General features: G+C 38.3%; 3 protein-coding genes across 3 annotated transcripts; 1 reads left to right on the forward strand and 2 right to left on the reverse strand.

Moving 5' to 3' along the window:
* Positions 1-9,094: 9,094 nt before the first annotated feature.
* Positions 9,095-10,032, reverse strand: LOC132605110 (ethylene-responsive transcription factor ERF022-like). The gene has a single exon (XM_060318374.1). It carries the CDS (start codon positions 9,942-9,944, stop codon positions 9,369-9,371), a length of 576 nt encoding a protein of 191 aa, XP_060174357.1. The 5' UTR covers positions 9,945-10,032; the 3' UTR covers positions 9,095-9,368.
* A 14,509-nt stretch (positions 10,033-24,541) lies between these two features.
* LOC132605111 (ethylene-responsive transcription factor ERF022-like) lies at positions 24,542-25,425 on the reverse strand. Its single transcript, XM_060318375.1, has one exon. The coding sequence runs from the start codon at positions 25,391-25,393 to the stop codon at positions 24,818-24,820; it is 576 nt and encodes a 191-aa protein (XP_060174358.1). The 5' UTR covers positions 25,394-25,425; the 3' UTR covers positions 24,542-24,817.
* A 5,960-nt stretch (positions 25,426-31,385) lies between these two features.
* Positions 31,386-32,002, forward strand: LOC132607900 (uncharacterized mitochondrial protein AtMg00810-like). The gene is made up of 2 exons (XM_060321978.1): positions 31,386-31,537; positions 31,675-32,002. Exons 1-2 carry the CDS (start codon positions 31,386-31,388, stop codon positions 32,000-32,002), a joined length of 480 nt encoding a protein of 159 aa, XP_060177961.1.
* Positions 32,003-72,089: the final 40,087 nt, after the last annotated feature.

The raw sequence follows: 72,089 nt of genomic DNA on the forward strand, positions 1-72,089 counted from the left end.
GTTATAGTAACATTCAACTTATATTGAATAAAATTAAGTTTTATTAAAAATCTAACATGTTGCTCAGCGGGCTCCTGGGTAGGTGGCTCCCACGAATGTAATGTCGGCGAACCTTACGGTATGAAAAAGTATGAACTAATAAGTACTTTTTGGTATTAAATGGTACACATATTTAAAAGAAGTACATTAATCTTTAAACACTAACCGCCATGTCAAATAGAAAATTAGCGAAGTTGACAAAATCATCATTATAGTGTAGCTCTTTGCCACCCTCCAAATTTTGCGCTGGCCGGCCCTCCCCCACTGTTGCGTCATAAGCAAATCAATCCACGTTATCACATATGGGGACGTAGCCATCCTGGCTCGGCTGAGAAGAAGATCGAGGTGTATCCGTAAATAGGCGAGCCGGAGTATGCGGTGTATCTCTAAATGAGCTGGGCTGAAGCCGACGGCGGGGTTGAAGTCGACTGATGGGCTAGAGCTAGAGCTGGAGCTAGAGCTGGAGCTAGAGCTGGAGCGGGAGCGACAATCTCATTATCTGACACATCTACCAGCTAAAGGCCACCACCTCCTTTGACTACCTGTAGTCCCTGTCCTCTACAACTTCCGCGTTCACGATGTCCGCATTCTAGAGGGCTGGTATTGACTCGCTGATACACGAGCATGCATATATGCAGCCTCTTGCGACATTAGTATCCACGGTTATATCAACAATCTCCCAACCCATCCCCTTACGCATTAAGCGACATGTGTTTTAAATATTAATTAATTATTTTTTAAAGAAATTTAGGCTCTAAGACTGTCACGACCCAACCGGAGGGTCATGACGGGCACCCGGAGCTAATCTACTAAGCACCTCTCATCATACTCTCATAATCATATCTAGGTGAGCCATATGGCTAAATCCTAATCACCGCAAAACCAAAAGACACAAGTTCCATCCAATATAAGCACATCTATATAAACATCATTAACTCTGCCCATATATACAAGCCGACAAGGCTATCAAAATGATATACAAAATATAAACCGATAAAGTTATGAGATATCCAGCTATGTACATATGTCTTCGAGCCTCTACATGGAGTATATAATGTCATAAAGATGGGACAGGACCCCGCCATGCCCAAATATGTGCACAAAAGAATAGTACCAACTAAACTGCAACTCCGGATCAAATGGAGCACATCTATGCGATCACTGATGAAGCTGCCTAGAAGTCTGGTCTGTCTCCCTGTCTACCTGCGGGCATGAACGTAGCGTCCACAAAAAATAAGGACGACAGTACGAACAATGTACTGAGTATGTAAGGCGTGAATAACAACATGATGAAAGCATGAAGATAACATAAGAATAAGAGAACAATTTATACCTCATAATACCTCTTAAGATGACTATCTTACATACTTAACCTTTCTTTAAAGGAGACATTTCATATATATATATATATATATATATATATATATAATGATACCATACCCGACCATGTAGGTTCGGTGTCATCCATACCCAGCCATAACAAGGCTCGGTGTTGTCCATACCCAACTGCAGTGGTGTGCGCGCAATAGATATCATACCCGGCCGTATAGGCTCGGTGTCACAACATAGCTTTATATATATATATATATATATATAGGAATACCTAAGTAAAAGCAACATCATCATCATCATCATCACTAAATCTTTCCTTAGAGGATCAACTATTATAGGATGAGATCAATGATATCATGAGAGTATCAAGAACTATGAGCTTTAGCGCTTCTAGGAATGGAATCATCATGGAAGACATTATAAATATCATGTATAGGTTCACAACAATAGAATCATGCCTTAAGAAGGAAAGGATTAGCCTTAACATACCTTTGCGTCTTTTTAATCACTTAACGCTCTCCTCCAAAGTCCGCAAAATATATAATCAAGAGGATCCATACTAAAGTTAAGTCTTAAAAACACTCTTAAGTTCAAACTAGAGCAATTTGTGAGCTAGCGAAAATTGGGCAGCATTTCCCCTATTTCATCTACTTCTACCAAATTTCAAAACAACTCCCAATCAACAATACCATAATTAAGAGATGCTATTCAAGTTATGCTCCATTCAACGCCAAAAACTCCTTTTCATAATCAACCCATAACAACAATTTCAACACAACTCCATATACACTTGTATACAACACTTCCTCATCATTATTATTACCACTCATAACAAGATTATACTCATAACATGCCAAAAATTATAACTCAAGTTAATTTATAGCTCAAAATATCCTTAAACTCATATTTGAAATCTCTTTTCATTTTCCTTCTTCAACCAAATTGTATAACAATCAAACAACCTTAACAACATGAAATAGATGTGAAAACTTACCTTAATCACACAAGAACAAGCCTTGGATCAAATTATTCCACTAGGGTGAAACCTCCAACTTCAACACCAAAAGAATTCTTGAACTCTACAAACCCTAGTAAGCTTTCTAGCACTTGAATCTCTTGATCCACTTGGGTTTGACTTTGATTAGCATATGAACTTGAGGAGAGGGTTTTGGAGAGTATTTGGACGAATTTTGAGGTGGAAATGGTGAAAAATGAACCTTGGGTCAAATTTATAACATCAAAAAGTCGGCCACCGACTTTCTTTTTGCGGTCACTTTGACGGACCGCAGAAAAGTTGACGCTCCGTCAAATTGGTCCATCAAATGGACCACCCAAAATGTGCTCACTGGAACTACTTTACGGTGGGAAAAAATTCATTTGACGGGTCGCAGAAAATTTGACAATCCATCAAACTGAATAGTCAAATTTCTCTGCCCGAGCAGTCTATCTTAAAAGACCTATAACTTTCTATTCCGATGTCACATTGATGAATTGTTTGTTGCGTTGGAAACTAGACTCAATGAAATTCAATTTGAAAAAAATTACACACCAAAACTCCTCATATTCTAGGAGATATACCTCTCTCAAGTTGGACCAAAAATCCTGTCCAAAATTCTGCCAAGTTTTCCCAAAGTTCCGACAAACTTAATTTCCTTAATTCGCTTGTTCTCAAATCCTTCTATAATTTATTACATGAACTTAAACCCTCATAACCATAAAATAGGCACATATAATCTCATATATCTTAGAAGATGACTCCAGTGTCCACAATTAGGAAAACTACACCTAACGAATCTCATTGTACAAAATTACGAGGTGTAACAAAGACTATTAAACACGAAGTAGGATTTACTAAACTTACCAACAGCTCATACTGCCCTGAAGATGAGATGAATCCTCGGCCATCTAGAACACGCCGAATGAGATTGTCAATCAACAAGTGTGTGATTCGTCGGTACCACACCATGTACTCTTTGGTCGGAGTTGCCTGGTTGACCACTGCTCTCCTCTGCAGCCTGTAAGCCTAATGTCTAAGTTGGGTGTCCATCCAGGCAATAAATACAGCATCAAGTGTCGATCGATTGTCCCGCACATAGTGGTCCATGGCTCATTCAGTGGCTGCATGTATATGTTGTGCATGCCCGAACTGTCGTAAGACACAATTGAGCGTGTGTTCCTCCGCAATATTCATGTGTATCAACGGGACTTGTGACATACACACGCCCTGACCAACCTTATAAATAGGCGGCAAACCTTGCATGGTCGCATTGTATGGCATCCATACAAACTGTAGTAAAAATAAAACTAGAAATTAGTGATCAACAAGGAAAAACATAAAAATTAAAGTAATATTGTAAAAATAAAATTAACCTGCCCGTCTGTCATATGATCAAGCTAATCTTTATTTAGAAGAAGGGCGTGGTGCGTCTCCAGATCTCGTTCAATCTCTTGTGTTCACCTCCTTGCGTAGGGCAGCAACGTATCATCTATGGGCGCATCCTCAGCATTGAGCATAGGGGCTCCCTACATATGGGCTGAAATGGCAGGATCCTATCCTAAGCCCATATATGAAAGTGAAATTACAAAAAATACATTTTTTAGTCATCATTTCAAGAGATATATTTAGAAGTTAGGAATATACACTTAAATATATTACCTGGAGGAGAGGAAGAAATTCACAGAGATCAGTACTAGCGCCAATAGACGCCTGGCATAGATGTCTATAGATGTATGCCAAAATAGCACTGCCCTAACTGTAGTCTCCCAAGCAGTCTAGACGGTCCAAAAAGCTCAGATAGCGTAAGCTCACGAAGCGACCCTACGAGTTCGGGAACAAGATGCTTCCGAATATAATCAGCAAATAAAGACAAGCAAGCGATCAACAATCACTTGCTCAGTACCATCTATAATAGGCTATGCGACAATTTGTTGATACAAGTGTGCGCAGAGGGAAGATACACTCCCTCGATCGTGACCCGATATATGAGAGTTCAGCGGCTAGAAGTCGGTGAGCCTGGTCAACTCCGCCCGCAAAGTCCTTGCTTGAGGCTCCTACAGACTGTACATGGGTCTCCATCTATCCGCAATCCAAACATGACCTCTATATCTTGTAGCGTGATCGTGGTCTCACCAGTGTAGAAGAAATGTGTCTCTCTAGCCTCCAACACTCGACAATGACGGTAAGAAGGGCCTGATCGTGTTGCATTCGACCAAGCCTAACGCAATGATAAATACCGCCCCGATACAGTATCTCCAAGATGCGGGCGTGTGGGGGGTGTTGTGCTAAAACGCACCACCCCTCATCGATGCTGCGGGGATGGAACACCTAGCCAATAGGCAAATCCCCTGTGAACGTTGAGATCAATAGAGGTGTCGTATAGTCGTATCTGTACAAACAACGTTTAAACTTAATAATTATTTATAGTTTTTTTTTTTTATGATATCGCAGGTTACTTTTTTACAAGTATGGTAGGTTTAAAGTTTATCATTCATTTTAAATTGTTAAGAATATTGCAAATTCATTTTTAAAAGGCTTTTTTCAAATCTTTTACGTTAGTATGGTAGATTTAAAGTTTATCGCTCGTTATTCATTTTTGTAAGAATATTTTCAAAATATATCTTGAAATTACAAGCCTTTTTGTCAAGTCTTTTTAGTTAGTATGATAGATTATCAGAACTTGTCTATACATAGATTATCAGAACTTGTCTATATAAAAACATGTGGGTTTTGAAAAAGTTTAGACTCCAAATGTTTACATTAAATCGCATATTTTTATTGTGAGTAGATAATAAATTGAGGTACATTAATAAACTATATATATCAAGTAATAAAAGTATATGCATTGACATGTTATTAATTATTCCTTTGGTGTAAATATGAGTATGAGAAAGTTTTTTTTTTTGCTTTTCTCTGACACAAATTTGTTACGTTGAAGAATTAGTATATCGAATTCTCAGTGATTCATCTCAGTGCACCTCCGGATTAGCAACGTAAGTTTTGTTTCTCATTTGAAAAGTATTTACCAACGAAGTACTTTGCAGTTCTGGTCTTTATCCGGCCAATAATTGTTTTGGCCCAAAACTTTTATTGATGAAAATAACAAGTGATGTTATTCATTCCATTTTGAGTGAAAAGTTAAAACCTCACCACTTAGAGTGTGTTCGGTACGGAGGAAAACATTTTCCAGAAAATGTTTTTCAATTTTTCATGTTCGTTTGGTCAAAAATTTTGGATTATATTTTCCTCAAAATTGGAGAAAATGATTTCCTTAATAAAAGTAGGGAAAACAAGTTCACAAGTTCTTTCCACTAACCACCAAACCCCAACCACTCCCAAACCCCCACCCCCGCCCAAAAATAATTTTTTTTTGGAAAAAAATTTTTGACAGTATTTTTGGTTTTTTGCACCGCCCCCCCCCCCCCCCCCCGGACACAAAAAAATTATTTTTTTGAAAAAACAAAAGTGACTTTTGTTGGTTTTTTGCACCCCCTCCCCCTCCCCCCCCCCCCCCCCCCCCCCGAAAAAATATTTTTTTTTGAAAACAAAATTTTGACTTTTGGTTTTTTGCACCCCACCCCACACCCTACCCCCCATGCCACCCCGCACCCCTACCCCCTAGCATAAAAAAATTAATATTTTTGAAAAAAAAGTTTTGACATTTGTTTTGACCCCCCCCCCCCCCCCCGCCCCCCCGCAAAAAAAAATTAATTTTTTTGAAAAAAAAGTTTTGACATTTCTTTTTGGTTTTTTGCACCCCCCAACCCCCACCCCGCACCCCCCCCCCCCCCTCCCCAAAATATTTTTTTTGAAAAAAAGGTTTTGACATTTGTTTTGGTTTTTTGTACCCCACCTCCCCCTCCAAAAAAATTGAAAAAAAGTTGACAATTATAAAATTTGAATGTTTGCGTGGTTAAAAATTAAAACTTTTGGAGGGGGTGATGGGGTATTTGGGGGGGGGGGGGGTGAAAAGATTTCTTTTTGGGGTTGGGGTTTGAGAAACCCGCAAAAGACAATAAAAAACTTTAAAAAAAATTGGGGTTGGGGGGGGGGGGGGGTGTTGGTGTGGTATGGGTTCCACGCAAGGGATGAGCGGGGTGATAAGGGATGTGGTCGAGTAGAAAATTCAAAAAAAATGTTGTGGGGGGAGGGGGGTGGGGGTGAGAGGTAGGGTGCGGGGGAGGGGGTGGGGGTGAGGGATAGGGTGCAGGGGGAGGGGTGGTGTATGGGTTACGGGAGTGGTTGGGGATGGGGGTGCAAAAAATTAAAAAAAAAAATGGTGGGGGTGGGGGCGTAGGGGTGGGTGGGTGGGAGTGGGGTGTGGGGGGTCGGGGCTGGGGGTATGGGGTTGGGTTGGAGTTGGTGAGGGGTGGGGGTGGGGTGGGGGTGCAAAAAACAAAACAAAAAAATCAAAAGATTTTTTTTTTTTGAGGGCGGGGGATGGGGGCATAGGTGGGTGGGTGGGAGTGGGGTGTGGGTGGGAGTGGGGGTGGGGGTTGGGTTGGAGTTGGTGAGGCTTGGATGAGTATTTTCTGGAAAACGTTTTCTATCAACCAAACGAACATGAGAAAATAAATAAGAATTTCACTTATTTTCCACTACTCAAACAAACATGAGAAAATAAGTGGAAATTCACTTAATTTCTAGGAAAATATTTTCCAAGAAAACATTCCTTGAAAAACATTTTCCTACATACCGAACACACCCTTAATCAGCCATTCCATTCCCATGAAAGTTTTTAACAATCTTACAATAAAATCAACATTTATGGCCAAGTTATGTGAAAAACATGGCCATAATGAAGATGTTGACTTTTTGTTTACTTTTAACTAATCATGTCACTTGCAATTTATATCTAAAACACTCTCAAGTCTCCTTTCTAGCTGAGATTTAAACTCAATAATTTTCGAAGACAGATGCTTTAAGTTGTCCATCATCTAATACAATATACCACCACTTGTAAAATTGTCGAATTGTGAAAAATTTACCATACCTACAATGGTCTTTATAAAATTTGTAACTCCAGTTACTCGAACCATAAATAGAACTATACCTCATTTTTGGGTGAATCTTCTGTAGCTTCAAATGTTTTATTGTTAGTCCTATTATTATTGTATGTCCTTATTTGGTGCTGCTATTGCAATTATTTTGGAGAAATTTTGTAACGCTTTTTCAAAAGGGGATACTGTATAACCCAAATATACAGCCCACACATCTAGTTTGCACCCGATGTAGGCCACTATATCATCGGTGTATAAATAATGTATATGTAATGTAATGTATAGCTATATATAAGTTGCTCAACTTCTTTTGTAACTTTACATATACATCCTTATACACTATTATACACACTACATATACATTCTTATACCCTATATAAAATGTATTGCTTTGTATAACAATTTATGAACAATGTATTCCTTGGGGACTCAAAAATTCCTCTCAAACACCATTGTATCTCCATCTGTACACGACCATCAATTGTTTCATTCTCAGGCTACTACCTGATAAGCTACTCGAACTATCAATAGTGGAGTGCTTCTTCTTCTCATTCATCATATTCCCTACTAGAACCACTTATAAACTCCCTAAAACTCCCAGTTCTTGCAACATTCCAGTTCATTTCCTCATCAAATTCATCGTACTTTCGCTCAACTTACAATAACGATGAAATCAAAAAAAGAGTGAAGCGAGTGAATCGGAGGAAGCTTATGGAAGCTGAATCGTTACAAAGAAGTTGAGTTTTCAGATTTAGATTTGTTTCACAAATGGGTCTTAGCTTGTAAGAGGAAAAAGAAAAGTAAGGAAACACATGAGATGAGAAATCTTGAAGAAAAAAATGAAGAATGGATATAACAAAACATGGGAGATAGAGGGAAAACCCAAAAAGCAATATGTATGAACAACAAAAATGAGAGAAAAGAAAGGAAGAACAGAGAAAGAAAAGGAAAAGATGGAGAGAGAAAATGAGTTTCTTTGGGAAAGTCTTATTTTTGAATGGGGGTGTGTCACATGCCCTTCTTTTAGGGGAATTGGCTTTCAAAATAATTGAATTTGGACAAATGGGTACAAAACCTTTACTTTTTCCGTACAATTTGAGCTAATTTGGGTAAAAATTAAATAGTTGAACTAAAATTGAAAAACTAAATGAGCGAACGGTATTGGACAATAATTATCTCTTTTCGAAATAGTATGTACCTCATTTGGTGTTTTCTCTTTCCGGCCAACATACACAAGTTACTAGTGAATATTAGTATATTCTCAAAAAAAATTACTTTTTGAGGTTCTAATCAAGTAGTTTATAGTTCTTTCTTCTTGTGAAAGTAGGGATTGCTAAGTGCCCAGACCCAAACTTCAGTGAAAATAATTTATGTCGAGGGGCTTCTTTCTTTTTAAGAAATGAAAGTTCGGTGAATATATAGTTTCTGTTATTCTTGCCAGAATACAGAAATAGAGAAATATGAAACTTTGAAGTGTTAAACAAGATAATCTATACACAATTTAAAGAAAGAACTAGAAATAATTATGTAATGGAATCCGCGAATCAGCTATTCTGGAAGATTCACACTACAATTTTGTCAAGTGAGATACTTTTCGATGTGATTTTCTGGGACATACAACATAAACATATACTAAGTTATGTCGGGAAAAACTCTAAAATAGATGAAGATTCTTTGACTAAAGTTTATTAAGGAAAGAAATAAAGGCTACTAGAAAAGCAAAATTAAATTCAATAGGCTCCACCATTATCCTCTTTATATTGATTTAGTCCATCTTCATGGACTTCTCAAGAATATAATAATAATATTTATTCTACAAAAGAATCTCTATTTCTGCAGAAAAGGGGTTAAACAAAAATAAATTAAAGAGACACAAATTTATACCATTCAATATCCTAAAAGATGAATGGCATAAACTTTTGTTTTTCTTCAATTGGCCCCAAATAATTTTGTCTAAAATATAATTACTTAAAGGGGCCATATGGAATTTTTTCCCCTAATTAAAAATCCCAAATAGAATCATGATATTGTTGCATTTCATCCAACTCCTTAAACCCACCAATGTCATCACACATAACCATAGGGTCATTAAAAGAATACGACGAGGGACTAGTGTATTCTCTAACATGATCTCTCAGTAATAAATCCCCAGCTTGCTCCATCCACATTTTTGGCGAGTCCAATGGCGATTCATTAATCGCTTGAATTTGACTCGCTGATAGACCTACCCTCACCGGGCCCACCGGTCCACCACCGCCCTCGGGTGGCACCGGAGTTGGCTGTTCAAACCTCATTGCTGCTTCATGAGCTGCCATTTGCACATCTTCAGGTCTTGAACTTAAAGGTTTGGGGAAAGTATCTAGTAATTCGGGGAAATTGAGCTTAGCTCTCTCACCTTTTAGATGAAATGCAGCAACATCATAGGCTGCAGCAGCCATCTCTGGTGTCTCATAACTCCCCAGCCATATTCGAGTTTTCTTCCCTGGTTCGCGTATCTCAGACACCCATTTCCCCCATTTTCTCTTCCTTACTCCTCTATACATGTGTACATTGGTACTTTCTTGATGATCTTCCATTTTACTATCAAGGTTCTTTTTTTTTTTGTTTTAAGGTTGTGTTGTCAGTGAAAATATGGACAAGGTTATGGATATGGAAGTGAGGGCTGAGGGAACTAGGAATATATAGTTGAATTGACGAGTAAGTAGGAATGGGCACTTAGTTATGAAATATGAAGTGAGTTTCCACGTAGTTGCATGAAAGTGGAGTAAAGTTGTATGGCAGAATGAAGCAATAAAAACACTCCTTTTGATTTTGATGTTTCTCCGTCTGTCTGATTTGGAGGGTTTATTTCATTTTTTGTTTTTTAATTTTGAATAATGTGGTGGACCCCGCAGTCCACATACATGTGGATTTATTGCGTAATTAGTATATATTAAGTACTATCCACAAATTTTAAATTAGAACAAATGCGGTCGTTGGGTAGCTCAATTAAAAAAAGTCAGAGAAGATTTCGGTGTTGACAAATGACAACAAAGTTTGCGAAGATACGCAAATTGTGTATCAGGTGGTGAAATGTGGCTTTTTAATGTAAACAACATCTATATTTTATGTCGCATTTTAATGTAAAAAAAACAGCATCTATATTTTCTTTCTTCCTTAATTTATACTACCTGCCGTCTCAAATTTTACTTCTAAATTTAGTTATTCTAAAATATTTCACATTCTAGCAATTCAATAACCATTTATTGCTTATTTTTCAAATATACTCTTCTATTTTAGCTAATGAAGTGTTAATTGTTGGAAATATTAACAATATCAATAAAAATTTGAACAAAATAATAGAATTAACTTATCGAATTAAATCGCTGTGTCGTGGCAAGCCACTGCCTTGAAAGAGATTTCGGCCCGACTCCGGTGCAATGGCGGATATTGGTAAGGTTGTTCAAATGTTGACAAGTATATATAATTTTTTTCCGATGAATGAGTACAACAATTTTTTTTTAACATCATCACTGCACACCCGCCTAAAAATTTATGGTCCATTTGATTTCACAAGTTATTCTTTATAAATTTCATTGCTAGAAAACTCTTACGGTGATTACAGTATCAAATGACAGCAACAACAAACAACAACATACCCAGTGCACGTAATCCCACAAGTGGAGAACAACAAGGGGCATTCCAAGAATGTTATAAAGCGAGAGATAACGACTAATTAATTTTCTTTGAAAAAAAAGAAAGAAAGAGAATAAAGTTGGATAATTAAAATGTTCACAGAAGCAATTAAAAAAGAAAAGAGAACAAAATAAGTGGTAGCTAACTTGCTATTAGATCTCGTTATCTTCTTTTTAACAATACATCTTCTTCTTTTCTAGGAAATAGGAAGGAAAGAAAAAAGACTAAAGGAGCTTTAACAAATGAGTCCAACATAACTCCAAACCAACATAGGAATAAACCAAATGCAAATCATAACTCAAATATAAATATGTTATAGTCGGAACATGGAAGAAAAAAAGTGCAAACAAATCAACCAAGTAGCTTCAGACATTGTTTGTATATGTTTTCTTTTAAAGAAAGAAGATGACCAGCGTTTGACGCAAGCTTTAAACTGTGACTTTTAGGTAAAATTGAACACTCTTTACCTCTAAGCTATCTATCTCAATTATTTTATAGGGTGTTCAAAATTTAATTTATATCTTGTTAGCTATATTGATAATATCTAATCCATCTACTAGTACCATTTTCCAGCCAAGGGTAGGTGCAGGTGACCACCCTTCGCTTACATCACGGCGTAAGTAGGTTCTGTCTAAGGAGGTTGGTATTTAAGTGGTCCAGCTGTGACTCTCCAATCTTTCCTGGGAACCTGCTTACAAAAGGTCGGATTTGGGATTTAAAATCCTAACAACTGGTATCAGAGCAACAGGTTGTGTTGTGATTTAGAAACGATGGGAGGCGAAGATGGTACGACGCACGGCATCGGTAAATTCGATGGTACAGATTTTGCGTTCTGGAGAATGCAAATTGAAGATTGTTTATATGGCAGAAAGCTTCAGTCCGAAACCAGAGGAGATGAAGCAAGCAGATTGGGATCTCCTCGATAGACAATTTCTGGGAGTCATTCGGCTAAGGCTGTCGAAGAACGTTGCTCACAACGTGGCAAAGGAGAAGACCACCGCAGATATGATGAAGGTATTGTCTGACATGTATGAGAAACCTTTGGCAAATAATAAGGTATTTCTCATGAAGAAACTATTTCATCTAAAGATGATGGAAAATGCTCATGTTGCTGCACACATAAATGAATTCAATACCATTGTAAATCAATTGTCATCGGTAAAAATTGATTTCGATGATGAAGTACAAGCTCTAATTTTGTTGGCATCCCTATCAAATAGCTGGGAGCCAATGAGAGCAGCGGTTAGTAATTCTGTCGGCAGTGACAAACTAAAGTTCAACGATGTTAGGGATCGTAGCCTTGCTGAGGAGGTGCGCAGGACAGATTCTGGAGAGGCATCGACGAGTTCTGATTTTAATGTTGAAAACAGAAGCAGAAATTATGACAGAAACTACAACTGAAATAGGGGCAGATCGAAGTCAAGGAATGGCAGGGGTCAATCCAGACCAGGACGAACACTTGAGTGTTGGAACTGTGGAAAACCAGGTCACTTCAAGAAGAACTGCAGGGCACCAAAGAAGGAGGACAACAAGGGGGCTGGAATCAACGCTGCTACGGAAGACATTGGCGATGCGTTATTGCTATCGGCTGACAACCCGATAGACTCTTGGGTGCTTGACTCAGGAGCGTCCTTTCATACCACCCCACATCATGATATAATGACAAACTACGTGGCTGGGAATCTCGGCAAAGTTTATTTAGCCGATGGAGAGCCGCTAGACATTGTTGGCACGAGAGACATTAATTTGAAGATGTCAAATGGATCCTCGTGGAAGATTACAAAAGTTAGACATGTTTCAAAGCTGATGCGAAACCTGATCTCAGTAGGTCAGCTTGATGATGAGAGATATGATCTCAACTTTGGTAATGGGTCTTGGAAGGTGGCAAAAGGTGCTATGGTAGTTGGCCGAGGAAAGAAGATTGACACTCTCTACATGACGACTAGCTGTCGTGATACTGTTGCTGTGGTTGACAACACAAAGAAGACAGATTTGTGGCATTGTCGGCTGGGACATATCAGCCAGAAGGGGATGAAGCTATTGGTGACAAATGGCTTAATTCCGGAGCTGAAGACGGTGGACCTTCATACGTGTGAGAGCTGCATTCTCGGAAAACAAAAGCGAGTAAGCTTCTCAAATGCAGGCAGGGAGTTGAAGGTCGAGAAGCTGGAATTGGTGCACACAGAAGTGTGGGGACCTACCACTGTCCCCTCTCTTGGAGGATCACACTACTACGTGACCTTCATTGATGATTCAACCAGGAAGGTGTGGGTTTACTTTATGAAAAATAAATCCGATGTGTTTAGTGTATTCAAAAGATGGAAAGCCATGGTTGAGAATGAAACAAACCTCAAGTTGAAGTGTTTGAGGTCCGACAACGGCGGAGAATACACTGATGGTGATTTCAAACGGTACTGTGCCGATAATGGGATCAAGATGATGAAGACTATTCCTGGAACGTCGCAACAAAATAGAATAGCCGAAAGAATGAACCGAACGTTGAACGAGCGTGCTCGGAGTATGAGAATACACTCTGGACTTCCCAAGACATTCTGGGCAGATGCAGTCAATACCGCGACCTTCTTAATTAACCGAGGACCGTCAGTTCCCTTGGATTTCAGAATTCCAGAAGAAGTCTGAAGTGGCAAGAAGGTAAATCTTTCATTTCTGAAAGTGTTCGGCTGCTTATCATTTGTTCATAATGATGATACGGCTAGAAGCAAGCTTGATCCAAAATCAAAGAAGTTTTACTTTATTGGCTATGGTGACACCGAGCTTGGTTACCGATTTTAGGATGAACAAAATCGGAAGATCATCCGAAGCAGGAATGTTGCCTTCAACGAAGAGGTACTGTACAAAGACAAGTTGCAAACAAATTAAGAATATCAGGAAAAAGAATAGGAAATAGTCGATTTGAGGGACTTCCCGACACCTGAGCCGCAGCCAGGTACATCCGAGGCAGAGGAACAAACAATCCAAGAAGGTGCTGATGAAAGTGCCGATTCTGAAACAAATAAGCAGACGCCAATCACAGAACTACGTAGATCATCCAGGATCAGGAAGCCGATTCACAGGTACTCTCCATCCCTCAACTACATTCTACTCACTGATAGAGGGGAGCCAGAATGTTATGAAGAAGCAATGCAAGTCGATGAATCGACCAAGTGGGAGCTAGAAATGAAAGATGAGATGGATTCACTATCGGCAAATCATACATGGGAATTAGCCGAGTTGCTAAAGAATAAGAGGGCATTGCAAAACAAATGGGTTTATCGGATAAAGGAAGAACCCAATGGAAGCAAGCGTTATAAAGCAAGACTGGTTGCAAAGGGATTTCAACAGAAAGAAGGCATCGACTATACAGAGATCTTCTCTCCCGTAGTCAAGATGGTGACTATCAGAACTATTCTTAGACTGGTAGCAAAGGAAAATCTACATCTGCAACAGATGGACGTGAAAACTGCATTTCTTCACAGTGATCTAGACGAGGAAATCTACATGCGATAGCCGGAGGGATTCAAAGTCAAAGGAAAGGAGAATCTGGTGTGCAAACTTCAAAAGAGTCTGTACGGACTAAAACAAGCTCCAAGACAGTGGTATTTAAAGTTTGACAGTTTTATGAAGAAATTTGAAGACTCGTACATGATACTGCTACTCTATGTCGACGACATGCTAATCGTAGGAGCAAACCTACAGGAGATTGATCGGTTGAAAAAAGGGTTATCGGAAGAGTTTGCAATGAAGGATTTGAGAGCTGCAAAGCAAATCCTTGGGATGAGAATCGATCGAAGCAAGGAGGGCATCAAACTCTCACAAGAAGAATATGTGAGGAAAGTTATCAAAAGGTTCAACATGCATGATGCCAATCCAGTCAGCACTCCCTTGGCTGGACACTTTCGGTTGTCAAAGGATCAGTCGCCGACAACCGAGGATGAGAAGAAGCAGATGGACAAGATACCTTATGCATCTGTAATCGGTAGTCTTATGTATGCAATGATATGTACAAGGCCAGACATTGCACATGTAGTGGGAGTTGTCAGCCGATTTATGAGCAATCCGGGAAAGCAACACTAGGAGGCTGTGAAGTGGATATTCAGATATCTGAAAGGCAGCTCGAGTTCAGCTCTGTATTTCTGAAAACCAAAAACAGGATTGCAAGGGTATGTTGATGCTGACAACGGTGGTGATGTTGATAGCAGAAAGAGCACATCCGGGTATGTTTACACCTTCGGAGGTACTGCAATCTCTTGGGTTTCCAAGTTGCAAAAGATAGTAGCTCTCTCTAGTTGTGAGGCTGAGTACGTTGCTGTGACGGAGGCCACAAAGGAAATGATGTGGCTACAATCTTTTCTGCGGGAATTGGATCAGGACCACGAGGGAAGTGTGCTATATTGTGATAGCCAAAGTGCCATTCATTTGGCAAAGAACCCGGTCTACCATGCTCGAACGAAGCACATACAACTCCGGTACCATTTCATTAGATCAGCTTTGGAAGATGGAGCGCTATTGCTTGAGAAGATCGCAGGGAGTCAGAATCCAGCAGACATGCTGACAAAGGCAGTGACGATAGACAAATTGAAGCTATGCTCAGCTTCAGTTGGCCTGCACGAAGTATGAAACTAGGAAAGAGCTGCTGCATCGATCAAAGTGTGAAGACAAATTAAAATTAGTCTTCAAGTGGGAGATTTGTTGGGTCCATCCCCTTATTTTGAGGAAGAAAACACCTCCCTTATTTTAGGGAAGAAAACACTTCCCTTGTTTTGAGGAAGAAAACACTTCCTTGTCTTTGGAAAATTGTCAAGTGCTTGCTTGGGTCACTAATGACATCAATAGGTTCATCTCATACCTATAAATAGGGAAGCTTTCTCATTTGCTAGATACACCAAAAATTGAAGAAGACAACACATCCCAAAGAGAGAAAAACATCTAAGAGAAATACTCTTAGTGAAAGGCTCAAGTAAGAGAAGTCTTTGATAGAATTTTTTAGTAAAAAAATTCTTGAGTGTAATTAGGATTGGGGTTGTGAGGTTGAGTGTTGTAAACACTTGTAATATTTCTTCTTTAATAAGATCTGCAGCAGCAACGTGGACGTAGTTCTCACATTGAGGATGAACCACTATAAATCTGTGTGTGCTATTTATTCTTCGCTTACATCACGACGTAAGTAGGTTCTGTCTAAGGAGGTTGGTATTTAAGTGGTCCAGCTGTGACTCTCCAATCTTTCCTGGGAACCTGCTTACAAAAGGTCGGATTTGGGATTTAAAATCCTAACAATATTCAAATAATACTAATCTATAATCATAATCCAAACATAAATTTTACAACTATCTATTTAAGTTAGATCATTAGAGAAGAAATAAGTTTAGCTCTCCAGAAACAACGTGTCACTACTCACTACCACTAATATTATGCTTGGGAAATTAAAAGCTAAAATCAAACTTTATATTTTCAATCTTTTGATCTTGCTTGTGCTGGCTGCGACCAATAAATTAACCTTTGCTTAAGGTTAAAAGATAAGTACAAAATAAACTCAATGAAGTAAATTAATCACTAAATATGATGGAAAAAAAGTAAATCACTAAAAATAAAATAGAAACAAATGAAGAGTTCGTAAGAGGATTTTGATCAAATGTATTCACACGGTTTCATGAGTGCTCTTTCAAGGTTGGACTTGGTCTATCTATGAGGAATAAGTTATTCAAAAGAATAATTTATCAATAACTAGATGGTACGTATTTTAGAGTAAAGCTTCTGTGCTTCCCCCTTGGAAGAAAAAGCTCGTATTTTAATTAGTCGCCATGAAGTAAGCTTGCAATTAATAATATTTGGTACATATTTGTCCTTTATTTAAGAAAGTACGAGGAGCATTCAAAGATTTGTATTTTGTTTTCCTACTTTAATAAAAAATATTTTCTTTATGTGGAAAAGAAAACACACTTAATAAAAAATTTGGTCAAAATATTTTATATGCTTTGTAATTGTAAACTTAAATAAGGCACAAGGCCCTGTAATTAACGATTCATAACAAGTTTGAAAATGAAATTATCTTTTTGCGCGGATTGTCCTTCTTCTGGGTGTGAAAAATTAAAGGTAATTTTTTGGAAGAATAAATATCATAGATATTTAGAAGAGTTTCTAGAAAGCTATAATGTAATATCTTTGATATATATTGTATTTAGGAAATGTCTAGAAATTCTAGACACTTAGATATTTATAGTTGAGGATAGAATTATCTAGATCCTTTTGTATCTAGAATAATATCAAGATATTCTAGAGTAGTGGTAGGAGATAAAGATAACTAGATTTTTCTAATAGATGTATCTAGAAGTATATCTAGAACCATCCCTAGACAAGTATAAATAGGGGTGGCCTTAGTCATTTGTAACCAAGCCAAGTTAACCCAACACAACCCACTTCAAAGCAATTCAAGTAAACACTTCCTTTCCAAAGCTTCCTCTTCTTTAGTTGAATCTTCAGATCTTAGTTAACGATCTTGGGCTAGCAGAAGGTCTTCCCGATTTACCTTTCTGCTGCTATATTTCTCTACATGGTATCAGAGCCATAGCCGTAGTTGACTTCTGGATTTTATTTCAAGATCGGATTAGTGGTAGATTCAACTGGTTTCTCTAAATGGATTTAAGCGGCCGTGTTAATGGACTGGGGATGGAGTTGTTGAATCAGTCCAATTACAAGGTATGAAAGACATGCATGGAGTCATACCTTGTGGGAGAGGATTTGTGGGATGTTGTTAATGGTAGTTACACAAGTCCTCCTACTGATGGACCGGAAAATAGCAGCACATACAAGAAGTGGAAGCAGATTAATGCGAAGGCGGAGTTCATCCTAAAGAGGTCCATCTCGCACAACTTGTTTGATCATATTATAAGGTGCAAATCAGCTCATGAAATTTGGAGGACCCTTGATCGTTTGTTCAACAAGAAGGATGAAGCCCGACTACAAATACTGGAGAATGAATTGGCGAACACCACTCAAGGTAATCTTTCTATTGCCGAGTACTTTTTGAGGATTAAGAACTTATGTTCAGAAATCTCTTTATTAAATCCAGACGAGGCTATCTCCGAAGCACGAATGAGAAGAACTATCATTCGTGGTTTGAAGTCAGAATATATTCCTTTTGTTACATCAATTCAAGGATGGGCTCAACAACCATCCTTGGAGGAGTTTGAGAATTTGTTGTCATCACAGGAGCTACTAGCCAAACAGATGGCTGGTGTATCGATCAAAGAAGGGGAAGGAAATGCTCTTGCAGCTAACCGAAGGAATCTTAAATAAGGCAAAAGCAAAGTGGCTTAAGAGAGATGGCGTATTCTCAATTCCAAGAGGGTTCAAGCTCTCCAAGACAGAAGGAGGAGTCTTCTAATTATGGTAAGAAGTCTATTAAATGTTACCGATGTGGTCAAATAGGACACATAAAAAGATATTGCCGAACAAAAGAGAGCAATATGGCTCAAGTCGAGAAAGTTGCTGAAGAAGAAGAAGAAGACTGGGGAAGGTGCTTCGTAGCTGAGACTCGAGCAGTAGATGCCTTAGCTTCCCTCAATTTTGAAAAAGACTGGATCGTGGATTCAGGAGATAATACAGTCCATCATGTGGAGAAAGAATGCATTGGTGTCATCAACAAAAAGCAAGAATATTCTGAAGACGTTCAGACTGGTGACGTGGTAGCTGCTATCGAGGAAATCAACGAAGCAGATCCTGAAATTGGTAATAAAAGTCTGGTCGTGGAGGATGTTGAAGTAGATCCTAAGTATGAAGTTTCTGAAACTATATATGGCAACGGGGACCATTTCGGAGAAAGCATTGAGGGAGTTTTAGTGGAAGTTGAAGTCTCTGGTCAATCATCTGCCATATCAGAGTCAATTACTACCTCATATCAAATACTGGAAGCCGATGGAGAAGCCGACGGTCAAATAAAGGAAGAGGTTGACATTGAAGGCTCAATTTCATATGGAGACACAAACGGTATGATTTTTGGAAGCTCTGAAGCTGCCAAACAATTTATTGAGGAGCTGGAAAGGGAATCTAGTGGTGGATCCTATGCTGGTATTGAGGCTTTGAAGGAAATTCATGGTCAGATCGTCACCGACTCTGGTGCTTCTCCAGATAACACAATTGTTAAGGAGCTAAGACAAAGGGAGAGTTTGGAAACTCAAGAATGTGAAATTCAGCATGAAGATGATTCACGTGGTTTGCAAAGGCCAAAAAGAAATAGTGGCAAGTCTGCCCGCTACAGATATGAAAATTTTATCAAGACGTATTCATGTTTCTTTGTAGGACCAATTATCAGCGGAAAACCATCATCATTTGAAGAAGGAAGAAGTGTCGGGAAAACATTGCTGAGATCTTCACCAAGGCACGCCCAAAAGCTTCGTCTGAGTTCTTCCGCGAGAAGTTCAGGATAGCTTCCAAAAAATTACTTTAAGGGGGAGTGTGAAAAATTAAAGGTAATTTTTTGGAAGAATAAATATCATAGATATTTAGAAGAGTTTCTAGAAAGCTATAATGTAATATCTTTGATATATATTGTATTTAGGAAATGTCTAGAAATTCTAGACACTTAGATATTTATAGTTGAGGATAGAATTATCTAGATCCTTTTGTATCTAGAATAATATCAAGATATTCTAAAGTAGTGGTAGGAGATAAAGGTAACTAGATTTTTCTAATAGATGTATCTAGAAGTATATCTAGAACCATCCCTAGACAAGTATAAATAGGGGTGGCCTTAGTCATTTGTAACCAAGCCAAGTTAATCCAACACAACCCACTTCAAAGCAATTCAAGTAAACACTTCCTTTCCAAAACTTCCTCTTCTTTAGTTGAATCTTCCGATCTTAGTTAACGATCTTGGGCTAGCAGAAGGTCTTCCCGATTTACCTTTCTTCTGCTATATTTCTCTACACTAGGGTGGTCTTTAATTTTTGCTCTTCGACTGTTCTGGGTTCGAACCCCAGCTTAGTAAAAAAAAGAAGGAATTTCGCAAGGCAGAGGTTTGGATTCGCGAAGCAGAATTTTGCCTTCAAAACTCCGCCTTAAGGCAGAATTTTGCCTGAAGGTAAAATTCTACCCTTAAGGCAGAGTTTTGGCCAAAACTCTACCTTAAGGTAGAGTTTAAACTCTGCCCAAATCATGCAAAATTCTGGCGATTGTTTTTTTAATTTTTGACTGAGCGGGGATTCGAACCCAAAACCAAGAGGTTCTAACGAAGGACGAACATTAAGGACCACCAATTTAATGGGCAAAAATTAAAGACCACCCCAAAATAAGGGCATTCCTGCGAATTGCCCAAATGAAATTAGCTATTGATGCTTTAAACGATCAAAACGGCCAATTTTTTTTCACAGAAAAGTGTCGGGTCATGCCTCTTGGGCAAACAATTAAGGGTCGGGTTTGTTACAATTTACACTATATTTGGGAGTTCACTTATCAAATTTATGGCAAACTCTCTTGAGAAACATAAGCATAATAGTGTTTTCCTTTTCTTATCACATTGAAATTTTAGTTGTTCATCCTATTAATTAACCAACAAATTAAAGATACCATTTTGTGATCGATCTTATCTTTATACGAGTTTTCTTTCAACCAATATCATAAAAAGTCACAATACCTCAAAGCAATGTCCCTTCATGAAAGATCATTTTAATTTTGAAAAGGTAGGAAATATAGTTGAATATGTAGGTCTTAGCATTATGTGAAACCAAATATGTGAATTCAGAAAATAATTGTTACCGCTAAACCAAAAGGTATCAAGTCACATAGTTCAGTTCTATATTATTCCTTCCGTTTCATTGGAAGCTGCCTTATTCTTAAAGTAGTGAAGTAAACTCCAACTTTGCAAGCTGTGTATTATATTTAATTTAGTATAAAATTCTATATTGGAATTAATATTATAATGGATAGGGCTGTAGAGTACTAATCTATTAGACCTTTAGACTAATTAGTTTTTGCCACTTATAATATGAGTAGGGCTGAATATAAGGTATAAACATTTCGGATTTTTGGATATCCAAAAATACAAAATACTAAATCCGATATCCAAAAAAATTTAATAATAAAATCTGACGACCAATCTATAATCCAAAAATCCAAACCAAATATTCTCAAAACTCATATTTTCGTTTGGATTTCGGGTTGGCCCAAACTATGCCCACCCCTATCTGTGACAGTGTGCTGATACAAGTGTGCGCACAGGGAAGATACACTCATTCGATTGTGACCCGATATATGAGCGTTCAGCGGCTGGAATTCGGTGAGCCCGGTCAACTCTGCGCGCAAAAGTCCTAGCTTGAGACTTCTGCTGACTGTACAATGGGTCTCCATCTATCCGCCATCCAAACATGACCTCCATATCCTATAGTGTGATCGTGGTCTCACTAATGTGGAGAAGAAAGGTGTGTGTCTCTAGCCTCCATCGCTCGACCATGGTCGTCAGAAGGGCCCGATCGTGCAGTATCCAACCAAGCCTAACGCAATGATAAATACCGGCCCGATACACTATCTCCAAGATGCGGGCGTGTGGGGTGGTGTTGTGCTAAAACCCACCACCCCTTGTCGATGCAGCGGGGATCGAACACCTGGCCAATAAGCAAATCCAATGTGAACATTGAGATCAATAGAGGTGTCGTATCTGTACAAACAACGTTTAAATTTAATAATTATTTATCGTCTGTTATTAATTTTTGTAACGATATTGCAGGTTAGTTTTTTACAAGTATGGTAGGTTTAAAGTTTCTCACTCATTATTCATTTTTATAAGAATATTGCAAATTGATTTTTAGAAAGGTTTTTTCAAATCTTTTACGTTAGTATGGTAGATTTAAAGTTTATCGTTCATTATTCATTTTTGTAAGGATAATTTCAAAATATATCTTGAAATTACAAGGCTTTTTGTCAAGTCCTTTTAGTTAGTATGATAGATGATCAGAAACTAGTCTATATAAAAACATGTGGGTTTTGGAAAAGCTTAGACACACCAAGTGTTTACATTAAATCACATATTTTTACTGTGAGTAGATAATAAATTGAAATACAGTAATAAACTATATATGATCAAGTAATAAAAGTATATGCTTAAAACACATGACATGTTATTAATTATTCCTTTGGTGTAAATATGAGTATGAGAAAGTTTATTTATTTTTTTCTCAGACAAAAATGTGTTACGTATTGAAGAACTAATATATCGAATTCTCAGTGATTCATCCCAGTGCACCTCTGGATTAGTAAGGTAAGTTTGGTTTCTCATTTGCAAAGTACATACCGACGAAGTACTTTACAGTTTTGGTCTTTATCCGACCAATAATTGTTTTGACCCAAAACTTTTATTGATGATAATAACAAGTGATGTTATTCATTCCATTTTGAGTTAAAAGTTAAAACCTCACCACTTAATCAGCCATTCCATTCCCATGTAAGTTTTAACAATCTTACAATAAAATCAACGTTTATGGCCAAGTTATGTGCAAAACATGGCCATAATGAAGATGTTGGCTTTTTTTTTACTTTTAACTAATCATGTCATTATGGTACAACTTGCAATTTATATCTAAAACACTCTCAAGCCTCCTTTCTAGCTGAGATTTAAACTCAATAATTTTCAAAGACAGATGCTTTAAGTTGTCCATCATCTAATACAATATACTATCACTTGTTAAGTTGTCGAATTGTGAAAAATCTACCATAGTCCATACCTACAATGGTCTTTATAAAATTTTGTAACTACAGTTTTTCGAATCATAAATAGTACTGTACCTCATTTTTGGGTGAATTTCCCGTAGCTTCAATTGTTTTTTATTGCTCTCTGTCCTTATTTGGTGCTGCTGTTGCAACTATTTTGGAGAAATTTCGTAACATTTTTTCAAAAGGGAAAAGGATATAGTACGGCTACCAGCAATTTAAATGACCCAAACTTTAGACTATTTGAACTAAAATACACTTTAGGTCCGAATTAAAGACAAATTATAGTCAAACCCTGAAATTTCATCCCTCACTTTCTCCTCTTTGTTCTTTCGCCAATTATTTCCCTTTTCAAAATTTCACTGAGACCACCATTGTTGAAAATGGTCTAATACATATAGTGCCCCTTAAACTACTGTTTCTGCTTCTTCACTTCCTGTTGCCCTCTTCCTCTTCACTGTGGCTATCTTTTAATCACCGAATTGATTCAAGGCCAAATAATTTCTATTGAATGTACTGACACTGTATGTGAAGAAGGCACTTTCATTAGTAGACAAAATATTCTCAATCCTCATCCTTGGGTTCATGAGTGTGGGTCGTTCACAATTGGCATTTTTAATGGGATCTAATAACCTGTAAGACCGACGACAAATTATCAGTGGCTATTTGTCGCAACCGATGAAAGAACGGGAAGGCTGTGAGTTGTGCTATGTTTTTGAGCTCGTTGTTGTGTTGTCCAGAGTGTATCAGCGTGTCCTTGGTGATCAAAACAGGCTGTGCTCGGTGGTCAATGGTGGAAGAGGAGCGACTGGCTGTTTAGTGGTGGTGTCACTATCGGAGAAGATATCTTTTCCAGCCAAGTTTGTCGGTTCTTCGGTGCTACTTCATTTATATATTGTGTAAATAGTGTATAATACCGTAAATATGTGCATAGTTAGTATGTATACATTATACATTGAGTATACGTTGATTATACATTTATTATACACAAATTATACGAAAAATGGGACGTGGAGGATTACAATGGCTACGGTGGGTAATGATAAAAATGTATATATATTGTATGAAAAGTGCATTTACATTGTATATAACACATATACACTATTTATAAATATTCAGTGCTCATACAATTTGTATGCACTATACATATGAAATGTATAATAAATGTCTATATTATGTATAATATACAGTTTGGCTACACTATATCTTTTGATTTTATGTCATCCGCTTGCCAATATTTTTACCCTGATAGCTATCTATGTACTTGTCCTTTTTTAAAATAGCATGTACCTCATTTGGTGTTTTCTCTTTCCGGCCAACATACACAAGTTACTAGTGAATATTAGTATATTCTCAAAAAAATTAGTTTTTGAGGTTCTAATCAAGGTAGTTTATAGTTCTTTCTTCTTGTGAAAGTAGGGATTGCTAAGTGCCCAGACCCAAACTTCAGTGAAAATAATTTATGTCGAGGGGCTTCTTCCTTTTTAAGAAATGAAAGTTCGGTGAATATATAGTTTCTGTTATTCTTGCCAGAATACAGAAATAGAGAAATATAAAACTTTGAAGTGTTAAACAAGATAATCTATACACAATTTAAAGAAAGAACTAGAAATAATTATGTAATGGAATCCGCGAATCAGCTATTCTGGAAGATTCACACTACAATTTTGTCAAGTGATTTTCTGGGACATACAACATAAACATATACTAAGTTATGTCGGGAAAAACTCTAAAATAGATGAAGATTCTTTGACTAAAGTTTATTAAGGAAAGAAATAAAGGCTACTAGAAAAGCAAAATTAAATTCAATAGGCTCCACCATTATCCTCTTTATATTGATTTAGTCCATCTTCATGGACTTCTCAAGAATATAATAATAATATTTATTCTACAAAAGAATCTCTATTTCTGCAGAAAAGGGGTTAAACAAAAATAAATTAAAGAGACACACAAATTTATACCATTCAATATCCTAAAAGATGAATGGCATAAACTTTTGTTTTTCTTCAATTGGCCCCAAATAATTTTGTCTAAAATATAATTACTTAAAGGGGCCATATGGAATTTTTTCCCCTAATTAAAAATCCCAAATAGAATCATGATATTGTTGCATTTCATCCAACTCCTTAAACCCACCAATGTCATCACACATAACCATAGGGTCATTAAAAGAATACGACGAGGGACTAGTGTATTCTCTAACATGATCTCTCAGTAATAAATCCCCAGCTTGCTCCATCCACATTTTTGGCGAGTCCAATGGCGATTCATTAATCGCTTGAATTTGACTCGCCGATAGACCTACCCTCACCGGGCCCACCGGTCCACCACCGCCCTCGGGTGGCACCGGAGTTGGCTGTTCAAACCTCATTGCTGCTTCATGAGCTGCCATTTGCACATCTTCAGGTCTTGAACTTAAAGGTTTGGGGAAAGTATCTAGTAATTCGGGGAAATTGAGCTTAGCTCTCTCACCTTTTAGATGAAATGCAGCAACATCATAGGCTGCAGCAGCCATCTCTGGTGTCTCATAACTCCCCAGCCATATTCGAGTTTTCTTCCCTGGTTCGCGTATCTCAGACACCCATTTCCCCCATTTTCTCTTCCTTACTCCTCTATACATGTGTACATTGGTACTTTCTTGATGATCTTCCATCTTTTTTTTTTAGGTTGTGTTGTCAGTGAAAATATGGACAAGGTTATGGATATGGAAGTGAGGGTTGAGGGAACTAGGAATATATAGTTGAATTGACGAGTAAGTGGGAATGGGCACTTAGTTATGAAATATGAAGTCAGTTTCCACGTAGTTGCATGAAAGTGGAGTAAAGTTGTATGACAGAATGATAGCAAAAAAAACACTCTTTTTGATTTTGATGTTTCTCCATGTGTCTGATTTGGAGAGTTTATTTCATTTTGTTTTTAATTTTGAATAATGTGATGGACCGCGCAGTCAACGTACATGTGGATTTATGACGTAATTAATTATTAAGTTACTATACACAAATTTTAAATTAGAACAAATGTGGTCGTTGGGTAGCTCAATTATAAAAGGTCAGAGCAGATTTTGGTGTTGACAACAAAGTTTGCGAAGATACGCAAATTGTGTATCAGGTGGTGAAATGTGGCATTTTAATGTAAACAACATCTATATTTTCTTTCTTTCTTTCTTTATTTATACTACTCCTTCCGTCTCAATTTATGTGACACTATTTTTTTTTTTGGTCTGTCCAAAAAAGAATGTTATCTTTCTATATTTAGAAATAATTTAATTTTATGAAATGATTTACAACCACACATTTATATAAGGCTTATTTTGAACCACACATTTCAAAAGTCTCCATTTTTTTCTTAAACTCCGTACCAAATCAATTGGTGTCATATAATTGGGACGGAGGGAGTACCTTCCGTCTCAAATTTCATTTCTAAATTTAGTTATTCTAAAATATTTCACATTCTATAAAATCAAGAACCATTTATTGCTTATTTTCAAATATACTCTTCTATTTTAGCTTATGTAGTGTTAATTAAATAAGATGTTTAAGACAGATAAATGGTACTCTCTTCGTCCCAATTTATATGAGGGTTGATCTATTTGGGAGTCAAGCAACTCTTTCTTGACTACAATTTCAAACATAGACTCCTCGAGTATTTTATAATAAAATCTACATATTTGAAAACAACATAAAAAGTATTATAAGTCTGCATAATTAATAATTCACAATTTATGAAAAAAGCTGGAGAAAATCGTAGTCAAAGAAAGAGCTGTTTGACTCCCTAAATAGGTCAAACCCCATGTAAATTGGGATGGAAGGAGTACTATTTAGGTAAATAATTAGAATAATTAAGGGTTATTGATTATCTTTCTCAATGAGAGTGTAAAAACTTCTTTTGAAGAAACAGATAATATATATATGAATCGAAGAGAGTAATAAAAACCGATTCTTAGCTTACATATATAATTGATTGTCTTAATTAGCACATGTTCCACGTATAAGATGGAGTGGTTTTGATTGGCAAAAACAGATCGAAGAAAATACCAGTTCTTACATAATTTTACCGCTTATATCTCCTTTTTTAATGGCAAAAACAGATAGATTTTGATGCATCTCCATGTGTTTATTTGGAGGGCTTTGACTAACCATTAAATACATTTTGGGGTTCATAATTTTATTTGAATAATGTGATGCACCTAGCTGTCCTCGTACATATAGATTTGTAAAGTATTAATAACGTAATTAACATGTATTAATATCCACAATTTTTTAATTAAAAAACGATCCCTGGGTAGCTCAATTAGAGAAAAGGTTAGAGTTGATTCAATAATAACTTCTGGAGTTAACAAAGTTTGTGAAGATATGCAGAATATGTATCAGGGGTGAAATGTTGTTGGCAAGTACAAATAGTGGACAAGCTACCATGGTTAGTTTGAGGAGTGTAACTAGCCTAGTTGGTTAAAATGTTAGAGTTAGTTAACTCAAGTAGCATGTGTAGAATAAATGATGTATATATACTAGTATCAAAGAAAATATCAATACACATGATTCATTAGTTACAACACAATATATAAATTTTCTCTTTCTATAACCGTTTCTCTCTTCTTTCTCATTTCCTTCTCTTTTCTTCCTTCTTCATCAAGCTTCACCTTGACTAGCTTCAAATCTCCATTAATGAAGTTATCATGGTATCAAAGCCTTACACGATCACAGGCTAAACATCGAGTGATTAGATTGTTTCTTCGGTTCCAAAAATACACTTAGATTCATAACAAATTCAAGTGAATCATGAGTAGGTGTAAACAAAATCTAGGGCTCAGTATTCAAAGTTCATTCAATATTCAATTAAGATGACAAATGTAACTACAGATACATCTGAGTCATTAGGAGTTGGAAATGTGCTGATGAACAACACTCATGTTGAAACAAATGGAACAAGAAGCACTGGAACAAATGCATCAGTTACAGTTATCGATCATACACATCTACCATATCTTCAATCCACAGACACTCCAAGTAGTACGTTAATCTCTCTTCAACTAATTGGTTCAGAGAATTATGCTTTATGGAGTAGATTTATGAGAATTGGATTGTTAGGTAAAGGAAAATTAGGCTTTGTTGATGAACAACACTCATGTTGAAACAAATGGAACAAGAAGCACTGGAACAAATGCATCAGTTACAGTTATCGATCATACACATCCACTGTATCTTTAATCCATAGACACTCCAGGTAGTACGTTAATCTCTTTTTAATTAACTGGTTCAGAGAATTATGCTTTATGGAGTAGATCTATGAGAATTGGATTGTTAGGTAAAGGAAAATTAGGCTTTGTTGATGGAAGGTATCCGAAAAATAGTATTTCATCAAATTTGCATGATCTATGGGAAAAAGTAAATGCTATAGTTCTGTCATGGATTATGAGTGCTGTTAAACCTGGACTGCTTAGTTGTGTAGTGTATGCTTGTGATGCTCACAAAGTCTGGTGTGAATTGAAGGAGATATTTGATAAAATTAACGGATCTCATGTGTTTCACCTGCACAAGGAGATTCATGCATGCACTCAAGGAACTATGTCCATTTCAGACTATTTTTCAAAACTTAGTGATCTCTGGAACGAGTTTGATGCAATTATGCCTTGTCCTGGTTGTCCTTGCCCTGAGTCAAGGAAATTTTCTGAGCATTTTGAATATCAGAGACTTCCACAATTCCTTATGAGATTAAATGAGTCCTACTCACAGGCCAGAGGTCAAATTCTCATGATGTCACCTACTCCTAACTTAAACAAGGCCTGTTATCTAATGATTGATCGGGAAGGTCAAAGGAATTTAGCTAGTGTTGCTCATGCCAGTATAGGATCTAGTATGATGAAAATAACAACCATGTTTAGTCACAAAGGTAATGGAATTGGTGGAGGTCATACTATTGGTCTTGGACCAGAAGGAGGTGGAAATGGACCAGGAAATGGTCACTATGGCAATCATCACAATAAAACTCAGAAACAGTTCATTATTTATGAAGTATGTGGGTACAAGGGACATACCAAGGATCAATGCTTCAAAATAGTTGGTTATCCACTAGGGTGGAAATATAAAAAGACGAATGCAACATATGCCAATCAAGTTGTTGTTGCCCAGCCTATAGCACAGATGCTTGCCCCTCAAGTATAGGATCCTACTGCATTCTTCACTTAAGATCAGTACAAGCAAATCATGTAGATGCTGTCTAAAGGAAGTGAAGGTGGAACAACAAAAAATTCAGCCAAGCCAGCTGCAGCAGGTAGTATCCTATCTTCTTTGGTGTCAAAATATGTGGATAACGAGTGGATAGTTGATACTGGAGCTTCTAATCACATGACATCAAAAATTAAAATGCTAGACAAATGCAAATATATTCCAAAGTCTAGTAGAAACAAAGTGCATTTACCCACTGGTAATGTGGTGCCAGTGTCACATGTTGGAGAATCAAGCATTTTTAAAGATCAAATCATCACTAATGTGTTGTTTGTTCCAGAGTTCAAATATAATCTGTTATTTGTGTCTCAGATTACTAAAGAACTCAAATGCTCAACTTCATTTTTTTCCTGATTTATTTATCTTCCAGGATCTTTACACTGGACAGGTCAAGGGGATTGATAAATAAGAATGTGGATTATACATACTGAGGGAAGGATCAACTCAACCATCACTAGTGTAGTCAGTAGAAGAAGCTACTAAAACATCAGTAACAGAAGTTGTAAGTTCAGTTAGTGTATCTGAGTCTAGTTCATTGTGGCATAAGAGACTAGGACATGCTCCCATTGATATAATAAAGAAGCATGAGTACTTTAGGAACTTAGCATCTGCAGATCATTCACATTGCAATGTTTGTCCTCTAGCAAAGCAGTTTAAACTGCCTTTTCTTGTCAGTACTCATATGTCTCATAATGTGTTTGAATTACTGCATTGTGATATTTTGGGACCTTATAGAGTTCCTACTCACAATAATAAAAGATAATTTGTGACTTTAGTTGATGATTACTCCAGATATACTTGGATTTTTTTGGTCACTGTTAAATCTAATACTATTGTGATACTTAGCCAGTTTCTTGCACTTGTTAAAAATGTGTTTTCCACTTCTGTCAAGATTATCAGAATAGATAATGGGGGAGAATTTTTTAGTTCTGAATGTCAAAGTCTACTAGCTGAAAATGGAATAATTCATCAATCCTCTTGTGTTTACACACCTCAACAAAGTGGACTTGCTGAAAGAAAACACAGAACTATCTTAGATATGGCAAAGGCACTCAGGTTTCAAGCCTCTATTCCCTTAAGGTTTTGGGGTGAGTGTGTGTTGACTACTGTGTATCTTATTAACAGACTCCCTTCTAAAGTACTTAAGTTTAAATCACCCTTTGAGCCGTTATACTCTCATCCACCATCTCTCAGTCATATCAAAGTTTTTGGGTGTTTTTGCTAAGCTACTTGTCCCAAAATCCTAGATAAGCTTTCTCCTAGATCAACACCAGCTGTTTTACTTAGATATTCTTCCAGTCAAAAGGGCTATGTATTGTATGATTAATACTCCAAATTGCTTTTTGTTAAAAAAATGTTGTGTTTCATGAAGATATATTCCATTCCAGCACATGCAAACTTCTAACGATCCCATTTTTCCTGTTATGAATCCATTGACACCTACAACACTGCATGAACAATATGCGTCTGAGTCACCTTCTAACACTCCTAATATCCAATCTTCTCCTACTCTTGACAATTCTACTTCTTCTACTAATGATCTCCAAGCACTAAATCCTATATGTCCTCCAAATCCTGCTCAAACCACTTCCACCTTATGATACATCAGTTCAGGCTAGTTCTGATCCTATTCCTGCACCTAATTTTAATACTGTACCCAATCCTAAGCTTGCACCAACCTCTTCCAATCCTGTTTCCACTAAAAAATCTTCTAAGACCAGCAAACCACCTTTGTGGATGCATGACGATGTGATTAACACTCGATGTCAGTATCCTATGTCCTCTTTTGTTTCTTCCAATCAACTCTGACCATCCTATAAATATGTAATCTCTGCATATTCTGCTCATACTGAGCCTAGCTCTTTTAGATAGGCTTCACTTGATCCTCAGTGGGTGCAAGCTATGCAGTTGGAAATTGCTGCCTTAGAGGATAATAACACCTGGAGTTTGGTTGACCTACCACCTGGAAAGAAACCCATTAGTTGCAGGTGGATCTTTAAAATCAAGTATAAGTCTAATGGTGAGGTGGAGAGGTTCAAGGCCAGGTTGGTAGCTAAGGGCTATAGTCAAAAAGAGGGTCTTGATTATGGTAAAACATGCAGTCATGTTGCTAAAATGGTTACTGTAAGATCAATTGTGGCTTTAGCTACTGCTAAGCAATGGTTCATCTATCAAATGGATGTCTATAATGCTTTTGTAAATGGAGATTTGTTAGAAGAAGTGTACATGCAAGTTCCTGATGGGTTGGCCAGACAGGGGGAGAGTAATACAGTCTGCAAACTTGATAAGTCACTATATGGTCTTAAACAAGCTCCTAAGTAGTGGAATTTGAAGTTAACTGAATCCTTAGTAAGCATGGGGTTCCAACAAAGTCACTGTGACTACTCTCTATTCACAAAAAAGATAAATACTAACATTATAATGGTACTGGTTTATGTTGATGACTTACTGATAACTGGAAATAATCCGCAACTATTGTGTGATACCAGAAAAGACTTGCAGAGAAAGTTTAAAATCAAAGATGTGGGGGAACTTAAGTTCTTTCTAGGAATTGAATATGCAGCAAAGGCATTGTATTGTCCCAACCGAAGTATGCTCTAGAATTAATAGCAGAATCTAGCCTAGGAGGAGCTAAGACTGCTGGTACTCCACTTGAGGTAAATCAAAAGCTAACCTCACCGCAGTATGATTAGTGCATTCCTAATGGCAGCACCAATAAAGATCAGATCATTCAAGATCCTAGTAGTTATCAAAGGTTGATGGGAAGACTGTTATATCTCACTATGAATAGGCCTAACTTATCATTTACAGTTCAAGTCCTAGGTCAATATATGCACTGTTCTAAAATCTCTCACACGGAAGCTGCACTAAGAGTAGTTAGATATGTCAAGGAAGCACCAGGATTGGGACTGCTAATGCCAGCAGAAAATACAACTAAACTTTTAGCCTATTGTGACTCAGACTGGGGTGCCTGCTTAGAAACCAAAAGATCTGTTACAGGCTACTTGGTCAAGTTTGGAAGAGCATTAGTATCTTAGAAATCCAAGAAATAAGAGACAGTGTCAAGAAGCTCAGCAGAAGCTGAGTTTAGAAGCATGGCAACATGTGTATCTGAAATAACTTGGCTGCTTGGGTTGTTTAGAGAACTTGGACCACAAGTGAGTGTACCAATAAACATGGTGTGTGATAGCAAGGCTGCAATCCAAATTGCAGCCAATCCAATATTTCATGAAAGAACTAAACACATAGACATTGACTGCCATTTTGTTAAAGAAAGAATATCTCAAGGAAAACTGAAAACTGAATATGTTAACACTAAAGATCAGTTAGCACACTTTCTTACAAAAGGCCTTGGAAAAGCTCAACACCAGTATCTGCTTAGCAAGCTTGGAATGATCAATCTGTACCAACCATGAGCTTGAGGAGGAGTGTTGGCAAGTAGAAAGAGTGTACAAGCTACCATGGTTAGTTTGAAGAGTGTAACTAGCCTAGTTGGTTAAGATGTTAGAGTTTGTAACGACCTGTTTGATTGTTACGAGTATTTTCAGACCTTTCCCTAAAACCTTTCCCTAAAAGCAATCCTTGTAAAGGCTCGTAACGACGATTTTCACATAAGCTTCTAGTTGAAATTTTTCTTTAAACTGCATTGGGGAGAAATTCTAGGTTTTCTTAGGGCAGTCCAATTGCCACGGCGGTAGGTGAGCTTGCCATGGCGAGTGTGTGTCCGCCAAAATGGACATTGGAGATCACTAAACAAGTCCTCTACGACAGGACTGTCAATCGCCATAGCGCTTCCGCCACAGCGATCATCTTTCCGCCATGGCAGAACACCGTGACCATATTTCCTATTTTATTCCCAACCTCGAACTCTTTTTACGCATTTTCCAAAACCTAAGTCCTATAGCTGATGGGGGCAGATTCTAAAGGTGCTTTGATAGGACCATTCTTGGGGGTAAGTTCCCTTTTCTTTAATCTTGCATTTTATTTGTAGTAAGCTCCTTTGGTAGGTTGATATATGAGGGGTTGGGAAAGATGAGTCTATACACCCTAAGGTCGGTCACTAATCATTCTTAATCGATTTAAATTAAGTTAAATTACTGATTTTCTTCTACATAATCATTGGGTTATTAAATTCTAGGCTTGAATCTTCTCTTTGGTTTCTAAAATCAATCCACGCTTTAGGGTTCTTCTAATTTGGGGATTTGGTCTAAATGTTGAAATTGAGGAACCTCTTAAGATTAGGACCGCTCATAAATAAGGGTAATGGCTAGTGAGACTTTGGGTAGTGTATTTTCACCCTTAATTTCTCGTTTTTCCCTCGTGTCTCGTTAGGGGTATTTTGGGTATTTTGATTAACCTTTCCGAATCGATTCTTTTCCGATTAGTTGGTTGTTGTGGCCTTTTGCTTACTTAGAAATCTATATTTTTTAGACTACCATCATTCTGAGGCACTTCGGAGACAGAAGGCTCGTGTGGAGTAGTTTGTGACTCCTATTCTGCATTCGAGGTGGGTTATAGTCTTCTTTAGTTAGACTTTGATTAGTGAATTGAATATGAAGTAGCATTGATGGGAGAAAGAATGATTAGGTCTTCAGACACGATGTTGGGTTGGATATGTTCTCAGGTTGGTATTGACTTCTGATTATATGGGCTTGTCGCCGGTACTTTATGTATTGACCAATGAGGTGTATTTCTTGTGTTTTGGAAGGAAAGGGTTGATATAGACTCCTTAGGTTGATTGAGATGGTTTGTATGATTCATTCTATGGTTGAGCAAATTTATTTAAGTATTGATATGGCTTGTGACATTGTGACTCGTACTTTCATTAACATTTGATCGCATTGATTTATCGTGCTTACTTTTGAGTTGGTGTTCATATTGGGATTCTAGACTTAAACCATATCTTGAGATTCATCTTGTATACAGAAATATATATAAGGCACATTTGACAAGGGGTGAGGATGTGGCCTCATTGTGAACTTGTGATCCGGGTGTGTTCCGGAGTGAGTGGACACTATGGGTCCCCCGCGGGTCATGACTATTATACGAACAAGGCCTTTACCATGAGTGTACGGTGGAGTTATTTATTACTTGTTTGCATTGCATATGATATCATCTTAATCATATGATTTGATTTCTTGGGTGTTGTTGTGATTATGTTTTGTTGGTTCATGAATAGTTGAGATTTGAAAGACTGATGGTTTAGACGCTTCACCTTAGGCTATGATTGGTTATTGTATGCCTAATTGTCTATCTCCGTTTATTATCCCTGTATTATAGTAATTGAGAGAGATAATTTAGTGGTTAAGGTTGTGTGAAATGAGCGAGTCGTTGTTGGTTTGATTCTTGGTTCTCTCATTAGTACGAGGGGAATTTGGTATACTTAGGAGTAGATGTTTTGCTATAGGCTATGGATTGTGAATGTGTAGATAATTGTACCTGCCTGTTTATCTTGATTGATGCTGTACTTTTATGCGTGAACTAATCTTAGTCAGCCTATGATACTTACCAGTACGTGTGGTTTACTGATACTACTCTTGCTGCACTCTTTTGGGGTTGTAGATATGTTTCATATTATTGCTCGAGGTTTCGTTAGCTGGAGTTAGTGGATGCCATCCTAAAGCTTCCTGTATATTCTTATTCTAAAACAGAAGCTGTTTGATTTCATTTGTAATATCTTTCATGTTATTGTAGAAATTCTTGTATAAGGCTAGACCCGATTTTGGGAGTTGTTATTTAAATAAGAGAAGTTCTTTTCATGTTTCTCTCTTACCGTTACGTATTTACTTAGTAGTTTATTCTATTGGATGTTTTGTTGACGGGTTAGTTGTGCAGGGTTCACCTACCAGGTGGGATAAGGTAGGTGCCCGCACAATCCGTAATTTGGGTCGTGACAGTTGGTATCAGAGCTTTAGTTTTACCGATCTCACAAGTACAAGAGTAGTGTCCAGTAGAGTCTCGTGGAATGTTACATGGCCGTCCATACCTATCCGCGAGAGGCTATAGGGCATTTAGGAAGTTTCCACCTCTTTCATTCCCACTGTGCCACTTCTTTTAAATTGATATCGGGTTGAATCCAATTGGTATATAGTCGATTCCAATTGATATCTAGTGTACTGTGTTTCGATTATTTTGTGTGTATTTGATTATGTGTTTATAGTAGATTGAGTTAGTCTTATAATGTCAGAAAGTTTTCACACTTAGCAATATATTCTTGGCTTAGTTATCGCCATGGCGGGAGCACGTCCGCCACAACGATCCTTGACCATTCTTAGACTTCCGCCATCGCGAAGTTTTGTTCGCCATAGCGCAACTGCCACGACAATACTCTTATCTGCCATGGCGAATCATTGGGTAGAAACCAGTGATGTTCTGTCTAATTTTTCCAACCTGTTCTAATATCAATTATTCCAGAGAAACAGTGCACATTCATTCCAAAAACATCAGCATAAAAATCAAGCCCGACAAGGGCACAATATCATCATCCAACAAATCAAAAACAACAACCAAAACGAAAAACAAGCATCCAAATGTCTGAAATATCTAAAAACCATAAAACCATCCTAAGACTGTAATAAAAGCCCGACAAGTGTTAGATCATCTACTGGGGAAGAACCCCTACTGCTGCCCATGACTGGTAGCCTTATCACTCGAATCCGAGCTATTGTGGCCACCCTCGCTGCCATCACCACCATCACTCTCTGACTCGCTCAAGAAGGAGTACCGCTCATCATCATCCCTATCCTCGACTGGAAGCCGAACACCCAGATGTATTTTCTTGAACAATCCCTTGACACCTCTCCAGATCCGAATCAGTAACTTGCCCCGGGACTTGCCCTTTTTGTTTTCCTTATCAAGGTCCAGGCGGAGTGTACCATGAGCCTTAGCCAGGGAACTGTAGGCCTTCTCAAGAGTGGAGATCGTGGTCTTTATCGCCTTTTGGTCCTCTAAATATTCACATTTTCCCGAGTGAAGTAACCTGCAACAGTCCCTGATGGACCTGCCTCGGTAGGGGGCTTGGAAAGCCCAGAAATTGACCCATTAATGTCTTCTAACTGCAAGCTCAGACTCTCGAATGGCCTCGGTGGCTGCGAGGTATCAACACCCCTCTCACCCTCTCTTAGGCTTGACTCAACCTTTCTCTTCTTCTTGCTCCAGCTAGCAGAACTAGCACCCGTCCTCCTTAAAGGATTGGAAGAAGCGTCAAGATGAACCATCTCATCAGCTTCAGTACTAAGAACATCCGCTTTCTTGCATAAAGCGGTGATCAACGAAGGAAACATCAGACTCGAACTAGGTTTTTCCACATACTCTTTCCACTCCTGCACAATGTGATAACCCACGTTCACTGGAACGTCATCCAGATACAAGCAACCATAAGTGCCCGAGTGTAAGTAAAAACTGAAGTATTACTAGGAGGCCTCACACGGCGAATGATGATATTCAGCCACCTCCTGGTTCAGTAGTAAAGTGAGCATTTGTGATTCCCTGTTTCTTATTCCCCCAGTCAATTTGCCCTCTATCCTCCTCCGTAACCAATTTGGAGAATAGCCAAGATCCATTATCACAAACTTCTTTACCCTGCATGTCACCCACGGGGTGATTTTTCAAGTTGTAGTAACCATTGATATCTTCAGCACCAATTTTCACCATTTCCTCCCGAAGTTTGATCACGGGATTCATAGCGGACATGTTTACTCATTGCAAGTTAGCATAGAAATCCTTTAACCATCTCTTGTCGGGCTCATTAATGAAGCAATTCCAGCCTATCTCATGCAACCGTGCAAAGAACTCCGGGGCCCGCTCATCCACATTGTCCATTCGTATGCCCGTTCACACAAAACTACCTTTCCATGTAAAACACTAGAGTAGAAACTCTCGCACTCCGGAGCCATGAATCGGTATGTGTCATATCCCGGATTACCACCTCCTCCGGCATTTCCTTGTCCATGGGCAACATTTCTTTCTTCGTGTTAGGACATAATCAACGATTTATACCTGCATTGATGTCATAAATTAGTTTCGATGATTTTCCGACGTCCTATATGTAATTACATGTCTATCAAACTAAATAAGGAGATAAAATTCTGCTCAGCTCAACCAGTGTAAAGCTACTGGTTTGGGCAAAAACTGTGCAGGTTCCGCCATGGTGGGCAGAAGGCTGCCATAGAGAGACCACCATGGCGCAAGGTATTCTACCATAGCGACAATTCCATTTCCTTCCCCTCTTTCGCCACAACAGAGTGTATCAGCCGTGGCGAGATTGCTATAGCGGATGGGTTTCGCCATGGCAGACCCGTCTTCAACCTCGGCCAACCCAAAAAGAAAAACCCCTCAAAATTTCTCCACCATTTTGGGACCCAAAATTAGTGTATTATTCATAGGTCATCTAGCATTCAAGCGTGCATTGCCATTACAAGGTGTAGAACATGGATTCAAGAAACAAAACACCCCAAAATTCTAAAGGATTGCCACAAACCACCATGAATATCTACCCCATTGTTCTTCAAGTTCTCAACCTAAATTTCAAGAAAAGCTAGTGCATTACTCGGTGGTTAATATTTTATTATGCTAATCAACAACCAATTTTCAGATTATACCCCTACCCACCATCAAAACCCATAACCCAAAATTTCAATTTTACTTCATAAATGTCAAGACTAGGCATGTATAGATGCAAATTTCAACACTATTGTTTCATTCTAGATTATTAAGAGCGATTACATACCTTGTTGTGAAGAATCGGAGGGTGACTTGAAGTTGATGGAGAAACCATTTTTTTGCACCTCTTTTCCTTGGGAGATTTTGGTAGGGAAAGTGTTGTTGTTAGTGTGGGAGTAGGAATTGGGGTGAGGGGGAGTTTTATTGGGGTTAGAAAGGAGTTTAAGGGGTGTAATGTTTGGGAGTGAGAGAGGGAATTTCGGGTAGTGGAGGATTTGAAGTGTTGGAGGAGAAGGAGTAGACCCTCTGTTTTGTTTATGATTTTCCCGACTTTCGCCACAGCGGAGGTGTTCCGCCATGGCACGTCCGCCATGGTGAGTATATGTATCGCCACGGTGAGCATTATCTTTTCCCCAACGAACCGGCATAGCGGTTAACATTTCGCCACGGTGGGTCCATCACGATGCTTTTGTGTTCCGTCGTGGCGAACCCCTCGGTGCAGTTTCCCTTAAGTGGTACTTAGTCAGCCCTAATGATATTAAACATTATCTGAGTTATTATTCAACTCAAGCGAGCCTGTCGAACGGATGATAATCCCTGGCCCTATGATTCGAGTAAGATTTCTTTCTCCAGACCATAACGGAGTCTAAGCAAAAATTTTAGTATCAACTAGTGACCTTCTAAGATAGCGAGCGTCTAGCAACCCTAAACTAGCAACCTGAGGTAACCAACAAAGTCACAATTAGTGGGAATTAACCACTTCCTCAACTTCCACTCACGACGCGTAAATGCCTTAACCTGCTTCTTGACGTGACCGACAATATGCACCATAATTAAAGATCTCTTGAATCGTAGATTTCCCAAATTTCTCATTTTCGAGGTTGTGCTGACCATGTGTATTCGTGATTGGACGGCCTAGATTTATTGTGAAAAGTGGTGGTGTTTTCCCTGAGTGTTTCTTTCTACGTTTGCGTACCAGCTCAGCTAAGCGCCTACCCTTTCTTCTCCATTCGAGGACGAATGGTTGTTTAATTGGTATATGATGTAATGACCCATTTTGTCATTACAGGAATTTTCAAACCTTTCGCTAAAGGCAATCCTTGTAAAGGCTCGTATCGACGATTTTTGCATAAGCTTCTAGTTGAAATTTTGCCTTAAACCGCATTGGGGAGAAACTCCAGATTTTCTTAGGGTAGTCCAACCGCCACAGCAGTAGGCGAGCTGCTACGACGAGCTTGCCATGGCAAGTGGGTGTCCGTTGTGGTGGACAGTGGAGATCATTAAATGAGTGTCACGACCCAACCCGCCATGACTGGCACCCAACTAAATCCTAGTGGGCGAACCAACACACAAGATCTCTATTCATTCAAGACTGATTTTATATTAAACAAGTCAAACGATTATACTCATTCACGCATCAAATAAACTGAGTAAGTCATGCCATAAATTACTGAAACAAGTGTGGGAGTCTACTATTACAAATTCCCCAAAATTCGAAAGTCATCGTACAGGACTCTAAGCCAAAACATGTCTAAGAACTGAAATCTGCCTAATAAATATCCATAATGTCCAGAATAAGAAAATACATCTTAAGTAGAAGATCTTCGGGCGGCCTGGCATGAGAAAAAGCTCACCCCAAAATCTGTCAGCAATTATCCTCCACGCTAGATGTGAGGACGAGTAGCGGTCTCTATATCAAAATTTGCACTCAAAGAATGCAGCAAGGTAGTATCGGTACAAACACTCTGTACCGGTAAGCATCATAGGCCAACTAAGATTAGTATCATGCATATCTTATGAAATCAATAGAATAAACAAGCCGACTAATCATACATGAATATCAATGCATCACAACAAGTCAACCACGGACAATCACAACAAATCACCAAATTGCCAAGAATCACAAACACGTCAAACACAACGGAGATAAATTTACCACTATAACCCCACTCGCTGTACACACATGCTATCTGATGTCATAGCTCAGTAGTCATGACCTGCAGGGGACCCATGGTGTCCATGTACCACTCGTTCCGGAACATTTCTCGGACCCGAGCATGACCTCCACTCTGGAACGAACCTCAGACGTGGGATATATCAATAAACCTCTCATTTCCGAAACTATCCTCGGACCACGAGCCCATAATCTAGGCCACATGTGTGCCTTGTCATACCTTTTACAGAAGTAGTGTTTCTTACCTTCTCAATATCCATATTCACCTCATCATTTCATGTCACAATACCCTCGAGAAGACTATATTAACTTCTCATCACAATACATCCACTGCCGATTAAATCACACAAGAATAATGGCATGAAGCCTACACAACATTCAATCATAAGCACATAGGAGTTTAACCACACAATATCATGTAATGAATACTAGACATGCTTTCTCCTAATGAAATCACTAACATACATTCAACTAACCAAAGTGTAACTCGAGTAAACCGTAACCTACCTCAAAGTAGAGCTGGAACAATGTCTGTCACTCTACTACAACCTTTCCTTTCCTCAAGGCCTCAATACGTTCGCGGTCTAAAAATAGAAGGCTTAATGAGACACATTGCTCAAATTGCAAATACCAAGGCAAGAATTACCCTTCCCTCTCCCCATTCTAAGAGGGGATGATTTTCTAGGTGATAAACAACCTATCAAAGCTCCTAACATTCATACATCATCAATTGATACCACATTCTATCAAACATTCCCATTACAACCAGTTTTCCATGGCAAATACACCATTTTTATAGAACCCTAGGTCTCCAATCACTTAGTTTATGTCTCTAAATGTTCAATTTATGACAAATATCAACTAACCAACGCATTTAGATGATAAATATGCGATAATAACCTTAACCCATCAGTTTGGGAGATTATTAATATGCTAGGGTTTCTATTTCAATTTCACCATTAAAGACCCATGAAGATGATTACAATAATAATAGGGAAAGGAATGATAGAATGAAAAGCAATGGAACTTACCTCTCAAGGTTGTCTTGCCCTAGCTTGAAAATTCTCTCTAAGTGTTTGTTGGGAAGTGTGTTGGGGTGTTATGAATGAGAAAACAACACTAAGGCATTAAAAACCCGACTACTGTTTTCCGTCGACCGCTGCAGCGGTCATTACGCCCCTGCAGCGGTCCCGCTGTATCGGCCAAGCCACTGCTATAGCGGCCCCATAATAAATCCCCTCACCGCCATAGCGGTCACAACCCCGCTATAGCAGCCTCGCTGTAGAGGTCAAAGGCCCGCCACAACGGCCCAAGAGAAAGTGACGGACCGCTGGAAGCGGTCAGCCCACCGCTACGGCGGAACCGCTGTAGCAGTGCTCCCACCACCGCAGCGGTGCATTTTGGGCAGTAGCTCGATTTTCTATCCAGTTTCCCCCCTATCACCCCACATTTCATCCAAGGCCTCAAAAACACAACACAAAACATGCATACATACAAAAAGACGCCCTATGAATCCATCCAGGCCTCGTAATTCCCAATAGAGTCCTAATTTCCCATAAATACCAGAAGGGTCGTTATAATGAGTCTGCCAGGACGTGACTCTCGACCGTCATAGTGCCTCCGCCACGGGATCATATTTTCTGTCACGAACCAAACCGATGAGCCGTGACAAGGGGTCTGACCTTTAGCGACCAAACACCCCTAAACGCTTACCTAAAACACGCTAAACATCAATAGCCCATAAATGGCACAATCTAATCTCATAAAGAGGAAACATCCGAACTCTGTACAATCTGCATATATATATACACAACATGCGGAAGAACAGTGCAGGCCAGCTAGGCTGCTATATATACTATACACAAAAGAATATAAGCCAACAAGGCTACAACGTCTGACTACTACATACAACTGTCTACAGACCTCTACTGGAATGGAAGTTGTAGAAAAGACGGGACAGGGCCCCGTCGTACCTATCTATATACATCTCAAAAGAATGGCCTACCAAAATAGACTGCAACTCCGGATCGAATGGAATGCACTGATTGCTGCTGGATAAGGGTCCTACTAAGCTAGACCACCTCCCTGTCTACTTGAACCTGCGGGCATGAATGCAGCCTCCTGAGCAACGGGGAGTCAGTACGGATAATGTACTGAATATGTAAGGCATAAAGACAATATATATATATATATATATATATATATATATATATATATATGTATAGAAATCATAAATAAGATCTGATCTCATAAGCTGAAATAACTATCTGCATAAATCTGTACGAACTAGTACTTGCGGGCATGAACGCAGCCCCCCGAGCAACGGGGAGTCAGTACGGATAAAGTACTGAGTATGTAAGGCATAAAGACAACATATATATATATATATATATATATATATATATATATATATATATATATATATATATATATATATATATATATGTATAGAAATCATAAATAAGATCTGATCTCATAAGCTGAAATAACTATCTGCATAAATCTGTACGAACTAGTATCTGTCTGCATCTGAGTGAATCTGTATGTCGGGAAGTATGGACATGTATATATATATATATATATATATATATATATATATATATATATATATATATATATATATATATATATATATATATATATATATATATATCTAGTAGGTACACACCTCATTGTCACATCACGGGCCACACCTTCACCCCTTGTCAAGTGCGCCTTTCTCATGTAGGTACTTCAATATCATAGGCCACTCATGGACCACTCATAGGCCACACCTTCACCGCCTGTCAAGTGTTCCTTTCTCACATAGAACGTAATATCATAGGTCATACCTTCACCCCCTATCAAGTGCACCTTTCCCTCATACCCCTGAGAATTGGAAATAAATGCGTAGTACAAGTAAAACTGATCGACAGGATTCTCAAAGAATAAAATGATAGTTTGCCTCTCATGGGCCTTAATGAACTCATACTACTAGGACGGGAAATCATAAGATCTGTATATGGGGAAATTACCATAGCCGGGGTACGGGAACATCAAAACTGTATTTCTCTTAGTACTTATAAGAATAGAGTAATATGGAAACTCTCTTACTCGTTTATCGGTTCATATCATAGGATCATGCCAAAAAAAAGAAGGAATAACCTTAACATACCTTGGCGTATATCAAATCGCCCAACTTCTACTTCTTGAACTTGTAAATCTACAATTAAGATAACATAAGCCTTAATTAGGCTACTTGCTTTGCTTACTAATCATCCCCAAGCAGTATAAAGCTTAACGAATCATAGACGACCATCTTCTTAATTAGCTTACAATGATGGCGCCTATATATATATATATATATATATCCAAATACACGTAAATCCATCTCTAATCATTTCTTTAAAATAGTCTCATGCCACTACCTTACCCTTCATCAATCTATCACTAAAGCTCTTAATAGCAAACTCAAATACAAGGGTAGGAATCATTTACATACCTTGAGAGGTCAAGAATCCCAAGAATCACTTTAACTTCAACTCCCTAAGCTTCCCATTCTTGGAGAAACCCTAGAAACAACATTCTTCTTCACAAGCTCGGGCTTACGGGGTCCGGGTCTTGCCAAATCTTCACTACTATGCCATAAATGTTGGGAGAGCAAAATATTAGGGTTTTCTGATCTGGGAATGAGAGAAATAAGACATAAAGTCATGGACCATGTATTTGTACTCGGAGAATTAAATGCTTCAGTGGTCCGGTTCGACGAGCGGGTCGACGACTCGTCGACGTGTCGACGGTCCGTCGACATGCTCGTCGACCTGCGCCTGCAGAATGCAGGGCTGCGGAACCTTGTTGACGCCGCACAACGACGTTCCGTCGACTGGTTCGACGACCCGTCAATCTTGACTGGTGTTTGCAGACTTTTCCAATTCGGTTCAGATCGCGTCGATTCGATTCGTTCAACTTCTAACCCCGTAGTTCACCAGGAATTCCTGCTGGTACCATTGCACACAGGGTAGGACACTTTCTATCTCCAAAACTCAGGCTCGGGTCTCAATTTCCAAGGCATACCCAACTAGGAAATCATAAGTTCTACCACTACGAAGACAAGGGGTGTAACATTCTTTCGCCCTTAGGAACATTCGTCCTCGAATGTTTGAACAATCCTGGGTTATAAAAATTTCGGCATAGTTTCCCCTGTTCTTACATCAATCCGTCCTGTACGTAACAACCCAAAATAACGCCTCACAGGGACACTTACTATAATATACAATACTATGGCCCCATACGACCAATCACGATAACTGAAATGAAATAATACCTGAGAAAGTGATGCCTCTGACTGCACCTCCTGTACCGCTGGGAACAAATGTGGGTACTTAATCTTCATTGCTTCTTTCGCTTCCCAAGTCATTTCTTCAACATTCTTATTTCTCCACAAGACTTTAACGGAGGCTACATCCTTGGTCCGCAACCGACAGACCTGTCTGTCCAATATAGCCAGTGGAGTCTCTTCGTACGATAACTGCTCGGTCACCTAGATATCATTCACTGGCACAACTCTTGAAGGGTCTCCGACACACTTACGAAACATAGATACATGAAATACTGGATGCACCGACTCTAACTCCGAAGGCAATTCCAACTCAAATTCCACTGTACCCACTATACGAATGATCTTATATGGTCCAATATATCGAGGGATCAACTTACCCTTCTTACCAATCCTCATCACTCCCTTCATAGGCGAAACTTTTAGGAACACCCAGTCGCCCATTTTGAACTCTAGCTTACGCCGCCGATTATTCGCATAGGATTTCTGTTAGCTCTGAGCTGTCAGCAACCTCTCTCTAATCACTTTCATCTTATCAACGGCTTGCTGTATTAAGTCTGGGCCTAGTAACTGATTCTCCCCAACATCAAACCATCCTATTGGTGATCTACACCTCCGACCATATAAGGCCTCATAAGGAGCCATTTGAATACTGGAATGGTAACTGTTGTTATATGCGAACTCGATAAGAGGCAAATGATCCTCCCAATTGCCCTGAAAGTCAAGCACACAAGCTCTAAGCATATTCTCAAGGGTCTGTATAGTACGCTCTGCTTGTCCATCTATCTGCGGGTGAAAAACGGTGCTAAGATTTACCTGAGTCCCTAATCCCTGCTGGAAAGACTTCCAGAATCTGGCTGTGAACTGTGCTGCCCTATATGAAATAATGGCGGAAGGAATACCATGGAGTCGTAAAATCTCCCTAAGATAAAGCCTCGCATAATCCTCAGCTACATAAATAGTCCTGACAGGCAGAAAATGAGTTGAACTTTGTAAGCCTATCAACGATGACCCATATCGAATCACACTTCTATTGAGTACGGGGCAACCCTGTAATAAAGTCTATATTAATTACCTCCCACTTCTATGTCGTAATCTCCATAGCCTACAATAGACCTCCAGGCTTCTGGTGCTCTATTTTAACTTGCTGACAATTTGGATACTGAGCGACAAATTCTGCTATATCTCTTTTCATACCATCCCACCAATAAACTTCCCTGAGATCATGGTGCATCTTTGTTGAGCCTGGATGAATAGAATAGCGGGAGTAATGTGCCTCTCCCATAATCTGCTGACGGAGTCCTGCCACTAGGGACACACAAACTACCTCGGTATCTGAGTACTCCATCCCCTGTGATCACAAAGGGTGTCTTTTCTTTCTGAGGTGCTGTATCCCGGTAATGAACTAGAACAGGGTCTTCATACTGACGCTCCTTTATCTCAACTACCAAGGATGATACCATTGTGTCTTGAACAGTAACTCCTGCATCACCTGAGTCTAGCAATCGAACTCCGAGGCTAGCTAATCGATGAGCCTTACTGACCATTTCTCTTTTCTCTGGCGATACGTGAGACAAGCTACCCATAGATTTATGACTAAGGGCATCGGCTACTACATTCGCCTTCCCGGGATGATACAGAATATCCACATCGTAATCTTTTAACCTCTCTAACCATCGCCTCTGACGCAAGTTCAAATCCTTCTGTGTAAAGATGTACTGGAGGCTTTTATGATCAGTATAGATGTCAACATGGACACCGTACAAGTAGTGCCTCCATATCTTCAAGGCATGAATCACTACTGCCAACTCAAGATCGTGGGTTGGATAATTCTTCTCGTGCTTCTTCAACTGCCTAGAAGCATAGGCGACAACCTTACCGTGTTGCATCAATACACAACCCAATCCAACACCTGAAGCATCGCAATATACCACATAGCCATCTGCTCCTTCTGGAAGAGTCAAAACTGGTGTTGAAGTTAGCTTATCTTTCAACGTCTGAAAGCTCTGCTCACAAGCTTCTGTCCATTGGAATTAATGATTTCTGAGTCAATGGGGATGAAAGAGAGGAAATGTTATATCCCGTATTTTTATACATTGGGATATTTTAAGCTAAACGCGACAAGTTAAGATAAGACTATTTTAAGGCGCGAGGTAGAGACTTTTAACTCCCGATTTGGTTTCAATGCACAAGTTGCCCATAAATTTTATTGGTATAGAAATATTGTTGGAGGTTAGGGGTAAATTAACTATGATTAGATTATTAAGTGGGATTAAATTTAATCACTTCATTAATTAATTAAGCTTAAGGGGCCGTGTGGGCCCCACCCAAATATATAAAAAAAAATATTAATGAAAGAATCAAAATCTGAAAAGTTATCAAAACAAGTGCAATGTTGAATCATCAAGTGGGGGAGTACGTGTAACATGATGGGAAACCATATATAAAATAAGGCATAGTGCAAATGACACTTTCCAATTCCATTTGTTGAAAATCAGCTTTCAAGAACAAGAAACAAAAAACATCTATGGCTGTTCGGGCAGCTTGGTTCTTGAAGGAGAAAAACTGATTTTATGCTTAATAAAAAGTTCTAAAGTGAAGCTAAACAATAATGTGTAGTAGTTGGTGGAGAAGCAAGGACTAAACAAACCAAAAGAAAGGAGATGCAAGGAGAGGGTCACGGCCAGATTGCTTGGCTGAACAGTGGAGCAAATTGGGTTGAAGTTCCAGGTGTAATTAGTGTCTCAAAGTGTTGTGGATATTCAAGTGATTAGCAAGGTTAAGAAACCAACTTGTTAAGGTAAGAATTGGTCACTTCTTTTACGTTTTAGAATGAGTTTGGAGGCATTATGAACATGTATAGATGATGAATTGAATGTATATAATTTTACATGTTGATATTGGATTGTTGTTGTTGAAATTTAAAGTGGGCCGTGTATGATAGGATTATGTGAAACAATATTTAAATTTCTTGTACATGTATTAAGAATGGTTTGAATATGGCAGTGTGTATGAAAGGAATGAAAATTATGGAATTTTGTATGTGGTTGTGTTGAAGCCGGGTAGGAGCTGATTTAGGAAGTTAATGGACGGTTTTGTATGATGCTTTAGTTGTTGATTGTTATGGACGTTGTGGTGTATTGTTGGCATTGTAAATATGTGAGTTAAGATGTAAAAGAAATGATATATGTGGAAGTAGGAAAAACAGTCCAACCGTGGACTGTTTTATTTAAAAGGACGGGCTAATTTATTTTGAATGTTGATTGTTGTTGTCATGGGTTCTAAAATTAGAATGAAGACATTGATGGTTAAAAATTGGAGTTGAAGTCGTTATGGGCTATTGTAGGGGTTAGTATGTTGTTAATATAGTTTCTTGCGGTTATATAAACAATGTTGCTAAACGTGTTGTTGTCGTTGCGGTTGAAGTTGGAAAATTGTAAATTGTGGTTGTTGCGGGCTGTTGTATAAACTAATAAAACGATAATATAGCTCCTTGCAATAGTGTATGTGACGTTGTTAACGTGTGATTGTTGATAGGATTTGTGAATTGGAAGAAAGTATATGTTGTTGTTCTTGTCAAGTGTGAAGATTGCGGGTTGTTTGGTATGGAGTGGGTTGTTTTGAATAATGTACGGGCTGTCCGAAGTTCTCTTGCGTCATGTTTAAATTGTCTTGGGTTGACACTTGAATGCATGACTAGAATATTGGCTTAATGGTAGTAGTTGGTTTGAATACGAACGAAACGCCGTCAAATTGTTTAAAAAGGGATTATTAACGTTAAAATACGTATTGAATTCCCTTGTAGCCTAATCGTAGCTCTTGATATCTTAATATAGGATAAGGTACTATTGGGCAGCGTGTACGAGTTATAATATGACTAAACGCTAACGGTATGTAAAGCCCATCCCTTCTTTCTTTTGGCATGTCCTAGATGTAAGTAAGACATGATATGAGCCTCGGGGAAATTCTACTCTCTAATTCCAAGCATGACTCATGATTTTTATTTGTTCTTGATGCTCGAACCTTTAGGATAGTCGAGCTATTGTTTCGAGTCTATTATATGATCGACTAATAAATGATGTATAAAAATTCCTACTTTTAAAGAATTGCATAATTAGAAGTATACTTGACTTTCATAGGCTATATCATGTTAAATTGATACATGTATATGAATCCTGAAACGTTCCTTGATATAGTTTGTAATGACATTTAGGAAGAACTTAACATGATTATCATCCTGACACTTGTGAGCTGATTAGTTTACTTATCTATTGAGTCTCAAAAGATGATTTGTATGTATGTGGTTGCTTATTACTCTGCTCGTGCTTACCGTTACACCTTTCACTGAGTCCCGGGCCAGGACATGTTTTCGTGCGCATATTCACTGCATTACTCACCGAGTCCCTCACTAGAGGGACGGGACACGTTATATATATATATATATATATATATATATATGATGATGATGATATGATTACATGATGATATGGGGATGGTGGCCAGGATGGCATATGATCATTATTCACCGAGTCCCTCTCTAAAGGGCCGGGACACGTTATACATGTTATATACAGAATGATTATTTAACTATGACTATTAAACTCTATAATGACATGGATATGATGTTGACACTTATGATTTATGTTCAAAGGTAAGTCTTATGGTTTTCTGGTTGTTACACTGGGTCCTACACTCTTTGGCTCAGTATAATCCTACTTACTATATTTCATGCTTTACATGCTCGGTACATACTCCGTACTGACCCCCCTTTCTTCGGGGGGCTGCCTTTCATGCCCGCAGGTACAGACGCTCGTTTCGGAGATCCGCCAGCCTAGGATATCTATTCAGCTACTTTGAAGTGCTCCTTTGTTTCGGAGCCTAGCTTGTGGTATAGATCCCTTTTGTTATGTATGTATGTGGTTGTTCAGGGTACGACGGGGCCCTGTCCCGTCATATGATACTGTCGTTACTCTTAGAGGTCTGTGGACATATGTGTGGGTCTGTATATAGTTGCTGTTTTGTTGTGTGGACACGACTTATGTTTGGGGCGTACCCATTTGTAGTGGCAGCCTTGTCGGCTAATATATTACTGGGACGTTCCCCTATATTGTGATGGCCTTGCCGACTTTGTGCGATATTATCGGTTGAAAGTTGTAACTCCTCAGGAGACAGATTGTTATGATATATATATATATATATATATATATATATATATATATATATATATATATATATATATATATATATATATATATATATATATATATGTGACAGTCTTGGGACGCCGTCCTGCCTTTATGTATACATAAGTTCTTTATTATGCTAATTGTGAACGATGATAGCAACAGGTGTATACGAGTGTCCAGCTCGGGCACTAGTCACGGCCTACGGGGTTGGGTCGTGACAAAAGTGGTATCAGAGCAGTTCGTCCTCGGAGTGTCTACAGACCGTGTCTAGTAGAGTCTTGTTTATCGGTGTGTTGTGCACCACATCTATAAACAGGAAGCTACAGGACATTTAGGATGTTACCTTTATTTCATATCTAAGATCGTGCGATAGAGCCCAGCCATAGGAAATGAAATTCCTTTTACTAACCCTTGATTTCAGCTGAAGGACGACATCGACAGGAGAAAGTGACTGATGATATTGGAAGCTACACAGTACACAGGTAAGCAATGGTATGAAATGAGTATGTCGGGTAAGGTATTTGAAGTACGATTGAAATGTAAAGTTGAAGATTGAAAGGGAAAGTAAACAGGAAGGTGTAACAGGTGTCTTTGATATGCATATATACGACAACTTTAAAATAACGTCTTGCCTTTATATATAAATAAGTTCTTGCTATGCTAGCTGTAGATGATTGTAGATAACAGGTGTGTGTGAGTGTCCAACTCGGGTACTAGTCACGGCCTACGGGGTTGGGTCGTGACAAAAGGTCCCGTAGGCTGTGACTGGTGCCCGACCTGGACACCCGTATACATACTTATCACATATAGTCAAACTAAAACTACGAACAATATTGAACTTTACAAAAGAACTCTAAAGGTTCATAGCGTCATCATATATGTATATTCAGATACACTGTCTCCTGAGGAGTCACAACTGATAATATCATGAAATAATACGCAAGCCGACAAGGTTGCCATCACATATCAATATCGTATGCAAGCCGACAATATCTGATAATATCATGAAATAATACGCAAGCCGACAAGGTTGCCATCACATATCAATATCGTATGCAAGCCGACAAGGCTGCTACCATAGAAGAACATCATACCACAGCACGTCGTATAGACACAGCTGAACAGAACCCATACACAACCCACACATATGTCTACAGACCTCTAAGAGTATCGATAGCGAAATATGATAGGACAGGGCCCCGTCGTACCCCTGGATAAACATATACGTATACATCATAAGATCTGTACCAAACGTCTAGGCTCAGCCCCAAAATATCATCACAAAATAGCCCCCCTATCTTACCATAACATCTAAGTCCGTATATCGCTTGTAGATCAACGTTTCCTTCACGCATACACCCTGTTAAACCTTTAACCAACATAATAACAACGAGACAACACATGTATATAACCATACCCACGCTCCCAGAACTTCAACACATTAAGAATAACCCCAATACTTAATATGACAATTTCAAACAATCGGTTCGTGACTTCAAATCGTCGTCTCGTGAATCCTATACTATAAATGTACCAATACGATAATCACAATTTTTTTCTACGATGATAAGAGGTTCTTACATACCTTATAACAATGATACGATCAGCCCGCTTTGCTCCGAGCTTAAGAGAACAAGGGATTACTTAGACGAAACGAATACGAGGTTGTTGTTGAATTTTGGTTTGTCGTTGCCAACTTTCTTCTTCTTTCATATTGCAACGTTACTGCTCTAATATAAACACATTGCTGCACATAAATTTTCTACTATACATATGAATCATTTCATTTTTTTTTCTATAGTCTTCCATTAAGAAGAAAAACGTTGCTGCTCATCCTAAAAGTAGAAGTTGCTGCTTTACCCCCTCCATTAAATCACGTAGCTGTTCTTTCAAATTGACCATGTTGCTGCCAAGAATTATAACTAATGTTACTATTTCTATGAATAGGGTCTTGCACCCCCTTTTTCGTTTAAATGAATTCTCAACAACATGTATCAAAGGTTTAATGTGATTACTATTGCTGCCTCCCACGTGGAATATATCTACTATTGCTGCGTCCCACGTGGAATGCAGCCTCTTCCCTTTTAGTTAGTGAATGCCACCACATTATTAATAAAGGTATATAGTCACTAATTTTGCTGCCTTACGTGACATGTGGATATTATCCACTTCTCCATTTAATTCAATTAATACCATAATCAACTCCTTATTCTCCCACTTTATTACAATGTTTAACCAATTAATCATATAATTAATTTCTTGATCATGATTTACTTAAACATGAACCACTTCTAACACACTTCATATGCTCGTTATCATAATAATGTGGTAGAACTCTAGTCCATAGCCTCTTTATACATACACCGAATATTATTCTCAATCACCGTCGTCACACTTGTTAAGGCCTAAATTATTTCGGGACCTCAAACCCTTTGTACATCGAGCTCTCGACTTTTTTTTTCCTTGAATATGATCGAATTCTCCAGGCTCGGGTAACTTTGCTCATATTGGACGATTCAATTTCCTAGCCCAAAAATACGGGATGTAACATCCTTCCCCCCTTTGGTACATTCGTCCTCGAATGTTAAACTAGTCGTGCGCTCCCAATACTTCCTTAAATGTTCTTTTATTGAACTATGCCCTTCACATGCCTCTTTCGTTGGTCGATTCCCTTCAATTTATTATAACGCATTCCAGATCTTTAAGTTACCATTCCCGTAATATTTCCTCTTTCTGTTTCTTCTCGAGGTAATAATTCCACGTCGTTGTCTTTACTCTTCTCCTTATTTCGCAGTTGGTTGACAGTTGTATTGCGAGCTCTTTTGTTGAAATCATACTCTCTCCCTGAAGCACTTAGTCATAACTCGACTCTTTCTTCTTCTATAGTTACTCCCTTAAGATGTATCGTTCACTTCATCTTATCTCTTAATCTTTAAATAATATTTTATACCGCGCAGGCGTCCCTCGTCGATTTATTAGACTTTACCATCCTTAGAGTATTTCATGCCTCCGGTAACCTGTAGACGGTTCGCAACTCTACGAATAAAACGAAATTTTCCAAGGTGTAACATTATTTTACTTCAATAACCTTACATTGCTCTGCTGTTCTAGTCCATATTCTGGAATCTTCAGCCTCATGTATCACTTCTCGACTTCCTTAAAAGACTTTAACTGTCACCCTACTTTTTAGCTTTTAATCTTAATCTTTAGAGTTGGCTATCAAGTAGCGCTGGAGTTCCCTCATATAATAACTTTACATAGCTGCTCTGTGCTCTGTCTTTCATTAACTGGTATAATTCTGTAAGAATTTTTTTTGATTTGACATATAAATTCATTGTCTTCTAGTAACCAGCTCGTTCTGATCATCTCGCTTAAACCATTTCACAATTTCCCTTAACTCAACTTGTAACACATTAGGCACATTATCACGTGTCGTTTCTTTATCTTTAATTCAAACTTTTCTATTGCCTCTTTACTCAAATCTTGCTCTTAGTTTTCCTATCATATATTATGTTGCAATCTTTCCAGAATATGAAAAGGTGCTCAAATTAGCCCAAGAAATACCTTAGCGTCGTTTCACCAGTCTTCATGCTTTACCTTGCATTCTCCTCTCGTATCTTACAATTGGTATCGAGGTAAATCTTCGGCTCAACCATGGCCATGTCCTATTTTCCCTCAGTACTAATTCTATCTCAGTAATTTGGCTCAAACCATCTTACGCTTGCATTTCTCTCACCCGCTTCCCCCCTTAAGGGTGTACTTATACCATTATCTGTTTATATTCTGCTCTATGTCCCTATTTCCAATTTCAAGTTCACCTGATCTTTCTTTTTATTTTTTCTAACTCACTTGGTATACTGTACCATATTCATGTCTTTTCTTTATAATTTATAACTTTGATTATCCACGTACGAAACCTTAACAAAATCATGAAGCAACGAGAACCTCTCTATATATAGTACAAAATCTCATCTGACCATCTATACTCGAGTAATGCAACCCATGTAGCAACTTATCCAAGGCCACATTCCACTCACTCCAACCAGTAATTAGGTAGTGCTTATCTTCGTTTCAAATTCTTCATTCAGTAGCACTTATATTCTGATGATAAGTGTCCCAAGCTTTCCTATAACACCCTCTTTATCCCAACGGATATCGTCTATTTCTTCTAATAAATTCACAATACATCAGTTGTTTCGCAAATTCGCAATCCTTGTCCTTCAAGGATTTCACCATTTCCGAGGTGAAGTCACATACACGTAGTACTCCTTTATGCCTCATGCTCTTTCATTCTTGTTGTATACCCAATTCTAACTTCTAACCTACTCAAAATCATATCAAATTCGTCTTAATAGTGGTCTTGTCTTATCACCTTCTCGTCATACTACACCTTAAGTTCGTAGCTATACATTTCCCTTTTGTCCTATACTCATACTCAATTAGTTACGTCTGTCTTGGGTGCTTCCTTTAGTATTCCTTTTATTTCTCAGTCTATGTCCATCTTTTATTTTGTGCACGAGGAATCTCATGCTACTCCTGTATCCTTCTGAGAACACCACTTCTACATAACTTTTTTTTTATTTTCAAAACATATTCTGTTCATTCCTATTTGTTCTTATCATACCAGTCATTTCTGGCACTCATTCTGTCTCGTTGCTCATCTTCCTTTAGTTCGATCTTTCACAATTCTGTCGCTTATATTACTCATTTCCTTAGCTATCCACGTCACAACACATCGTTACACGGTAATCCCACTCGTTTATTTTTTTACTCCTTGTCTTCCTGTGCTCGCCTTCACTTTTGTTACTACTTGACCTCTATTCTGAACTTTCCCTATAGGACTTGGTAAGTATTTCTTATTCGTTCAACATTTGCTTTTTCCGTTTCACACTAATCACATCATATCTTTTAGTCACTTCCTCACTAGGCTTTACTCATTTCATAACAACCCTCATTATATTCACATTATATCCTGTTCGTAATCAATCCTATAGTATAACACTTCTTAACCTTTTATCCTTTCTTGTCAATCTTATCCTTAATATCTCACAAGCTGTCTTATCAATACATTCATAGCCGTCACAATTCTTTTCCTATGTACTCTCGTCTTAGTCATACTACTACTTCTTTTAACTATAAACTCATCACAATTTATCCCTGCTTATCAATTCAGTCGGTGCCTTAATATAACACTCTATCAAGATTTGCCAGCCTTTTCTAAATCATCTCTTAGTACCACAAGCCCTTTCCAAATTCTTTTTTACCACATCGATATCGACCTCCTAATTACTATTACCATCAATTCAACAGTTAATTTAATTCTCAAGGTCAGCCATACTCGCAACTTAGTCAAATCCTATCATTACTATTGACACGACCTTTCAAGACATATTACAAATCTATATCTCATTCTCTTTTTATTTCTAGGAAAATTTTGGCAGAGTTTCCTTTGTATTTCTCACTATCTCAAAACCTGCACGCAGGAAATACCAACAATGCCTCACAGGGCATATATATATATATATATATATATATATATATATATATATATATATATATATATATATATATATATATATCATATCATATCATATCACAGCCACACAGGGCTCCCAATTATCAACAACAGTATGAAAATGATGAACTTACCACGTATGTCCAACTCAAACTGCACCTGTTACACTTTCCTGTTTACTTTCCCTTTCAATCTTCAACTTTACATTTCAATCGTACTTCAAATACCTTACCCGACATACATCTTTCATACCATTACTTACCTGTGTACTTGGTAACTTTCCATATCATTAGTCGCTTTCTTCTATCGATGTCGTTCTTCTGCTGAAATCAAGGGTTAGTATAAGGTATCTCATCTCCTATCGTTTGGCTCTATCGCACGATCTTAGATATGAAAGAAGGGTAACATCCTAAATGTCCCGTAGCTTCTTGTTTATAGATGTGGTGCACAACACACCGATAAACAAGACTCAACTAGACACGGTCTGTAGACACTCCGAGGATGAACTGCTCTGATACCACTTTTGTCACGACCCAACCCCGTAGGCCGTGACTGGTGCCCGACCTGGACACCCGTATACATACTTATCACATATAGTCAAACTAAAACTATGAACAATATTGAACTTTACAAAAGAACTCTGAAGGTTCATAGCGTCATCATATATGTATATTCAGATACACTGTCTCCTGAGGAGTCACAGCTGATAATATCATGAAATAATAAGCAAGCCGACAAGGCTGCCATCACATATCAATATCGTATGCAAGCCGACAAGGCTGCTACCATAGACGAACATCATACCACAACACGTCGTATAGACACAGCTGAGCAGAACCCATACACAACCCACACATATGTCTACAGACCTCTAAGAGTATCGATAGCGAAATATGACGGGACAGGGCCCCGCCGTACCCCTGGATAAACATATATGTATACATCATAAGATCTGTACCAAAAGTCTAGGCTCCGGAACAACGGAGCTTTCCAAGACAGCTGAGTAGAAGTCCTATGCTGAAGGGTCACCAAACCGGCTATCTGTACCTGCGGGCATGAAACGCAGCCCCCCGAAGAAAGGGGGTCAGTACGGAATATGTACTGAGTATATAAAACATGAAATACAGTAAAAAGGATCATAACTGAAATAGGGAGTACAAGAGACAAGGATAACATCCAGAATACCCAAAACACTTGCCTTTTGAAACATAAATCATGCATGTCAATATCATATATCATACCCGGCCCATGATGGGACTTGGTGATATAATCATATCATCATATATATATATATATAACGTGTCCCGGCCCTCTAGTGAGGGACTCGGTGAATAAAGTCATCTTTGGCGCCATAATCACATCACCATATCATCATATCATCATATCATCACATCATCATATCATCATATATATATATATATATATATATATATATATATAACGTGTCCCGGCCCTCTAGTGAGGGACTCGGTGAACAATGCAGTGAAACTGTGCACGAAAACGTGTCCTGGATCGGGACTCAGTGAAAGATATATTGAGGCATGCACGAGCAGAGTAGTGAGAAACCATATGCAAGTTAAAACACATCTGAGACTCGATAGAATAATCAAAACGAGCTATCATTTGAAAATCAAGGCAATAGTCATATCAAGTACCTTTCGAATATCACTATGGATTATATCAAAATAAAATTTCTGGAATCATATACACGTATCAAGACATAATGAAATAGCTTCTGCAAATCAAGAACATTGGCCATCCTAGTGGCTCTAAGAATAGGAACTTCTTTGGAATCATATACACGTCGTCTGTTTGTTTCATAAAGATCATGCCAAAAATAAAGAAGGGTTAGCTTTACATACCTTGAAGCACGTCTATTCGTCCAAAATCTACTGCCCAATTTGTAATCTATAACATGGCAATAATTACGTCATGATTAGATGAAAGTCATTCTTCACTACTCATTGTAAGCTAACAAACAACCTAATGAAGATCCGACAACGTTTCCCTTAGTTTTCTTACTCCGTCCCAACTCACCAACAACCAAAAAATAATAAATAATCATAACAATATCATCACAAAACAACCATGAAAATCATATCAAGCAGCCCCAAAATATCATCACAAAATAGCCCCCCTATCTTACCATAACATCTAAGTCCGTATATCGCTTGTAGATCAACGTTTCCTTCACACATACACCCTGTTAAACCTTTAACCCAACTTAATAACAACGAGACAACACATGTATATAACCATACCCACGCTCCCAGAACTTCAACACATTAAGAATAACCCCAACACTTAATACGACAATTTCAAACAATCGGTTCGTGACTTCCAATCGTCGTCTCGTGAATCCTACACTATAAATGTACCAATACGATAATCACAATTTTTTTCTACGACGATAAGAGGTTCTTACATACCTTATAACAATGATACGATCAGCCCGCTTTGCTCCGAGCTTAAGAGAACAAGGGATTACTTAGACGAAACGAATACGAGGTTGTTGTTGAATTTTGGTTTCTCGTTGCCAACTTTCTTCTTCTTTCATATTGCAACGTTGCTGCTCTAATATAAACACATTGCTGCACATAAATTTTCTACTATACATATGAATCATTTCATTTTTTTTTTCTATAGTCTTCCATTAAGAAGAAAAACGTTGCTGCTCATCCTAAAAGTAGAAGTTGCTGCTTTACCCCCTCCATTAAATCACGTAGCTGCTCTTTCAAATTGACCATGTTGCTGCCAAGAATTATAACTAATGTTACTATTTCTATGAATAAGGTCTTGCACCCCCTTTTTCGTTTAAATGAATTCTCAACAGCATGTATCAAAGGTTTAATGTGATTACTATTGCTGCCTCCCACGTGGAATATATCTACTATTGCTGCCTCCCACGTGGAATGCAGCCTCTTCCCTTTTAGTTAGTGAATGCCACCACATTATTAATAAAGGTATATAGTCACTAATTTTGCTACCTTACGTGACATGTGGATATTATCCACTTCTCCATTTAATTCAATTAATACCATAATCAACTCCTTATTCTCCCACTTTATTACAATGTTTAACCAATTAATCATATAATTAATTTCTTGATCATGATTTACTTAAACATGAACCACTTCTAACACACTTCATATGCTCGTTATCATAATAATGTGGTAGAACTCTAGTCCATAGCCTCTTTATACATACACCAAATATTATTCTCAATCACCGTCGTCACACTTGTTAAGGCCTAAATTATTTCGGGACCTCAAACCCTTTGTACACCGAGCTCTCGACTTTTTTTTTTCCTTGAATATGATCGAATTCTCCGGGCTCGGGTAACTTTGCTTATATTGGACGATTCAATTTCCTAGCCCAAAACTACGGGATATAACATCCTTCCCCCCTTTGGAACATTCGTCCTCGAATGTTAAACTAGTCATGCGCTCCCAATACTTCCTTAAATGTTCTTTTATTGAACTATGCCCTTCACATGCCTCTTTCGTTGGTCGATTCCCTTCAATTTATTATAACGCATTCCAGATCTTTAAGTTACCATTCCCGTAATATTTCCTCTTTCTGTTGCTTCTCGAGGTAATAATTCCACGTCGTTGTCTTTACTCTTCTCCTTATTTCGCAGTTGGTTGACAGTTGTATTGCGAGCTCTTTTGTTGAAATCTTACTCTCTCCCAGAAGCACTTAGTCATAACTCGACTCTTTCTTCTTTTTTTAAGCTAAACGCGACAAGTTAATATAAGACTATTTTAAGGCGCGAGGTAGAGACTTTTAACTCCCGATTTGGTTTCAATGCACAAGCTGCCCATAAATTTTATTGGTATAGAAATATTTTTGGAGGTTAGGGGTAAATTAACTATGATTAGATTATTAAGTGGGATTAAATTTAATCACTCCATTAATTAATTAAGCTTAAGGGGCCGTGTGGGCCCCACCCGAATATAAAAAAAATATTAATGAAAGAATCAAAATCTGAAAAGTTATCAAAACAAGTGCAATGTTGAATCATCAAGTGGGGGAGTACGTCTAACATGATGGGAAACCATATATAAAATAAGGCATAGTGCAAATGACACTTTCCAATTCCATTTGCTGAAAATCAGCTTTCAAGAACAAGAAAAAAAAACATCTATGGCTGTTCGGCCAGCTTGGTTCTTGAAGGAGAAAAACTGATTTTATGCTTAATAAAAAGTTCTAAAGTGAAGCTAAACAATAATGTGTAGTAGTTGGTGAAGAAGCAAGGACTAAACAAACCAAAAGAAAGGAGTTGCAAGGAGAGGGTCATGGCCAGATTGCTTGGCTGAATAGTGGAGCAAATTGTGTTGAAGTTCCAGGTGTAATTAGTGTCTCAAAGTGTTGTGGATATTCAAGTGATTAGCAAGGTTAAGAAACCAACTTGTTAAGGTAAGAATTGGTCACTTCTTTTACGTTTTAGAATGAGTTTGGAGGCATTATGAACATGTATAGATGATGAATTGAATGTATATAATTTTGCATGTTAGTATTGGATTGTTGTTGTTGAAATTTAAAGTGGGCCGTGTATGATAGGCTTATGTGAAACAATTTTTATATTTCTTGTACATGTATTAAGAATGGTTTGAATATGGTAGTGTGTATGAAAGGAATGAAAATTATGGAATTTTGTATGTGGTTGTGTTGAAGCCGGGTAGGAGCTGATTTAGGAAGTTAATGGATGGTTTTGTGTGATGCTTTAGTTGTTGATTGTTATGGACGTTGTGGTGTATTGTTGGCATTGTAAATATGTGAGTTAAGATGTAAAAGAAATGATATATGTGGAAGTAGGAAAAACAGTCCAACCGTGGGCTGTTTTATTTAAAAGGATGGGCTAATTTATTTTGAATGTTGATTGTTGTTGTCATGGGTTCTAAAATAAGAATGAAGACATTGATGTTTAAAAATTGGAGTTGAAGTCGTTATGGGCTGTTGTAGGGGTTAGTGTGTTGTTAATATAGTTTCTTGCGGTTATATAAACAATGTTGCTAAACGTGTTGTTGTCGTTGCGGTTGAAGTTGGAAAATTGCAAATTGTGGTTGTTGTGGGCTGTTGTATAAACTAATAAAATGATAATATAGCTCCTTGCAATTGTGTAAGTGACGTTGTTAACGTGTGATTGTTGATAGGATTTGTGAATTGGAAGAAAGTATATGTTGTTGTTCTTGTCAAGTGTGAAGATTGCGGGTTGTTTGGTATGGAGTGGGTTGTTTTGAATAATGTACGGGCTGTCCGAAGTTCTCTTGCGTCATGTTTAAATAGTCTTGGGTTGACACTTGAATGCATGACTAGAATATTGGCTTAATGGTAGTAGTTGGTTTGAATACGAATGAAACGCCGTCAAATTGTTTAAAAAGGGATTATTAACGTTAAAATACGTATTGAATTCCCTTGTAGCCTAATCGTAGCTCTTGATATCTTAATATGGGATAAGGTACTATTGGGCAGCGTGTACGAGTTATAATATGACTAAACGCTAAAGGTATGTAAAGCCTATCCCTTCTTTCTTTTGGCATGTCCTAGATGTAAGTAAGACATGATATGAGCCTCGGGGAAATTCTACTCTCTAATTCCAAGCATGACTCATGATTTTTATTTGTTCTTGATGCTCAAACCTTTAGGATAGTCGAGCTATTGTTTCGAGTCTATTATATGATCGACTAATAAATGATGTATAAAAATTCCTACTCTTAAAGAATTGCATAATTAGAAGTATACTTGACTTTCATAAGCTATATCATGTTAAATTGATACATGTATATGAATCCTGAAACGTTCCTTGATATAGTTTGTAATGACATTTAGGAAGAACTTAACATGATTATCATCCTGACACTTGAGAGCTGATTAGTTTACTTATCTATTGAGTCTCAAAAGATGATTTGTATGCATGTGGTTGCTTATTACTCTGCTCGTGCTTACCGTTACACCTTTCACTGAGTCCCGAGCCAGGACATGTTTTCGTGCGCATATTCACTGCATTACTCACTGAGTCCCTCACTAGAGGGCCGGGACACGTTATATATATATATATATATATATGATGACGATATGATGATATGGGGATGGTGGCCAGGATGGCATATGATCATTATTCACCGAGTCCCTCGCTAGAGGGCCGGGACACGTTATACATGTTATATACAAAATGATTATTTAACTATGACTATTAAACTCTATAATGACATGGATATGATGTTGACACTTATGATTTATGTTCAAAGGTAAGTCCTATGGTTTTCTGGTTGTTACACTGGGTCCTACACTCTTTGTGTCAGTATAATCCTACTTACTATATTTCATGCTTTACATGCTCAGTACATACTCCGTACTGACCCCCCTTTCTTCGGGGGGCTGCGTTTCATGCCCGCAGGTACAGGCGCTCGTTTCGGAGATCCGCCAACCTAGGATATCTATTCAGCTACTTTGAAGTGCTCCTTTGTTCCGGAGCCTAGCTTGTGGTATAGATCCCTTTTGTTATGTATGTATGTGGTTGTTCTGGGTACGGCGGGGCCCTGTCCCGTCATATGATACTGTCGTTACTCTTAGAGGTCTGTGGACATATGTGTGGGTCTGTATATAGTTGCTGTTTCGTTGTGTGGACACGACTTATGTTTGGGGCGTACCCATTTGTAGTGGCAGCCTTGTCGGCTTATATTTTACTGGGACGTTCCCCTATATTGTGATGGCCTTGCCGGCTTTGTGCGATATTATCGGTTGAAAGTTGTAACTCCTCAGGAGGCAGGTTGCTATGATATATATATATATATATATATATATATATATATGTGACAGGCTTGGGACGCCGTCCTGCCTTTATGTATACATAAGTTCTTTATTATGCTAATTGTGAACGATGATAGCAACAGGTGTATACGAGTGTCCAGCTCGGGCACTAGTCACGGCCTACGGGGTTGGGTCGTGACAGGAAAATCCTTCTACAAACCTTCTATAGTAACCTGCCAAGCCCAAGAAACTACGTATCTCCGTTGGTGCCGTGGGCCATGGCCAATTCTTCACAGGCTCAATCTTCTGGGCATCCACTCTAACGCCTTCTTCTAAAATAATGTGACCCAGAAAAGCCACAGAGTTCAACCAGTACGTCTGGGGCATTAGTTAGCCCGAATGACATAACACGGAACTCATAGTGGCCATATCTAGTCCAGAATGCCGTCTTCGGGATGTCTTCTTCCTTGACCCTAACTTGGTGATATCCTGATCTCAAGTCTATCTTCGAGAAATATTTGACACCTTGCAACTGATCAAATAAATCATTAATCCTCGGGAGCGGATACTTATTCTTTACAGTCACTTTATTCAATTGCCTATTATCAATACACATCCACAAAGAACCATCCTTTTTTCTCACAAATAACACCGGGGCTCCCCACGGCGATGTACTAGGCCTAATAAAGCTCTTCTCAAGAAAATCTTTCAACTGCTCCTTTAATTCCTTCAACTCCGCAGGTGCTATCCTATAAGGGGGAATAGATATTGGCTGAGTGTCTGGTAATAGGCCAATAGCGAAGTCAATCCCCCTCTCTGGAGGAATGCTTGGAAGCTCATTTGGAAACACTTCGGGGAACTCATTATCCACAGGGACAGATTGAAGAGTCGGCGACTCCGCTTGCACATCTTGAACTCGAACTAGGTGAAAAATATACCCTTTCTTGATCATCTTCTCTGCCTTAAGGTAGGAAATAAACCTGCCTCTCGGCGAATTAGCATTACCCTTCCACTCTAGGACTGGCTCGCCGGGAAACTGAAATCGAACTATCTTTGTTCTGCAATCAACATTAGCATAACAGGAAGCCAACCAATCCATTCCCATAATAACGTCGAAATCAATCATATCTAGCTCAATCAAATCTGCTACAGAGTGGCGGTCACAAACTATAACAACACAATCCCGATATACTCGCCTAGCTATGACCAGATTGCCGACTGGCGTAGACACCTCAAATGGTTTAATCGACTCGGGTTCTACCCCAAACTTACCAGCGACAAATGGAGTAACATATGATAAAGTAGATCTTGGATCGATCAATGCATACACATCATAGGAGGAAATTGATAGTATACTTGTGACAACATAAGGAGACGACTCACGATCTTGCCTACCAGCTAATGCATATACGCGGTGCTGAGGACCGCTTGAGCTGGACGCTCCACTCCTCCCCCTACCTGGTCCTGTCGGTGACTGAAAGGCTTGCTCCGAAGGGCGCACTGCAGAAGAAGAAGAACCAGCTATAGACCCTGTAGGCTGAACAGTGCCCATGCCACCTCCTAACGGATAATTCCTTATCATATGACCTAGTCGGCCACAAGAATAACAGGCATTCGATCCCAATCGGCACTGCCTGATATGTAACCTACCACACTGGGCACACCGTGGTAAGGGTGACCTTATCTGTCCTGACTCTGGTCTATACCGGGAACCTGATGCTCTAGAACTCGGGGCCTCTCCGGAATAAGAAGACCGATCAAACCTCGGGCCTAAAAACCGCGAAGGTGCACTCCCTACCGAATGATATAAATACTGGGAATGTTGTTGCCTCTGTCCTCCCCTGGACTCACTTCCAATGTTGAAAGATCTAGCCCTCTTACTATGGCCTCGGTCACGGTCACGCTCTGCCCCCCTCTGACGCTTGCGATCTTCCAGATTCTGTGCATATGCTTGTATACAGGAGATATCCATGCCTGACTATAATGCAACAATCGTACAAACATCTATCAAATGTAGCCCTAAACCATCCAGAAAATGGTGAACTCTGTCCTCCATCTCAGCCAACATAGCTGGGGCATATCTAGCCATAGAATCAAAGTACACATAATACTCTTGGACACTCATGCTGCCCTGCTCAATACATAGAAACTCGCCTGACCTCAGGAGGAAAATAATGGCAGATAAAAGCATCTGCGAACTTTCGCCAAATAGTTGGAGGGGCATTCTCTCCCCTAGATAACTCCCAAGTCTGATACCTCTGTGCTGCAATATCACGAAGTCTATATGAAGCTAACTCCACCGACTCAACCTCACTTACATGCATAACCCTCAAGTTCCTCTACATAGTATCAATGAAATCCTGGGGATCCATATTCTGCTTTATCACTGAAAATTCTGGAGGATCTAACTCAAGGAAGGTCTTATCCCTCGAACTACCAACTCCCTGCCGCTGAGCCTAAGCGGCTACTAATCTGGTCAATAACTGTACAGCTTCCCGCACATCCTGGCCTGGTGCATCTGGCTGAGGAACTGGGACGGGTGCTGGTGACGGTGTATGCGATGTCTCAGATGGGCTCTCACTCTGAATCTCATCCTGAGCCCTAGTGGCCTACCGAGTACGGCTAGTGGCATCTCCTGTGGCTTTTTTGCCTTTTTGGGCAGCTGTAGCTTTCTTGGGAGGCATTGCTGAAATCATAACAATTCATTAGAAAGCGAACGCCTAACACATGACTCTATCGCACAATTTAGGAGAGAAAGAATGACATCATCCTAAGTGTCCTGTAGCCTCCTGTTTATAAGTGTGGTGCACAACACGCTCATAAACAAGACTCTACTAGACATGGTCTGTAGACAACCCTAGGACGGAACTGCTCTGATACCATTCCTGTCACGACCCAAACCGATGAGCCGTGACAAGGGGTCTGACCTCTAGCGATCAAACACCCCTAAATACTTACCTGAAACATACTGAACATCAATATCCCATAAATGGCACAAACTAATCTCATAAAGAGAAAACATCCAAACTCTGTACAATCTGCATATATATACATAACATGCGGAAGAATAGTGCAAGCCAGCTAGGCTACTATATATACTGTACACAAAAGAATATAAGCCGACAAGGCTACAATGTCTGACTACTACATACAACTGTTTATAGACCTCTACTGGAATGGAAGCTGTAGAAAAGACAGGACAGGGCCCCATCTTACCCATCTATATACATCTCAAAATAATGGCCTACCAAAATAGACTGCAACTCCGGATCGAATGGAGTGCACTGATCGCTGCTGGATAAGGGTCCTACTAAGCTGGACCACCTCCCTGTACTTGCGGGCATGAACGCAGCCCCCCGAGCAACGGGGAGTCAGTACGGATAAAGTACTGAGTATGTAAGGCATAAAGACAACATATATATATATATATATATATATATATATATATATATATATGTATAGAAATCATAAATAAGATCTGATCTCATAAGCTGAAATAACTATCTGCATAAATCTGTACGAACTAGTATCTGTCTGCATCTGAGTGAATCTGTATGTCGGGAAGTATGGACATGTATATATATATATATATATATATATATATATATATATATATATATATATATATATATATATATATATATATATATATATCTAGTAGGTACACACCTCATTGTCACATCACGGGCCACACCTTCACCCCTTGTCAAGTGCGCCTTTCTCATGTAGGTACTTCAATATCATAGGCCACTCATGGACCACTCATAGGCCACACCTTCACCGCCTATCAAGTGTTCCTTTCTCACATAGAACGTAATATCATAGGTCACACCTTCACCCCCTATCAAGTGCACCTTTCCCTCATACCCCTGAGAATTGGAAATAAATGCGTAGTACAAGTAAAACTGATCGACAGGATTCTCAAAGAATAAAATGATAGTTTGCCTCTCATGGGCCTTAATGAACTCATACTACTAGGACGGGAAATCATAAGATCTGTATATGGGGAAATTACCATAGCCGGGGTACGGGAACATCAAAACTGTATTTCTCTTAGTACTTATAAGAATAGAGTAATATGGAAACTCTCTTACTCGTTTATCGGTTCATATCATAGGATCATGCCAAAAAAAAGAAGGAATAACCTTAACATACCTTGGCGTATATCAAATCGCCCAACTTCTACTTCTTGAACTTGTAAATCTACAATTAAGATAACATAAGCCTTAATTAGGCTACTTGCTTTGCTTACTAATCATCCCCAAGCACGTATAAAGCTTAACGAATCATAGACGACCATCTCCTTTATAGCTTACAATGATGGCGCATATATATATATATATATATATCCAAATACACGTAAATCCATCCCTAATCATTTCTTTAAAATAGTCTCATGCCACTACCTTACCCTTCATCAATCTATCACTTCCACAAATACCCTTTCTTTACCTAAAATCACTAAAGCTTTTGATAGCAAACTCAAATACAAGGGTAGGAATCATTTACATACCTTGAGGGGTCAAGAATCCCAAGAATCACTTTAACTTCCTAAGCTTCCCATTCTTGGAGAAACCCTAGAAACAACATTCTTCTTCACAAGCTCGGGCTTACGGGGTCCAGGTCTTGCCAAATCTTCACTATTATGCCATAAATGTTGGGAGAGTAAAATATTAGGGTTTTCTGATCTGGGAATGAGAGAAATAATACATAAAGTCGTGGACCATGTATTTATACTCGGAGAATTAAATGCTTCAGTGGTCCAGTTTGACGAGCGGGTCGACGACCCGTCGACGTGTCGACGGTCCATCGACGTGCTCGTCGACCTGAGCCTGCAGAATGCAGAGCTATGGAACCCTGTCGACGCCGCACAACGACGGTCCGTCGACAGGTTCGATGACCCGATGGTCTTGACTGGTGTCTGCAGACTTTTTTAATTTGGTTCAGATCGCGTCGATTCGATTTGTTCAACTTCTAACCCCGTAGTTCACCAGGAATTCCTGCTGTTACCATTGCACATGGGGCAGGACACTTTCTATCTCCAAAACTCGGGCTCAGGTCTTACTTCCCAAGGCTTACCCAACTAGGAAATCATAAGTTCTACCACTACGAAGACGAGGAGTGTAACATTTTTGCCACGGCAAAACAACGTGACCAAATTTCCTATTTTATTCGCTACCTCGAACCCTTTTCCCCATTTTCCAAAACCTAAGTCCTATAGCTGATGGGGGAAGATTCTAAAGGTGACTTGATAGGATCATCATTGGGGGTAGGTTCCCTTTTCTTTAATCTTACAATTTATTTGTAGTAAGCTCCTTTGGTTGGTTGATATATGAGGGGTTGGGGAAGATGAGTCTATGCACCCTAAGGTTGGTCACTAATCCTTCTTAATCGATTTGAGTTAAGTTAAATTACTGATTTTCTTCTACTTAATCATCGGGTTATCACTTTCTAGGCTTGAATCTTCCCTTTGGTTTCTAAATCAATCCATAATTTAGGGTTCTTCTAATTTGGGGATTTTGTGTGAATGTTGATATTGAGGAACCACTTAGGATTAGTACCTCTCATAAATAAAGGTAAAGGTTAGTGAGACTTTGGGTAGCGTATTTTCACCCTTAATATCCCGTTTTGCCTTCGTGTCTCGTTAAGGGTATTTTGATTAACCTTTCCGAATCGATTCTTTTTCGATTAGTTAGTAGTTGTGGCCTTTTTCTTACTTATAAATTGATGTTTATTAGACTACCATCGTTCTGAGTCATTTCGGAGACAGAAGGCTCATGTGGAGTAGTTCGTGACTCCTGTTCTGTATTCGAGGTAGGTCACAGTATTCTTTAGTTAGACTTTGATTAGTGAATTACATATGAAGTAGCATTGATGGGAGAAAGAATGATTAGGTCTTCAGACACGATGTTGGGTTGGATACGTTCTTAGGTTGGTATTGACTTCTGATTATGTGGGCTTGTCGCCGTTACTTTATGTATTAGCCCATGAGGTGTATTTCTTGTGTTTTGGAAGGAAAGGGTTGATATAGACTCCTTAGGTTGATTGAGATGGTTTATATTATTCATTCTATGGTTGAGCTGATTTATCTAAGTATTGAAATGGCTTGTGACATTGTGACTCGTACTTTCATTAGCATTTGATCTCATTGATTTATCGTGCTTACTTTTGAGTTGGTGATCATATTGGGGTTCTAAACTTAAACTATATCTTGAGATTCATCTTTTATACAAACATATATATACGGCACATTTGACAGGGGATGAGGATGTGGCCTCATTGTGAACTTGTGATCTGAGGTTTGTTCTGGAGCAAGTGGACACCATGGGTCCCCCGCGAGCCATGACTACTGTGTGAACAAGGCCTTTAGCGTGTGTGTACGGTGGAGTTTTTATCACTTGTTTACATTTGATATAATATCATCTTAATCCTATGATTTGATTTGTTTGGGTGTTGTTGTGATTATGTTGTGTTGGTTCATGAGTAGTTGAGATTTGAAAGACTGATGGTTTAGAAGCTTCACCTTAGCTATGATTTGTTATTGTATGCCTAATTGTCTATCTCCATTTATTATCCTTGTATTGTAGTAATTGAGAGAGATAGTTTAGTGGTTAAGGTTGTGCGAAATGTGCGAGTTGTTGTTGGTTCGATTCTTGGTTCTCTTATTAGTACGAGGGGAACTTGGTATACTTGGGAGTAGATGTTTCGCTATAGGCTATGGATTGTGAATGTGTAGATAATTTTACCTGCCTGTTTATCTTGATTGATGCTGTACTTTAATGCGTGAACTAATCTTAGTCGACCTATGATACTTACCAGTACGTACTATTCTTTCTACACTTCTTTGGGGGTTGTAGATATGTTTCAGGTTATTGCTTGAGGTTTCGTTAGCCAGAGTTACTGTATCCCATCCTAAACCTTCCTGCAAATTCTTATTCTAAAACAAAAGCTATTTTGATTTCATTTTTAATTCCTTTCGTGTTATTGTTGAAGCTTTTGTACAAGTCTAGATCCGATTTTGGGAGTTGGTATTTAAATAAGAGAAGTTTTGTTCATGTTTCTCTCTCACCGTTACGTATTTACTTAGTAGTTTATTGTGTTGAATGTTTTGTTGAAGGGTTAGTTGTGAAGGGTTCGCCTACTAGGTCGGATATGTTAGGTGTCTGCACGGTCCGTAATTTGGATCGTGACAGAGTTAGTTAACTCAAGTAGCATGTGTAGATTAAATGATGTATATGTACTTGTATCAAAGAAAATATCAATACACACGATTCATTAGTTACAACACAATATGTAAATTTTCTCTCTCTATAACCGTTTCTCTCTTCTTTCTCATTTCCCTCTCTTTTCTTCCTTCTTCATCAAGCTTCATCATAATCACCTTAACTAGCTTCAAATCTCCATTAATGGAGTTATCAAATGCGGCCTTTTAGAAAAATGTAATGGAAAAAATATCTATATTTTTCTTTCTATTACATTACACCGGTTTTTAATAATTTCATTTTAGTACACTACATTTGTTTTAAAATATTTAATATTTTAAAAATGTATTTGTTTTTTTCTCTTTTTAAAATCCCCCATACTGTTTCATTTAGCTTATTAAATGTTAATTAATTGAGGTGTTTAAGGAGAAAAATTTACACTTTAGGCAAATACATGTATGATTAATGTTATCAGAAATATTTCCTAAAGAATATATAAACACTTTAAGAGATAGATAATATATATGAAGCAGAAAAGATATTAAAAAATAACTCAAACTTTATATAATCGATTTTATTAGGACAGGTTCCTAGTATATATATATTAGAAATAGATTGGAAAATATAGATTGAAGAAAACATCACTTGTCATATATTTTTAGTGCTTATATTTGTGCTGTTTAGAATTTCAACATTAAAGTCTCCTAAATTTACTTTGTCAATTTTGCTTAATCGAAACTATTTTTTAATTAGAGTTCTTCAGTTTCTTTCTCATTTTATATCGGAGTACCCATTCACTTGAAACTGCACAACTTTGATTTCTACTTTTTGTAAGCGACAATGAGCTTTTTGAGTTCCGACTCGGATTATTTATAAGGCTATATTAATTCATCAATGAATCGGTAGATCGATAGTTTCTTACGTCATATTCAAATAACGGTTTATAATAATAATCTGTTAGTTTGGCTGCGATCTATGTACTCAAAGAACCATATTAATACATCAAGGAATCAGTAGATTGACAGTTTCTTATGTCATAGTCAAATAATAGTTTATGATAATAATCTATTCGTTTGGCTGCGATCTATGCACTCAAAGAACCTGGCTCTTTGAGCAGCTATAGAAAAAGGTAAAGTGCAAAATAAGTAAATAAACACAATAATTTGCATGTGGAGAGCTCATTGTTCAAGGGAGGAAAAACCGTGACCCACCTCTTGTAGGATTTTCTCAAACTCCACTAAATACAAGCAGTTTTAGGTTACAACTCTATGTACAATTAAGGAACTATTCCAAACAGCCCTAACCCTCTCCTCAATAATTCTCGCAATTGTTGGCTCTCTCTCCTTACTTCTTCAATGTCTCTACCTAGTCAATAAATTCCCTTACGTACAAAATACAATACCAACTATAATCACTATGACAGTAAATAAGATATTGTCTTGAAACCACAAGAGTCTAACTCTTACAACTCAAGAATAGTATGATAAATCTTGATAGGAACAAGATGCTGTTGTAGTTGGTTCCGTCTAGACTATTTGTGTTGACTCTACTCTGTCTCTAATGTCTTTCTCTTTGGTTGTAGTAAAGCTCCAAAGCTTTTGTCGTTCTGTATTTATAGGTGTAAATAGTCGCGTTCAATTCTCCAAATACATCCAAGACTTGGTTCCTTTAATTGTACGAAATCAATCCTTGTTTGACATGGATTTCCTTTTTCATGCTTATTCGACAAACCCCTCATATTTCTAAGCTAATTCCATGTGTTCAATTTATGGTAATATTTCCATAGCTTGAACTTCAGTTCCTTGTAGAATTGAAATGAGTCAAACTTTCAATTCTCCAAGTCTGCAAGAAACCAACTTCTTCAAACAGTCTCCAGCTCTTAATCTAAAGGATCAATTCCTCTATGTACTTCCTCGTTAGTTGTGCTTGCATTACTAGTTCCTTTTGGAGACCTGTTAAGGATCAAGTTCTTGTGAATCTTTATTCTTTCTTCCTTGGACATTGATTGTCACTTGTATATAGTTTGTCAATCATCAAAACTTCATTTAAGCTCTTGAACTATTATTGAGATCACCGCATCTCAACAATTTCCCCCTTTTTGATGATGAAAAATCCATAACAGCTTCATACCTCTTCATGTGCACTCCATCAGCTTTATCAATCTTCATATGCTCTTGATGTGGATCTTCCCGCTTGTGCATATCTCCTATCTTGAAAATATTCCCCTTAAGAACCAGCTCCATGTTGTTCAACACTTATAGCTTCATGTTGATCTAACTTTTGACCTTTGTAAGATGTTAAGCTCACTTCAGTCAAAATAAACTTTCAGCAATATGTTAAGCTCACGTCAATTTAATGACTTCAACAAGATGTTAAGCTTGTATTACTCTTTAGGCTCTGACAAGATGTACTGCTTGTTTAAATCAATGTAGAATCTTACCTTTTATTCATTGCAGCCTACTAGATGGCTAGGTTTGCTAGACTAAGTAATGTTTGTAATCTCACTAAATTAGTTGTATGGACTAACCTTCTACTGTTTGCAACCTATAAATGGCTAGGTTTGTGAACCTGATCATAACTATGTCTTTATTTTTTTGGACATCTGTTTATTTTTGCATTGGGATCGGGTTCTTTCTTCAGGATAATTTCCACCTTTGCAATTTAATAGGGACCGAATTTTCCAAGTAAGAACTGCCATCTCTACTTTTTCCGCTTTTGGAAAATGGAAAAGACATATTATGAATACTATGATGTAAACTAAGCAGTTATGTGTAACACCTCGTACCTTTAAACTAGGTTACATTCATGATTTGAGACTTAGAAGACCAGATGAGAAGTGTGGGAATTAAATTCATCTCAGTTCAGCGAATCCCATTTATAAGACCAGTTATACGGACCGTGTATTATTATACGGATCGTATAACCAGTCCGTGTTACGCAGGTGGGAAAAATTCAGTTTCTGCCAATGTTCTAAATAATTATTGTGACGACCCGACTAGGGCTATGACGGGTACCCGGGGCTAACCACCGAGCGCCACTCATTCTATTACTCATTTTGCGTACATTCATATTTCTTATACCCATAATCATAGGAAAACCATTTTCATTTGAAACATATTTTACCTTTATATACATAAGCCTTTCGGCTGTCAAAATAATACACATATATGGGAAACCGTGAGATCATACTACCCACACATGCGTATCTACGAGCCTCTACTAGAGTACTAGACATATAGACGGGACAGGACCCCATCGTGGCCAAAATATATATACACAAAAGAATAAATCAATGGCACCTTCGGAACAATGGAGTGCTCTCAAGGCCTGCTAATAGCTCCTACGAGTCTGGATCACCTCCCTGTCTACCTGTGGGCATGAACACAACGTCCAAAGAAAAAGGACGTCAGTACGAACATTGTACTGAGTATGTAAGGCATGAATGAAATGAACATAATAGAGAAATCATAAGACATAAGGTGAAGAATAGATATAACCTGCTTGACTTTTAAGAGTGTGAGCATTTTAATCATATCACA

Source organism: Lycium barbarum, chromosome 8 (assembly GCF_019175385.1).
Source record: "Lycium barbarum isolate Lr01 chromosome 8, ASM1917538v2, whole genome shotgun sequence".
NCBI classification, from domain to species: Eukaryota; Viridiplantae; Streptophyta; class Magnoliopsida; order Solanales; family Solanaceae; genus Lycium; species Lycium barbarum.

Excerpts from the sequence above, each read along its gene's own strand:
- LOC132605110 (XM_060318374.1), bottom strand. The coding sequence starts at position 9,944 with ATGGAAGATCATCAAGAAAGTACCAATGTACACATGTATAGAGGAGTA.
- LOC132605111 (XM_060318375.1), bottom strand. The coding sequence starts at position 25,393 with ATGGAAGATCATCAAGAAAGTACCAATGTACACATGTATAGAGGAGTA.
- LOC132607900 (XM_060321978.1), top strand. The coding sequence starts at position 31,386 with ATGGTACTGGTTTATGTTGATGACTTACTGATAACTGGAAATAATCCG. Across the intron at positions 31,538-31,674 it reads GAATATGCAGCAAAGGCATT|CACCAATAAAGATCAGATCA; the intron begins GTATTGTCCCAA and ends TCCTAATGGCAG.